Source organism: Pholis gunnellus (assembly GCF_910591455.1).
Source record: "Pholis gunnellus genome assembly, chromosome: 1".
NCBI lineage: Eukaryota > Metazoa > Chordata > Actinopteri > Perciformes > Pholidae > Pholis > Pholis gunnellus.
Window position 1 is genome coordinate 23,005,295 of NC_136528.1, and position 60,967 is coordinate 23,066,261.

The 60,967-nt window shown below is 40.6% G+C and overlaps 1 protein-coding gene across 1 annotated transcript; it reads right to left on the minus strand.

Moving 5' to 3' along the window:
* Positions 1-2,497: 2,497 nt before the first annotated feature.
* lgr4 (leucine-rich repeat containing G protein-coupled receptor 4) lies at positions 2,498-30,160 on the minus strand. The gene is made up of 18 exons (XM_079157499.1): positions 29,646-30,160; positions 21,981-22,052; positions 17,393-17,464; positions 16,443-16,514; positions 14,029-14,244; positions 12,602-12,673; positions 11,349-11,417; positions 10,668-10,739; positions 10,374-10,445; positions 10,148-10,216; positions 9,993-10,064; positions 9,568-9,633; positions 9,342-9,413; positions 9,181-9,252; positions 8,958-9,083; positions 8,365-8,462; positions 7,064-7,117; positions 2,498-6,927 (listed from the first exon to the last, which is right to left on the minus strand). Exons 1-18 carry the CDS (start codon positions 29,825-29,827, stop codon positions 5,519-5,521), a joined length of 2,937 nt encoding a protein of 978 aa, XP_079013625.1. The 5' UTR covers positions 29,828-30,160; the 3' UTR covers positions 2,498-5,518.
* Positions 30,161-60,967: the final 30,807 nt, after the last annotated feature.

Here is a 60,967-nt window from a genome sequence, read left to right on the forward strand (position 1 = left end):
ATGTCATTTTTCGGGGTTACCCGACTGGTCTACGTGGGTAGTATGTAAAAAAAAAGTCATGAAAAAGTCAGTATAGAATGTTGGAAAAAGTTGTGGTATACAATGTCGGAAAATGTCATGAAAAGTTATATTATGTGTCAAAAAAAGGTAAAAAAAAGAAGATTGTCATAAAAAACTCAAAATATAGAACATCGAAAAAAGTCAGCATAATATGTTAAAAAAAAGTAAATTAAAAAAGGCACGGTATAGCATGTCGCAAAAAGACATTAAAACGTCAAACTTTAGTATATTGAAAAAATTTATTATACAGTATGTCATGAAATTTCATTAAAAAGTCATATTATAGTATGTTAAATGTGAAAAAAGTCAGAAGGTTTTCGCTCTATATTGTCCACCCTAAGCATTCTAGTAGGACACACCTGTCGACCTACTCGTGTGAAAGTTTGTTCTTACCGAAGTCATAGAAAGTATGTTGTAAAACATCAAAGCATTACTGACTTTACAGAGCTGTCCGCCTTTGCCCGTTATGAACATTGTCGTCACTACTGCATGGCATTGTGGGATATTTATGCCATTGTAGTTTCCAGTGTTTGTGTACTGTAATATTTCACCAGAAATAGTATGCAATTCGCTCACTATTGGTTTCATACTAAGGTTTTGGACTTATTGAAAAATCTTTTATACAGATTAAGCATACTAAATAGCATTTTAATATGGAATTATCAGAACAGTATAATACGCCATAAAAATACTGGCTTACAGTGTGTTGTAAAAAATCACAGTATGGTAAGTCATAAAGAATGTCAAGTCATAGTATCGTACGCCGTATAAATAGTCAGTATAGTATACCATAAAAAGCCATAGTATAGTATGTCCTAAACAGTTCACAGTTCAATATGCCATAAAAGTCAGTATAGTATGCCCTATAAAGTCATGGTATAGTATGTCATGAAATTTCATAGTATACTATATCATAAAAATGTCATAAGTGAGTGATTTCATTCAGTCATATTATGAAGTTGGGGCATTATGTTACAGTGTATTAAGTAATGGTGTACTAGTGGAAACCAGGTCCCAACATTGCCACCATGGTAACTGTGGCAGCCATGGTAGTCAGCAATGTGCCACAGAGGGATGTGTGTGTGTGTGTGTGTGTGTGTGAAGGTCTGGAATAGCTATGAAGTCCTTTTTACGACTGAGGACGTGTAAATGAAGACGAACACATGTTGGTGTTGGACGAGTGGGAGAGCTGCTGTGACATCACTCGACAGTTATTCCTTTGATGCCCCTCAATGTAAATATTTCCTGTGACCTCTCAACATACAGCTGCAAAAGATCCAGTGAGCCTTTGTACATGTCACCAGGCCACAATTAACATAGATGACGAACGCCTTACAGGGCCTCCACTTTTTTGCCAGGGGTTATGACATGGGGTTTCATCAAAACCCACAAATTACAAGTGAAAAACCTACACAATGCTAAACAGAACTTCTCAAATTGCACGTCTGTTTCTTGCTACAATCCCTGAGGTTATTTTTCACTTATCACCAGGTTACCACTGGATGGCACAAATAGTCGTATGCGTGTCAAACAGGCTTGGAGCGGTCACGTTTAGAAAAAACAATTCGCACCTAAAATGTCTTGCACGGGCAATTTCAGCTGAAAACAGTTCAGCAAGTCTAAGTCTACCGCAAGCAGCTCTCTGAGGCACAGTGGTGCTTTAAGCTAAATGCTAAAGTGAGCAGTGGTGCAGAAAAACTCCACGAGTAATACAACAACTTAAAGTCATACAGTCAAAATATGTTAGCATCATCATATATTAAAAGTGCCAAAACTTAAAGTACTCTTTATGCATTTATGTAAACAGTTACATATTGCAGCTAGTAAAGGTGCTGCTGCTAAATATATCATGACTTATTTGTTGATTTTATTTTTTTATATCAGATTTCAATCTGCAAAATAACCAGTAACTAATTCATTCACAGTAGTGGAGTAAAAAAGTGTAGTAGCAAGAAATTAAAATACTAATCTATTCTCTGGAGACTGTGAATGTCTGTCCAAAATGTCATGGGGATCCATCCAATAATCAGTCTAGACCAAAGTGCTGGACTGTCTCTGGACATTTTTCTGAGCAGAGATGAGACACTTTGCCATCTTTGATTGGACAGCTGGCTTCCAGCAGTGTGGTTCAAGAACGACCTGCCTTCCCATGAGGCCGTTGTGCAGCCTGTCCTGGGAGATGAATATGTACGATCTGAGTCAATATTTTCATTTTCAGGGAATCCGACCTTTCGATGACATATTGCAATGAACAGAATTTTCTATATTATCTCCAAACCCAAAATCAATCTGTGCCGGCACAAAGTACAATCATTTCAGATATGATAAAATACTTGTAGGTAATAGTTGCTGTAATTAAACTTAAAATAAATGTGAAAATGGTTGCATTTTTCCAATTTTATTCATTCACAATAAAATAACTCTGGGAGATCTCACATGAAAAACTACAATGAGATTTTATTTTGAACTGAAATTAAGGGAGATTATTTTTATAATCCGTATTATTCTGCAAATTTGTATCTATAAAAGATAAAACAAAAAATGTCATAGTTTATAGTTTGGTTAAAAATAAATCACAGTATACAGTACATAGATTCCTCCCACAATTTGCACTTATCTAAAAGGATGATGTACAACCGCGTGTCAACACAAAGCTAAGAATGCAAAGGAAAAGAATAACAGAAAAGAAACAGAAAACAGACATTTCTTTTACAAAGCACTGCTGGTAGCCGCTACAGTCGAGGAGGTAGCTTCCTTAGTTAGCATCCCATTCTTGATTACTTGTTTTCGTTTCAAATAATTTACAAATACAAAAAACAATAACCAGCCTACTTACAAAAAGAAATTGTACATTTTCACCAGATGGGAAATCTCAAACAATCAACGGACATTTTGTTTGGTGCAAAAATGTTCACACCCGGTCGAGAAAAATGCCTACGTGGGAAACCGAAAACAAAATTAAAAAGATCAAAACTAAATGGTGCATTGTAAGTACACAAGAATGTCTTGTTGGAAGAAAACGTTTCCCTACATTGCCTAAATTCCTGAGCACTCACACGGCGTGCACTTGTGGATACACGCTCTGAGGGCGTAGCCAGCTTGAATGTGTACAGTCATGCTCCAGCACACCAAACGTCAGTCAATCCCTCGTCACACACAGTTTCACTCAGGCCAACTCTCTGCGTGAAGTTAATATACTATATAATAATAATAATAAGGCTCTTCTGATGACCTGTACAATCATCCAGAGTGATCTATAATGTAAATGATTGGAAAGACACAGAAGGCAGTAAATTAGTTTAAAAATAATTCCTCTTATTTCTAACATATGCCTTATTGTCATACTTTTATATGATATACCACTTTATTCTGGTCAAAATGACTGCACTGTAGAGCTGTAAAGTACCTCAACGGAAAAAAGATCCACACTGCAGATACTGGTCTTTAAATGTCTGTGGTTGAATATAATCACGCACATTTAAACTATAATAGTCCATTTTATACTTCTTGGCACTGCTTAAAAACGTTCTTGTTGACTCAGCTGGCTGCCAGTCTTGTGCTGCTTTCCCTTCATGTTGGAAGAAGTGGAAGAGCGGGATTATATTCACCTGTTTAACTTGGACGGTATTCATATGTTTAACTTGGCACTCACAAGCCAAATTATGTTTAATGATACGTTTTAAACCAACAACAAATGTACGTCAGCCATCACTCTTTTTTTATAAATTCAACTTGTGTAAATACAGTTCATTAAGATTTTTGGGGATTTCCTTTTTGTTGCTTGTTGGTCACCAAACTTCCAACATATATTGAAGAAAAATAAATCCAAAGTTTACCGTATTTTTCTTTTGTTACATTAGGGAACTATATTCTCTTTGATGCCCAAAGTTACATGAGAAAAGTCATAGCACCACTTCATCTGTAGCGAAATATGGAGCTAAAGCTAGCAGCAGGTTAGCTCAGCTTAGCATAAAGTCTGATAACAAGGGGGACCGCTAGCCTTAACAAACTAGCACATTTAAAAAGGTCACTAATTTATAAATTGTATCTTGTTATTTTTGTTTAATCCTTCAGTTTTCGAATAGATTAAAATGACTCGCTGTTTCTCTCTGCTTCCAGTCTTTTTGTTTCGCTAAGCTAACCAGCAGCTGGCTGTAGCTTAATAGTTCGCATACAGATATGTGACGAGTGGTATTGATCTTCTCACCCTACTGTCAGCAAGACGGGGAGGAAATGTCTTTCCCAAAATGTTAAATTAATCCTTTGATTGATGTGAACTTTTTAACATCAATTGGAAGGTTTTATTGACAGTAAACTATTTATGCTCATTAAACACACCGTACTAAACAGAGCAATACTTCTACAAAATTAATCTGACCATCTGATAAAAGCAGGTCTTATCTAATTATTGAAACGCTACGGTTATGAAAATGAAATGTTTGTTGAATCTCTGCAGGTAAGAAAAATTTAAAAGATTGATAATCAAACAGCATGATGGCCAAAACTCAGAAAATGAGTCCCGGATGTAAAAATGAACCAATGACAATAATGACCTAAAACTTCATGTGTGTAATAGTTTTTGGTTAAGAACTTAACAAAGAGAAGTGCTGTTGTTTTGGTGAATGCTTGGGTAATATTGTATATTCATCATTCAAAGGCCACCTGAAATCGTCTCCACGCTCCTGCTGCTCAAACAATAAATAACATTGTTCACCGCCACCAAGCACAGCGGTTGCTATAACAGGGATATCTGCTACTTTTATCACATTCTTAGTCTGAGTAAATTAAAGCAAAGACATGTTTATTATAGACTGGCGTTTACTTATACCATCCTCACGCCGATAGATTACGATCACAGGCGGGCGGGGCAGAGGTTATTGCTGACGTTACATTATACCCCTCTGGTAGCCGAAGACCACCTGAAAGTTACATTCACACAGAAAAGTCTAGGATGATTATTACATTTGCTACATTTATGTAAAAAAAAAAAAAAAAAAATCAATGTATAAAATCAACAGTAGCTGTGAAGAAACCCTAAAAATTTACAAGATGTGTAACAATTAAAATTGAAAAAGCTTATAAGCACAGGTAAAACAGAAATCACAACATCTTTGACACGTACATTGAGGCTCGCGACATAATGAGATCCAATCAAAAGCAAGATGCAGGCACTGGTGGCAAGATTTTCCTTTGCTGACCAGTTTGTAACATGATGTGCTCAGTTCAGCTCAAGTAGAAATGGTCTCCAAGTCCCAAAAGCACACCAAGTTCCCTTTAAATGATTGGTTGCATCTGTTTACATAGTAATTACGAACATAAGTGCTTGCTGAAAAGTCTTTTAGCAGGGTAGTTGGCACATTTTGTTGTTTGATATAAAATTGTTTATATATTCTTGTAGAATCTAAATTCACATGACAGAGAGATCTGCGCACTGACGTAATGGAGCTCTGAAGCATCCTCAGTCCTTGACTCGAGGTATGTTGTATGAGTAGTGTACCAGAGGAAGGCCTCTGCTCTGACAGAAGCAGGCTCTGCCACAGGCCTGAACCTGGTCTGAACTGTCCGACACAAACGAGTCCCCCTCGTCTGCGTACTCAGACTGAGCAGAGGGTGTGCTGCTGTCTGCCCAAAACCCCTCAGCACGCTGGCAGACTGCTGCTCCCGCCAGGAGGGTGGGACAGCTGTGAGACTTCATCAAGTGTCTACAGACTGTGGAGGACGAGGGAGAAGAGCAGGTCCTGGCATGCAGTGCGGCCTCACACTGCTCGCATACAACAGTCTCTCCACAAAGCTGGGAGTACATCCCACAGTCAAAGCCCAGGTGGGTGGAGGAGCCACTGTCTGTGAGCTCCGACCCTCCGCCACCAGCATCTCCGTGACTTTCAGCACCAGCCTTCACCTCCCTGGTCAATCCTCCGCGGCCGCGTAGTCTCAGCCAGTCCTCCCTGAAGGCCGGGCTGAAGAACACATACAGCACTGGGTTCAGGCAGGCAGGCAGCGGGAAAAAAATGAGGATGACAGACTTGGCGATCTCTGGGCCGCCGGCTGTAGAGCCAGTTAAGAGAGGGGCGAAGGAGAAAGCTGCCACGGGGCAGAAGAAGATGCAGTTGGTGAAGATGAGCCAGGCCACGTGTCGCAGGGCACCCGTTTGCTCCGGATCGGCCAGCTCCACCCTGCCCAGGTGGCAGTACAGCTGGGTGTACACAGCTGCAGTGAACAAGTACGCCAGCGCATTGAGCAGCACCAGAACAACTGTAACACTCAGAGCTGGACTCTCTCCACCAGCAAAGGGCAGGCAGAGAGGAGAGGTGGATTGGTCACTTAAAGTCAGGAGAGGCAGGCAGGCTCCAGCAGCAGCCAGCAGCCCCAGTAGTCCCGCAGCAAGGCTGAAGCGTCGATCTCCTCTCCAGCACCCGCGATGGCTGCCGACGTTCCTCCTGGGTGACATCATTACCTTGCCGAGTATCGTACGCACGGCCACGCTGCGCTCCACGGCCGCCAGTGAGAGTAACAAGACCGCCCACTCTGACGAGAAGACGGCCAGAGCTCCTGTGACCTGACAGCCGGGTCCCATCTCCCACCACACACCGAACTCAGCAAACGAGCCCCAGGTGGCAACGTCGAGCACGGTCAGCACGCCTACATACATGCCTGTTAGCAGGTTGGCCAGGGCCAGTAGCCCCATCAGCAGCCGGGCTGGGGAAAGAGACTGAGCTAGGGAGTGGGAATGGCCTGCGGCTCTGTGTGCGGGGGAGAAGGTGGCCACCAGCACCAGGCTGTTGAAGACCAACGACACCAGACAGATGAACCAGACAGTCAGACGAATCATCCAGTTACCCAGCAAGTGTTCACAAGGCTTGAAGGCTCCTGGAGAAAGGAAACAATGTGGTTGCTCAAAAGTTAAAGTTCATTTTGCAATTTATCTTTTAGATTATTTCAAAGCTCTTCAAAATCAATACACAAGACGCATAACAAAAGATATTAAAAGCAGTTTATTGCTTACCTGGGGAAGGAGAGCAATGCATAATCATTGAAATTCTTTCCACATCCTCCCCTCCTAAAATTAAAAAGAAAATGAAAGAAAAGAAAATGCAAATGTTAAAAAGGTGATCTTAATTCAAAATAGTAGCGGGGCCAAAATAAGTAGTGGGGTGTATACAGCAGGACGTATGTTAACAAAATGAAGCCTAAGCAGAAGTTCAGTCAGGAAGACTCTTTACTTTATCTCTTCGTCTCTCTCTCTCCCTGTGATTATCAGCTGATTGCGGGCGTTCACTTTAAATTAACCAACCAGATTTCCTTAAGCCAATCACACCGTTGCGGTCAAACTTTAAAAAAATGTTCTCCTCTCTGCTGCTGTTAGTTGTCATTTCAGCTCAATTCAGATGCGACCCTCCTCCACCTCCAGTCAGCATCACATTCATGCTCCTCATCATCATCTTCATCACCACCACCACCACTCTACCCCTCCATCATCCTACTTCAGGATGGAGTCCAATTGCCAAAGACTTTGCACTATTCAAATGTTATGCGTGTGTAATAAATTATTGTTAAATTCTAATGAAGTCTCTCCTGATTGAAATGCTTTTATGTGACTTTCCAATTTTTTAATCTGCTATATAGCAATTAACAATAGTTTAATAATTACATCTTCTATAACATGAAATTGTTTTTCTGTTACTTTACTATGGTGTTAAACTAAAATATTATTTAAACACATAGTAAAGACAGGTTTACCATAATTTTGGACTGATTAAAGGATGGTGAATAGGGCATCTTTTTAAATAGATTTCAAAAAGATGATTTAATCTTTTTAGTAATTAAAGACCTACATCTGAAGCATGTGTATGAAAGATATAATGGTCTTGAACTTTGCTAGACTAAAGATCACATAAATCAGCCCATGTGCACACAAAATACACAACGTTTCCGTTGACTTTGTATTTTTCACGACAAGTAAAATAGGAAATGTAGGACAGTATTGAATGTTGTACAGTATAAGTTATTGAATGCAATAAAACACATTGTAACTGATGCACATAGAAATACTGTACTACACAATCTGTAAACAGTTAAACAAAAACATGCAGGCTAATGCCAGAGCAGGTACAAATGTAAAACAAAGCAAAACTGGCACATGTCCAACCTTCACATCTGATAGTTTGGCAAGAAAGAATGCTGTGAATATGCTCATGTACCTGGAGGCTAATGTAAAACACTCTTCTTTGATATTTTTAGTTGCTTTTATGTAAATAAAACAAAAAATAGTGTTCAAAGGAAAAAGCCTGACTGCAGCATCCCCACCTGTAGATTTCTTTATGTCGTTTTCCTCAGATGAACCCGTCGATGAGCCACATCCAACGAAAGCACAGCATTGGTAGGCGTAAGGGACAGAGATGGACCTACAGATAAACGACGATCATTCAGAGAGGCAGTGAGCGTCCTGCTGAGGTCCAGTGTTGAAAATACAGACTGTCCAGAATCTTAATACCTCATTGGCATATATAACTGCAAATATATTTGACAGACCTGCAGAGTTAATATGAGTATTGTATAACTTATATTTATACCAATAATTTGAGGGAAAAGGGAAAATAATCTGTCTTTAGAAATTGGCCATATCTGTGAATGGGCTACTTACTGTAATGATGTGATCTTTATATCGGAAAATTAGATTTCAGCGATTTATTCCAAAAATGTAGCTAAACCGTGTACAATTTCGTGGTTTACAACTTTACAAATCACATTGTCCTTAAATATTTTCTGAGTCATTGGCATTTTGGGGGGCATCTTGTGACCTTAGTGAGTGAATCGAATTTAAATTACAAAGTCAGCACCAAACACCAAACACTTTAGAAAACAGAACTTGACAGTAGACCACAGAAGTTCTTCCTCACCTGAGTTTGGGCAGGTTTTTTGCAGTCAAGACATTTTTCATCTGCGGGTTCCCCGTGAGCTTCAACTGACCGAGTGAGCTCAGTCCAGTTGTAGGAATCACAGTCAGAGAGTTCATACTCAGGTCTCTGCAAAATAAAATAAAAGACATCAGCAATTTAATTCTGTACACTACGGTAAAATCAAGTTCTGTACTTAACAATAATACTCATCAGTCATACTCACAGGTTGGTGAGTGCAGTGAGGGAGAGGAAAGCATCTCTGTGGATAACTCGGATTTCATTTCTACTCAGGTCTCTGTGTAAAACAACAACGCAGTGAGCTCACAATCCACGCACAAATATTTGTTTCTACAGCGTCCGGCGTGTGTGACTGAGTGCACTTACAGTAAACGGAGTCCAGAGAGACCCTGGAAAGTGTCCCTGTCAATCTGTTGAATACGGTTGTGTTGAAAGCTTCTGTAGATTGAAAACGAGATTTTAACAGATTATAAAACAAGCACGATTACCTTTAATACTTAAATCGCTTGTTATTATATTATAATCTTTTGATCTTGAATCATAATCTGTCGTCTAAGATTTGTGAACTGACAGCAACATGTTCAACACTCACATCTCCTGTAGTCGGGTGCAGCCCTGGAGGGATGGCAGCTCCTTGAGCTCATTGTAGGACAGGTCTCTGGTGGAGGAAAACAAACAGCTTCATTAGATAAATGGGACTATTTCAAATGGAGGAATGAAGAAAAGAAAGTTGGATTGTTAGTCACGCTCCACTCTGTAATAATTGGTCTACAATGAATTTCCTGATACCTCAGTATGCCCCCTTTCCTAAAATACCATATTTTTTTTAATGAATGGTGATCAAAATCCAGTCTGTAGCAGTGTTAAAACTATAGTTCACCCATCAAACTATACTGGGACAATTTCTACTGTCCTGCTAAGTTCCTAATGATCTTCGGTTAGTAAAATTATTTGCAGAAGATATATTATGAGCACAACTGGAGGACAAAGTCTAAGGAAGAGGAAAAGGTATCTTACAGCGTCCGAAGCAACTTGAGGTTCTCACACAGATCAGCGGGGATGAACAATATCTGGGTTCCCGACAGGGTCCTGCAAATTAAAAGTCGAATCAGTCAATCCTGAGACGCACAAAAGCACAAGCATGAAACAATGCTGCATCCAAGTTCACTTACAGACTCTCCAGGTTATTAGTCCACGTAAGGATGGGGAAGTCCTGCATCATGCTGGCCCCACGCAGCATCCTGAAACAGAATCACAAAGTCAGAACATCAACGCGTGAGTCGTAATGGATTCAAAACACACTTAAGTTGTAGTTTTTTTTAAGTGTTTAAGTCACCAAGTTCAGGAAAACTTTTCAACAGTGATTTGTCAGGAGTCGTGCCTAACTGGGGGACTTACAGAGAGTGCAGTTCAGACAGATTCTGGAAAGCCGAAGCGCCCACGAAGGACAGCGGGTTGTCATACAGATGTCTGGGAGGGCAGCAAGAGCAGAGGGGGAGAGTTCAAACCAAAATCATTTACTATGCGAGAATGGCACCATCTTCTGGACATTCATCTACTGAAGCCCCATACGGTCAGCTAATACAGTATTTGTGCATACCAGAAAGCATACTGTACACTGTCCATGGAAGCATTTGTGCAGAAGTGAGTTATTAGTGTGCTATGTCTGTTTCTGAGTGAGTTTGACCTTACATGGTTCGCAGCAGGGGGTTGTTATGGAAGGCCCCTTCAGGGATGGAGGCAATATCATTGCTGTGAAACCCGCTGCAGGAAGAATATCAAGGACACAGCGTGAAGACACTTTGCTCAATATGAAACCCTGACATAATGTGTAAGTTAAGTTGACGTATGCTTAAAGAAATACAAAACGTTATGCCGCAAAAGGCAAACTGCACAGTTCAACCAAAAAAAAAAGCACAAAAAGAGGTGTGAATTGACTATCACTGTCTGCTACAGAAATCAAGGTCTGTCAATTGATTCAAATAACAAGCTCATCGGGAAAACCAGGAAATATGCTGTTTTGCCTTCAAAATAAAAGCACAGATGTTGAAACATAAGATTTCAGATTTCTTTCCCAATTAGTAAAAATGCAATAATATTATAAAAACATAAGATGTGAGTCATTGTTTACCTGATCTGTATGTGAAAAGGGACAGACAATATTTATGATTTCAACAATTCACTGAGTCACAAAAATGAGGGCAGGTTACAACGGTTTTGCTTCATTTCATGTGTGCTCTACTTTATCTAGTTCAGAGCTACTTTCTCAGATATTTGTGTGTTTTGAATCACATAAAAACTAGAAGACATTAAAAGTTGTCCTTTTTCTTAGTGTCGGTACAAAATGGAGGAGAAACAGAACGATATACTCACAGCTCCTTGAGTTTGGGCAGGGCCTCTATTGCTTTGGGAAAAACCATCAGGTTGTTGAAGTTAAGATCTCTGGGATGAGACAGAGAGAGATTCAGGACGTCAGCGCTGTTTTCTTGCACTTCGACGTCACAAATTCATTCCACTACAGTCCACTAATCAATGGTACATTAAAACCAAAAATTATACAACTAAGCATTGATAACAGGGGTGTTAACTTATCTGGTTCTCTCTGTGACTGCTGTCAGCACAAAGTCAAGTACTTATTATAAATAACTAAGATAAGTAGCATCGTTATCATTCTCATAAAATAAATGACTTGCTAGCGGAGCTAACCGATTTACTCTTTTAGCAGCAATAACCAATGAACAACTAACCAGTACTAATGCGCAATCTACATAATCCCAATGACGAGTTCAACGTTTTATTGAAAGGTGTAGATTTAAAAAATATTCATTATTAGACATTCATAAGAGCCCATCTTCACACTGCTTCTTGTCCAACGCCAGAATACAATCAATGTACAAAAATATGAAATGATGGAAAAGCAGAAAATCCTCAAATTTGAGAATGCGGAAAACGCAAATGTTTGGCATTTTCGCTAAAATGATAATCCATTATTAAAAATGTAAATTTTCTGTCGACCGACTTATCAATGAATGATTATCATTTCATCACAACGTGAAGCAGTTCACGCAGATAAACAGCAAACCAGCAATTAAATAAGTATCCTGGCAGCATGGTGAACGCCTACGAAGTTCTGATGTAACGTAAACTGCATTTGAACCGTTGCAGAACTGCCTTTAATAATATTTATATAGGCCTACGTGTGGCCTCGTATCCACTGCCCTGTGTTATTATGTAGGAACATTTAAAGACTGGATGAGCCTTAGCAGATATTCCATATTAAATGTGTGAGATTGGGATTTTAAAAAAAGTATGAGGACATCCCTAGTTGCCTGTAAAGGCCTGAGTGTTGTACAGTAGCTGTTTGCCATTAGGTAAGGCCGTCACTTAAAGATTTTTCATGGCTGTGTGGCAGGAGGAAGTGGGAGGGCAGATTTGATAAGCATCATGTACTTTGCTCTATTTATCTAAGAGCAATTAAAGGAGGAAGTGGACACAATGATGTCTGAAGGACCGGAGCAGAGGTGGGTGGGGGAGCTGTTAGCACACACAAACACAAGCGGAAACACACTCAGACTGACACACACACACACACACACACACTAACTACTGTATGACTGTGCACTCACAGTGTCTCCAGGTTCACGAGTCCAGAAAAACAGGTGTCTCCTATCTCCTTAATTCTGTTGTTATGAAGATGTCTATAAAAGCAAAAGCAGATTTACACACATCTGTGAGTTTTCATACCACGACAGATTTTAAATAATCTATGACATTAATCATGGGTTTTATTTCAGTCTTTTTTTGCAGCTTTTGTGAGAGGTTCCACAAATAATCTCTAAACGGTAGAGTGTGATTTGTGAATCAGGTGTCTCTACTGTATGTGTGTATGCAGAAGGCTATCCTCGCCTAATACGTTCAAGGTCTTTACTTCCTGTTTACCCTGACGAGTTTATGCTAACCCTGCAGCACTACCACTCTGTGTGTGCGTGTGTGTGGGTTTGGAACAATCACACAGATTGTAAATGTACCACATATTTGTACCCGTTCCTCTAATGGAAGGTTTTAGCTCTCCTCCATGCATAAAACATCAAGATAATCTTGATTTTACATTAATGCTCGGAGTCGAGCAACTTTTTCAAAGTGCTGTTAACATCCAAACCCCAATGGCATATTTCACTGCAAACGTGTATGCAGAAACACAGCAGGGCATGAGTAGCTACCCGTTTTGTTGACTTATTAACTGTAAGCAGTGGAAATAAATACTACAGTATGTTTGTGTTTAGAATCGGATTTGCAGTCGCTCAGAGGATACATTCAGAGCTAGAGCAGGAAACAAGGAGAGGTACTTTGCATTGGTTTGTGGTGACAGAATAATGCATACAATACATGAAAAACTAAACAGGAATTACAGCTTCTTTAATTTAGAGCAAAGAACTAGCAGCACAGTCATACTTTACTAACTGGATGGTACAAAGTCAGACAGAGAGATTAGATGAGAAAACCTAGTGACTTTCTCTTCTTCAGCTACTCCCTCAGGTGATTGTAGTCAACACAAGAATGTTCTCAGTCAGTACCTGGTTAATTAAGGTTTTAAAAAAAGTAATCCAGCAGGTTGTTCCTGCTGCGTTGTTATAGGTCTATGAAGACTGCAAGCAAAGTCCTCCTGGCTGTCCTGGGGAAGTTTATTTGAATGACTCCGAAACGGTTTATTACTCAAATACCCAGCAAAAACCTTAATTGATCAAATGCCATGATATGTAATCATCCAAGTCATTTTTAATCAAGTGACTGATGGTTTCATGATATAGCTACTTTACAAATGTTTTCCTTCTGAGTATTTTTGTAGCTTTGTTTAGTGGTGACATAAACTACAGCTGACTGCACTGGGTGGTTTGGAGACTACTGTCTTTTTTTCTCACCCTGCACATTGTGACAAAGGCCGACTGGTCAAAAACATGAGTGAAACATATATACAGTAAATATTTGTACTTTAACACTACTGAGCAGATCTTTATTATAAACCACAATTAGAACAGAAGCTTTATATACTTACAGCACAACTAGACTGGTAAGGTTTGCGAAGGCGTTGTCTGGTATGTGCGAGATGCGGTTGAGTGCCAACGTCAGAGCCTGAAGGTTCGCCTGGTGTCTCAGAGAACCGACCGGGACTTCCATCAGGTTGTTATCATCCAACCAGAGGTGGCGCAGCTGCTGAAGCCCTTCAAAACTGTCTTCTGGAACTGTAGTGATGTGGTTCGCATCCAGCCGACTGCAGAGCAGAGGAACAAGGAAAAGGATATTGACATTACCTCAGGCATATATGACGCTGCTATGAATGCCTTACAAACAGCAAATAAAACAAAGAAAGCTTTATATTATCATATTACAAGATTTTGTTTAACGCAAACGTTACTTTCATATTATTGTCACTTTTCTAGGTCATGGCCATGCCAAGAAAAGCAGCAAATAGCATGCACCACAAAGTTCATCAAATCCATCTATTAATGTGTCTTTAGTTTATCCTGGGTCTGACCTTTGGTCTCTACGCAGTTAGTTAAAAAGCAGTGAGCTGCACACAAAGGAGCATATATTCTATTCTATCACCACCATGTCAACCAAACTTAGACTTCTTCAAGGCATTGAACGGTCTTGGAAAACTGTTATTGCAAAGAGCAGCACCTCATTTTGAAGTGCATTAGTCTCAACCTGTTTACCTCCAGAAATATGCAGCTGAATGGTGTTTGCACCTAAAATGGTTCCTCTCAACACAGACGAGCAGAAGCTCAGAAGGTAAATTGGATATATTTACTTCACAGTTTCATGATGAGACTATTCAGGGCATCTGATGTTGACTGTTACCTACTGACTATATTGTAACAGATGAAATTCTGATCAGGAGCCAATAGCAGTATTATGAATGCACAAGTGTTCTTTTCACCATCACCACCCTGTTTTCTCCTGCTGTCCTCCCTCACTGAGTGTCTCGCCCTCCCTCAAAATTCCTCAAGTGTCTGGGCTGGAAGGAAAACAGTCTTGATTGACATTCAGCTCTCTAAAACTTTATACAAACAGAGTACTGGCTCTGTCAAAGCATATTACTTCAGCTACAGACCTTAAAACCCTCACAGAGAAAAGACATCTGTTAAAAAGAAAGAAGAGCGGGTGAAAAAAGAAGAGGGGAAGCAAGGGACACGGGGAGGGTTATAGAGGGGTGATGATAGTTGAAAGCTGGACTTTTAGCAAGTTTCTCCAGCTGGATTAATTCCTCCATTGGTTCTTGGAGGTGGCAAATAGAGAGACATGTACATATCATGGTCTCAATGAAACTGACATTCAGTAGTCGCAGAAAAACGATGCAAAAACTGAGGGCGAGTGGAGCAGGAAATTGTGAGAGGGCCGAGAGTTAAGAGTAAACACGTGGAAAAACACAAGTTCCTGGAAAACTCAACAATCCAACAGAAGAAGAGAAACGTTAGCAACAGATCTGCTGAATAAGACTGACCTACATTTGCACAGGGCTATGGCTGGGCTTAGTGCACAACAAACACTGCAGCAAGAGTAAAGTATGTGATACGAGTGGATCCGCCCCTGGATGACATCAACAAAGTCTTGAGTAAATAATTGAGATTTCAGCAGTTGTTCGCGACTTGGAGGAAGAGTAAAGTCTTTACTCTCATACTATTGCCATCTCATAGTAGTGCAACATACTGTATGGTACATATTAAACTACCTTGCTGAACGACCGCTATCTGCCAGAATGTAGTCAGTTGAAGCAATCTGATGCTCAACATGACTCCACTAGGAATGGTGGTGTAAGGTGATGCGACTCTAAATGGATGCTAAAGTTTGACAAACTGTAATTGTAACACAATGCATTTTGGCAATTCTAGTCTGAACTTGTAAGACGTGGCGCAAAGACATGTTATTTCTGTTATTTGGAGTAAAAACATACCTGATTTTAAAGTGTGATTTTCTAGTGTATTCGTCAGGAAGTCAGCACATTTAACATTCATGCTAACAAGACTGTGAGGTCGTAAATTGAGGTCGTAAAGTTAAATTAAATAGCAATCCATCTGATAGTTGTTGAGACATTTCACTTAAAACCACATATGTGAACAGCACGATGATGGAACTAGAGGGAAATAATTGTGATCTATCCTCAAAGGACCATCAATGTCGATACAAAATTTCATAGCAATCAATCCGGTAGTTATTGAGACATTTTAGTCTGGACCGACGTGGTGGAGTACACACAGTACAACAGTCTCATCCTTGACACAAGAATTTCAAACACTGCCACAAACAGGACAGTTGAAGCCCAAGTACTGACCTCATTTTTACACAAACCTTTAACGCATCTCGTCTGACGATCACACTGAGAAATCAGTTACCTCAAAGTAAAACTCAAGGTTCTTTGAGCAGACAATGCGTGTGTGTGTGTGTGTGTGTGTGTGTCATATGACTTACAGAGACTGGAGAGAAAGGAGAGTCTTCAGGGCTGCACTGGGCACAGTCTTCAGCTGATTATTCTGGAGCATTCTGCAGGTAAAATGGCAAAAATGATGACTTCAACTCAACTCACAACACTTTAAAATTTAAAACAATATGTATCCACAGATACATTTGATGCCAACTATGTGAGGGAGCTCAGTGAAGACCTCCTCTGTGCGGTTTTATTGTTGATTATGTGGCTCCACACCGAGCGACACTGTCTTCATGGAGTTTTCCTGATTCCTGATACCGTTTCCAGGCTGATGACTTAACTTTAAACACAGACTGAGTTATGACGGTACCCATCTTCATGTTCACTTCTAAAAGCCTATCAAATTGTGTATGTTTACATGGTTGCAGTATTTGTAAAGAAAAAGGGTTTGTTTGAACTGCATATAGTCAAAATACTTGTTTTGTTTTCACTTATGTGGTTACAGGTAACAATGTGAATGAATCCCTTGATTTGATAAGCGTATAAAATACCTCCATGTGTTTGTGTTTTCAGTCATGCAACCAAGACCTCACCTGAAGATCAACAGGACTTTGAACGTTTGGCCTGTTGCAGAATCAACAGGGCAGCGCTTTGTGTGTTGTTCAATGTGTTCGAGTCTGTGCAAGCACCCTAGGGTGTGCTGCCCAATGTCAATTACGCAGAACTCATTTTAACACAGGAATTGTATGCAATTCTGTGTTTTCACAGACACAGACAGTGTTGGGGAAGGGATGGAAAAAAGCATTTAGTATATCCCAGGGTGGATATAAATTGTATGACTATGTTTAGGGTGGCAATAACTGACAGCAACACAAACTGCAATATTTACTCTTTCCCTCAGTGTGTGGAAAACATCACACCGTCACAGTCATAAGTGTGTGTGTGTGTGTGTGTGTTGACGGCGGTGGTGGTGACAGGGAGGGTGCATGCTTACAGGACTTTGAGCTGGTGCAGTCCAGACAGGGCTTCAGGGTGGATGAATGACAGGTCATTCCCTGCAAGTCGTCTGTAGTGAGAGAAAAGAGTCACACGTATATTTTGGAAATTTCTCAAATGTTTCAAAGCTACAAGATACATTTCTGAATAAAGCAATGCGTAGTGTTTAAAGAACCCCTCCACATCCTGTGCCTCAGTAGATTAGGTTCCAGCTCTCGAGCTGAACATGGGGCCTGGGGTGTCAAAAGACATGTGTCTGTGCCATGGCCTGTTGTCACTTAGTCCGTCACTCACAAGAGATTAGAGCTGTTCCTGGATATCCCCCCTTTAGATCCCTTTCTGAGCCCCCCCAACCATTACTATTCAGTGCGTGGAAAACTGATTCACCCCTCTGAGGCTGACACAAGCAGTCCAGCTTTGCAACAGTCTTCTCCTTGTAACATTTTTCAGTTGGAAGCTTCTTCAGTCCCTGCATGATTGACTTTAGACCGAGGGGACACCTCCCTTTCCTGTTGGGAACAGGAAGTCTATAGGAAACAGGGGTGTAAATAAGCATGGGACTGGCTGACTGGGACACATAGCCCAAGTATACTGGCCTTAGAGATTAGCAACAGATTTATCACTCTGCAACGTGAGTCAGACCAGACCGAATTCCCTGCAACAAGAGCTGCTGTTGGTGTGAGCCTGAGAATCGAGACTCAAGACTGTGTGAGAAGACCGCGTACCCTTCATGTAGACTCAAAACTGCTCATTTGCCACACATTTCCCTGAATCACAGAGCTACTTCACCTGAAGACATTTCTGTAACAAAGCTGATAGTTCACAAGTACGAATAGCTGCGAGTCCCTGATGAGACCGAAATAATCAGGGAATTACCTGTTCCATAAGCTTTATGTCAGTGGTAGGCAAATAGCCCTCCAACAAAAAAAGTTTTCACAAACTATATATATATATATACACACACACGCAGTATATATAGCCTATATACATCTGTGGGCCGTATATATGTCCATTTGAAGGTCACTTTTGCTGAAAATATGTGTGCATGCGATTAATTCCCGATATCGGCCAATTAATCATCTATTTGCTTTTTCCTGCTACAAACAATCGTTATTATACTGTATCTGTGTCGGTAGACCTCTAACATGAAGCACGTGACTTAATCATCCACTGAAGCTTCTAGTCCACAGATGGGATGGAAAATGGCAGCAAACAAAAACATCAGATCTGTGTGGAGCGATCAGGAGACTGTAACCTTCCTGAAATGAATACATTAAAGTAACAAACATCATATTCCCCATCATATTTTTTACATTGTTTTTCACCCTCTGAGGTTTGGCACTCTTTTAGAAATCACGTAATTATGTTGCGCCCTCTTTTCTCTGCAATGGCTTTATGTCACTTAACCGGAGAATCAGAGCCACCAGCTGTTTATCTCACTGAACCATCCACAGCTTTCAATTCCAAGACCGTAATCTGCACTTATAGTCATGACTACAGTACAAGTTGTGACACGCAGATGGACGCCTCCAATTTTACAATGACACAAATCTTTCCTGTAGCCGTTGTGTCATTCTTGTTGATTTGAAATATACAGAGAGCAATGTGCCTAATACCAATACTTAATTCCATAAGAACTCACACAACCCAGAACATGCAATCGTTGTCACAAGCCGCTAACCACCACAGGCAAACATGGTTAGACAAATCATTCAGATATCCATCAGGTTTCACAACATAAAGAGCTTCTCCTCCTCTTGCATCTTTCAACAAATTCAGTACATGTCCCCCGAGGCTTTGACAAGGAAAGAAGAATGTGCTCAATCTCGTTGAGGAAAGGCTAAATCCTCTCCTTGTGCAACACCACTCCTACAGGTCTACCTTTGTCCATAGCAATTTCACACAAAGAGCTCTGCACTCCACACACACACACATAATTTACCATCAACAAATAAAAAAATAAAAGGCATTCAGGATTTACATTTTGCTGAAACAACACAAATTTACTTTCTCTTTGGGAAACTCATGTGGCAAATAAGCACCACTCCCCCACGACAGGCTCCCACATGTAGTACACACCTTTTTGTACCATCGTTGGTACAGGTTGCTGTGACAATAAGCCTGTAGGTAAATTTCCTATGTTTATGTTGGCAATGTAGATATACTTATTGCAATTTCCAATAACCATATAACAGAGTTGTTAAGTGAGAGGAGCTATTTCGGGCACCTCTGGTTCTGGAAGTAAGAGTATCTTTGACTTTCCCACAGTCAATGTGACTCACAGTGGGAGAACTTCTACAGCTTGGATCAGAATTACACTTTCCTGGTTCAAATCAACAGCACAAGAGATTATCAAGTGTGTTAGATATTCAAGTATCTTGTTGCTTGATTAAAAATCAAACATCTGTGGACATAAAATAATTTGGGTAGATGTTAACTACGACTCCTAAGGTGCAGTTCAGAATGTTAACCGTGGAGTAAGCTGACCACGGAGCTTCTGAATTTTGGGTTGATTTGGCATCAAATCAGCAGATGTTGTTTGTTCCCAAATGCAACAGCAAAGTGTTTCAAATTTAGTTAGGGTGGAGTTTTGACGATCACTAGAAGCACATCTAGGTTCCTTTGAGAGAGTTCCTGTGAGTGTACCAGAGTTGTAGCTGAGCTAGTGGCCCCACTACTGGACACTCTACAGTGTGTGTGTGTCACTGTGGGGGAGTGTCAGGACATAGCTGTGGCCCTGCTGTTTATCATGTTAACATTATTGTTCTTTCCTGCCCTAAATATCTTGTTAAGTTCTGATAACGGGGGCCCTTTGTGCTGTGTCTCCAGCCATTGCAATCTTTTTCATGCAGGACAGATGAATGTATGAAATAGACGTCAGAGTCCACGTCCAGTGGTAAGAACCACATTTTTAAAACCCAAGCAGACACATACAAGCTAAATGTTAGCAAAAATAACAGTGAAAACACACAATATGTGTACTGCCAGAAACCCTAGTGTAGAGTTCCTCTTCAAATAATTATAATAAAATTGATCAGAACCAACATATCAGATGTGAGCCAACACTAAATAGTACATCATGCCCTGCCCTATTTAAACATAGTTATTGTTGGATATTTTAGCATATCTTTCAGTCGAATTCATACAGAAAACAAATCTTTAATCATTGCACACATTTCATACCAATGGATGAAATACCATGTGCTTTAAAAAACATATAAAAGTAAATACACAGTAAGTATATAAATGTATATATATATATATATATATATATATATACAAACATATCAAATAACATACACTTTAAATCATTCCGTCAACAAAATGCAGCATATCTAAAGCCAGATGTCATTACTGAAGACATATAGAGAGCCTATCGGTCACAGCTTATTTCAAGACTATAAACAAACTGCAGAGGAGACAGAGAATATCTGTCATCACGTCTGCGGAGCTTTGTGAAGAATGAAAGAGAGCGGAGGAGCCTGCGTGACTACGAAAGGGGGAATATTCCTCCCTCGTCTCCGCTCCTGTCCTGCGTGAGGACGTCCCACTCTCTTTTCTCTCCCTGATCTCTCTCTATGTCAACTCTTCCTCTCCTCGTCTTTGCCCTCGGGGCCCTTGCTCTGGTTCACTGACATTGCTGCAGCCCTGCAGCGAGAAAGTCATCTACCAAAGTTCACTGAGACAAGCCTGCCGATTTGTTCCCAGAAAGAAAAAGGTTAAACAAACACACATGAACTGAGGCTATATGTCAATCAATGGCACCCCGACGACAGTCCATCCATTATGATGACCTAAGACGAGAAAGGAGTGGTAGCAAGGCTGGGGGGGTGGGTTTCAGCCTTGTTGCCATGGAAACAATTGTGTTGCCCTCTTCCTTCCTGCCTTGCATTCCTCCGCACAATGCGATGAAAAGTAAATTGCCTTTCGACAAAGCAGATTGGAGTGGTGTTTGGAGAAGAAGAGGGTGAAGACCCGGCCGGCTGAAAGATGCACGAGAGCTGAAGAAACACACCCGCAAAACGGTCAAAGTAGAGCTGGAACCGCTGGAGTTTGTTCACTCACTGGTCATTTGGCTTTCTCAGGGCTGCATGTTACCTGATATCAGGTAGACAGATTTTATCTCTGACTCCCAGCTAGCACCGAGCCAGACAGCGGAGTGTTTAAAGAGTAAAGAAATAACAAGCACCCGCTAAGATTAGATGTACGCCACTCAACAAAGGCCCCAGAGCACAGATGTGCTGTTGCCACCCTGATAATCCCTTAAAAGCAAAAACTCCACACAGGATGTCACGTGACCGACGTAGCTTCAATACATGTTGTCTCACCTCACCTTTTTAATTGAGCTCTACTGCACCTTTTGTGACCGCCCTTGTTCAAGTCATGAATGGTTGAGTGATTCGTAGCCTCACGTAATGCTGCGCTTATCTTCTTCAGCTGAGAAGAAGGGCATGTTGTGCACCAATACTGTGTGTTTTGCAGCCCAAACTCAAATACCCAGGTGCATATCATAAGCCCTCATGTCAACATTGCACAGAGTAAATACATCATTAGCAAGGGAAAAAGAAAACGTGGCATGTACTCACAGTTCTTCCAGATAGGGGAAGTTCTTGAATACGAACGCTGGAAGCTCAGTGATGTTGTTCATGCTCAGGTCACTGTGGAAACAAATAATCATTTAGAAAGACATTTAAATCAGTCTGTTAACCTCAAGCTGCTTCCAACAACAGATCACTTTGTTCTCAAAAGGTTTTTCACTGGTGCTTCCTTGACACTGTACATTGTATTCTTGCTTTTTAACCATTTTAATTATTTGTATTGCATTACTTTTGTAATTGTGAAGCCCTTTTAAACCTTGGTTTTGAAACGTGTTGTATAAAGTTTTACTGACTGACATAATCATCTGTGAATGAGGCCTTACTTTATCAACTTAACTATTGCATATTATGCTGCAGTTAGGATATTACCATGACAAGGTTTTTGGCTGCATGGCGTAGGACATACAACCAACAGGGTAGTGGTGTCACCCATCCCTTATGGCAGTTTTAAGTCTTTTAACTGTGCCTGCATGAGTGCCTTGAAAAATCCCTTCTCTTTAGCCCCAGGGATCTTCAACTTTCAAGTAAAGATAGGCATGTAGCAGCATGAAAGATATGCACACAGGACTTCATTTGCTTTACCACAAAGCTAATGTGAATTTAGGGGTTTTATTTTTATGATAATAAAAAAATAAAAACGTATTTGCTACTGGAAATGTGTTAAAGTAAGGGACTGTCACATTAAAAGAGGGGACAAAAGGCTGTCTTAGGTCAACTGAGGAGACCAGTGCGAGCAAACTCCGCTCTCGATCCCTAATCTGATTAGGAATCCACTAACCTGCCCCCGCCTCCATTTGTGAAGACACGGGACATATCAAGACTGAAAAAACATACAGGATTCACAAATTCAGCAACCCCCTGCCCTCCTTTCACTCTCCAACTGGCCATCTTGAATTTCACTGCCAGATCTCTCTAGGACCTTGTGTGTGGGCCCCTGAATCCTACAAGGATCATATTGCCCTTCCGCTGCAGTCCCAATCACACACACACACACACACACACACACACACACACACACACACACACACACACACACACACACACACACACACACACACACACACACACACACACACACACACACACACACACACACACACCTTAAAAGGCGGGCCCTGACAGAACCCTCATCATCCCTGCGACCTGTGTCCCATCTCCACTTACCTGGTTATCCAATTACCACACAGGCTGTGCAGCTACAACAAAACTTCCATCAACATCCAACCTCTCCTTATCGTTCTTTTCTACCCAGACGACGTCTCTGGTGGTGCTTTGCAACCACTGCTGCCGATCTGCCACCACTGGTGGTCAGATGGATACATCCCTAACCACATTTTAAACCGTTTAACTCAATCTTGCGCAGACTGTTGACTGGTCTGGTCTGAACCACATGCAGGGCTGGGGAGAACAGGAGGCCTGCATGACTCTATCACACTTCCTCCCTCCCTCCCTCTGTGTCTGCCTGCTTTACTCATCAAGGCCGTGGCCTGTCCCTGCTAAGATAGATTGAAGGGGACACTAAAAATGCAGCTGTGATAAATGGTTTCAAGCCTAAACGCTTCTACAAACAGGTATCAGTACATTTCTATCCCATGTGCCATTTGGCTTCATTTTAGCAGAGAGGAAGCACAGAAAGAATCTCAGGAGGTAGCAGACATGCTGTGAAAAAAGGAAAATAAGGCTGCTGAGGTGACGTATGAACATATTCTACAAGTCAAAATACAAAAATGCAATTTCTGTGCGAGTCAGTTAACACAGATAAACTACATACCAAACTTTTTTCAGCACCAGCATACACACAAGTTTTAAAACACTATGTGTAGTGTGATTAATTTAAATGCACAATGAAAATGGTGGAGACAATGCATCAATCAAGTTTCCCTGGGGGCAATGACACTTGTTTTTAAACAGTACATAGTCATCATATACTGAAATTATGCGTTTTAATTAGACTATCAATTTATAATGAAAGTGCTCAGAATGAATGAGATGAACAGTACATACACCGGGTCTTGTACATCCGTTGTTGAGACCAACTAACATATTTCTGCCGTTGAGCATAAAGAGGTTTTAGTCTACACATGTAATGCATCTAATCTGTTGTGTTTCTGCCCTGCAGTAACCGTGTACGTTGATCTCTGTAGTAACTGTCTGACAAAAGAAACCCGACGTAAGATTTAAAAGATGTGCAGAAAATAAACTCACATTTCTCCCTGAAACATCATTAAGATGCGTGAGCAACTTGAAAGTCCTGACCTATGGCCAATACAATTTATTGGACAAAATTTGAATATGAAACATTTCCTTTCACACACACACATATATTATTTGTATATATATATATATATAGCTAGTTGCACCTGCTGTTTGTACGTCCTGGCCTGTTACAGTGTGTTTACCAGGTACAGAAATACACGTCCACTAAATAACCACACAAAGTCTGACAAAGAGCCCACTTGTTAATAAATATTTGCATCTAAAAATGACTGGGTTTAAGTGTTGTGCTGCTCATCTGACAGAAAGTGCTTGTTGGGAATCTATTAACAATTTAATACACAATAAGCTTCATAATTACAAACTAGAATGACTGCCTTGCAGTTGTAAGCCTCCGCCAATAAGTCAATTTGCAGTTTACATCCATGTCTGTCCAAAATGTCATCCCTTCAGCATACACATTCTTAAGTTATGGCCAAAAATGTGTTTTGTGAGGTCACAGTGACCTTACTCTTCAAGCACAAAATTATAATCAGTTCATCCTTAAGTGGAAATGTTGTGTACCATATTTCAAGACATTCCCTCAGGGCCTTCCTGTGACAGCGCTTTCACGGGAACGGGTTGGACGGACGTGAGGTCACAGTGACCGTTAGAGTAACTTTTGACCAGTAACATCTAATCAGTGGCATCTTTGCATCCAGGTGGAGGTTTGTGCCAAATTTGAAGAATCTACCTCCGTCAGTGAGCCATAGTGTACCTCCGGACAGACAAGCTGACAACATAATGCCTCCGGTCACCTCTATCGCCGGCAGACTTTAATAAATCTTGACACCTGACAAAACCAAACAACCAGGAAAGGAGTTAGATTGAGGCCAAGGAGGGAGAAACCGCAGTGACACATAACTTGAGAGTTCATCGACTCCTGCCGGAGGTTTCACCGGAAGGACAACAATCCGTGCAGCACTTCACAAATCAAGCCTGTGTGGCAGAGTGGACAAAACAAACGCACTCCTAGAAAAAAAGAAGAAAATGCACCGGACAAAGATCCTGTGGTCTGAATAAACTACAATCCAGCATTTCGGCCATAATGCAACCGTTAATGCCTAGAGGAAAGCAGATGCAGCTACTGTATCGTTCATCCGTCTAACACTTAATTGAGATAAATTGGCAAAGATTTGTTTTTTAAAGCATGCTTTCTCCCGGGAAACAAGCTGCAGCTCAAATTTGCAAACAATTCTACTTGATAAAAACTGTTACAGAGTCTAACTTTTACATTTATAATTTAACTTTATCTCTTTGTTGAACCAGTGAAACTTGATTTCCAGATGTGGACAAGCTTTCTTCAAATCTCCTCCCAATTTAACAATTTAAACATTTTTGGAAAATAAACTGTATTGCAAAAATCAAGATCTTAACAAGTTCCCAAGTTTTATATGACTTTTTATAAATTGTGTGTTTACTGTAACACTCTTTTCTCTTATTTGTTGTAATCAGGCACTGATTGAGAACTAGACGTCTTTCTTCTTTCCACAAGACAAGAGTAGCTGCATCACCCCTCACAAATATTGTATCACATTAGGCCAGTGGTGCAATACATCATCATCATCATCTCCTCAGAACATACAATCACCGATGCTGTGCGTAACCAATAATTAAACTGTTGCTGCAGCACACTCCCAGGCCTTTCAGTGAGACACTGTGAGGACAGGAACAATGCTATAACAGGCATTACTATGCACAGTTCAGTCAAAATCTAATCAGCATCATCAAATATAGTGTGTGTGATGCATCAACAGTTAATAAAACACATATGTACACGTTTAGAAATGAACTTATCTTTCATATACCACATTAATAACAGAAAAGTTGTAAGGTTTAGCAGTTATTTTATGGATGAACGGTGGGATGTAGAATTAGCCGCTCTCCCTGCTGCTCCATTTCAGACAATACTACACTTAGAGTGATTCACAGTCCACCTGTATAAATGTCAGCTAGCGAGGATTACCTGCAGGATAGTCGTTACAAGTCCACATGACGAACGTTGCATGTAAAGATTATTTTCTGTTTCAAATTAACTTTCAAGCATCTGGCCATCATTTCCAAAACGCATCACATCCTCTCCCACTTATCCATCTTTGGAGTCCCACAAGACAGGACAGTCTTTACTTTGAAGCAATCAGTCATCGTTAAAAACAAACTACACACGTCCAAAGACTTTGCTCTCTAATACTACTAGACACTAAGCCTACTTACAATACAAACCATTCAAGTTAAAAAACGATAATACATGTCTGTCCAATGCAGCTTGAGGTAATATTTGTATTTTTGGGGGTGGGAATGGGTCTATAAGTGGAGGACAGTGTTGGGGACTTAGAGAGGGGGAGAGAACGTTAATATTCTCCCATCCACAAGTCATCCTGTTTGGGAGTGGGAACCACTGACTGGCTCCTTTCACCTCTGCTGACCAAGAACAAAAGTATCATTCAGTTAAAAATGGATTGAGAGCACCAATGGTGAAGCTCCACCAGCAGAGTGTGAGACCCCTGACGCCACCCCTCCTTTTTGCCCTGAGTCTCAACCTTGTTCAGGGTATGAAAGGAGCTAACACAACGGAGACGCAATCTGTAATAACACCGTCTTGCTCCCTTAAAATGCACAAGAGTTCATGCACACACTGTATTAAAGTCGTGTGCAGAGCCTCGGTGGCAGGTAGGCTACATACCTTCAAAAGGAGTGTTTGCTTTGTTACTGGCTGAGGGGCCTCCTTTTTCTCTCATCTGCTTTTCTGTGACAGGGCTGTTTCCATCACAGATGCCAAAACTCAAGCCCCTGTGGGCTGGAGGTGAGAGTCCACTCCAACATCGTCATTTGATTTATTATAAAATGTGTGGTCCTCTATTGCCATGAGATTTAACTAGAGCAAAATGGTGCAAATCAACAGTAGAGATCGCCTGAAATATGTGTCCTTGTATTGAGGACTTCTTGACATCTGAGCAGTGCTACACATGCAAACTTAGCACCTTAAATCCGGTTGTTGGCAATGACTAGACTATATATTATATATATTGTCTCTTAGCCATCAAACTGATTGTGAAGACATGATGACTGCAAACAAACTTGTACAAGTTCAGTCCAACTGTTCTAATGACAAAACACTCATATGGGGTTTTTTTTCCCCTTTCCACATCAGCAGACCATTGTGGGTCCATTAGCCCTGAGAGAAGGAGCCCTTGCAGCTGCAATATGTCTCACTAATCCATCATGATCCCTAACCCCAGTGCTCCACATACAAAAGACGAAGGGAGCGGGAGAGGACAACTTAAGTTCAAGAGACCAGGAGAACAAATGAGTGGGACAGAGAGGGGGACAAACAACCGTTCACATATTTTTAAGAGGTTGAAGCGAATATATGAGGCAGTTTAGTGCTTTAAATGAGTCACAAGAGCATTTAGATATCCGCGTGCAGAGCACAGGCAAGAAGATAGCACAATCTGGAAAACTGTTTTCTAATTTGGCATTAAAATAAGCATCAGTAAGGGCTTTTGATATCATTTAGTTGTGATCCAGATGTCAGACTGCCCATAATAAGGAGAAAGTATGATGAGAGTCTCAGCTGTAAGCAGACCTTCGTGTGACATGTCTTGAGAGCCTGGAATATGAATCCACTACCTCTGTTTACTGAAGCCAACACTTTCCTACCAATGGTGAATTAAAGTTGCACATTATATTGGTTGTGGTGTAGCGATGCTTTGGCCACCATTCTTAAACAGGTGGCAAACAAGAACAAACCTTAAAACGTTAAGGCTTGGTGGCTGTGAAATACAGGTCCACTTCTTAACCAAGTAACACATTTCAAATGGATGAGTGTGATCTTAAAGTCATAACTTCTTCTATTTGTTTTCTGAGGGAGAATAGTAATAACAAAATGCCACAATAGATTGGTTTTGAATGCTGTTGCCAAGGTGGTTACTCTAGTTTATGATTAACCCAGGAGGTTGTGAAACAAACTGAGGAGTTTCTTCATCAACTGTATCTGCACCACCCCATAAAGAGCTGACCTACCTGGTGCACATGCGCTTCACTTTTTATTAAAAAGAAGCGTTTGCCCTGACACGAAGTAGTAGTTAGACTCTTAATCACACTTGTGGCAACAATGTATCAATGGCCCTCATCGTCATTTTGTATTAAACACAATGTCGGTTATGATCTACACAGCATTACTTTAAATCTGGCCCTGCTTTTGAACTCAGCACTTTACTTTGTGGTTCGGTCACATAACATTTCATAACAAAATTGTGTGTGTGTGTGTGTGTGTGTGTGTGTGTGTGTGTGTGTGTGGGGGGGGGGGGGGGGGGGGGGGGGGGGGGGGCACTAAAATACCTGTGAAGATGCAGCCTGCTGCTGGACAACAGATACAAAAGTAACACTTTGAGGAGACGTATGGAGTGCTGGCGGCACAAATGGGGCTGAAAAAAACTCAGCAACGTGTCTCGGGCTGAAACAAGTTGTTGATTAATAGAAAATTAATCAACAATTATGATTACTGATTCACCATTTAGTCTTTAATCAAACAACAGTGTTCGACATACACTAGTTCCAGCGGCTCAAACGTTTTATATAATTGTACATTTAATAGATTTTTGATTTGGGACTGTTTTGGGAGAAAAACAAACATGTAGACAGCAAGTTGGCTCCAAACCTGTGGACATTTTTCACTATTCTGACATTTTAAAGACTGAATGTGGCAACTAACAATTATTCTCAATATCGAGCGTGGCGATTGTTTTCTCACTTGATTGTTCAGTTTAAAAATAATCAAAAAGTAGAGCAACGTGTTGAAAGAATCCAAGATGATCCACCACCTCAAAAATATTGAGTTTAGTCGACCATCATTTGCGATAAAGAATCAAATCTACATGTTTGATATGCTGGAAACCAGAAAATGTGACTCACTTTTCCTTAAAAATGACTCGATTATCAGAAGAGCTACAGATACTTTTTCTATAGATTTATGAATATGCAGATGTATTCAGCTCTAAAATCATTGACTGATATTGTATATAATACTTAGTTGCAGTCTCACAAGTCTATAACAACATGAGTAGAACTTGTAAGCTGATTTAATGTTGTTTCAGAGAAGGATTTACTTTTTGGCTGCAACTAAAAGTTAGTACAAGTTGTCCAGCTATAACTGTGTATAGTTGACCCGAGCTCTGAATTTTGGCACACGGATGATGACCAGAAACCCTTAAAGACTCTTAACATCTTGATGAGGCCATATTTCCTCTGTTGGACCATTCAGCAGAAAGTTTACCGCATGGTGTTGAATGTTCATTAGTCACTTGCGATGTAAACACAGGCCTTTACGGTGAGGCATTTTGAGGTGCACAGACATGTTTTTGAGCTTGTATTTCACAGTGCATGTTGCCAAGTACTTACAGGTAGTAGGTGAAAGCACTGAGCCCGGTTGGGACGGCGGTGAGCCCTCTCCCGGAGCAGTCTGCACCCCCATCTTCATCGCAGCTGCATGAGGGCGAACACACGGCCGCCGACTGCCCTTGACCGGTGGCACCAGGACGGAGGAAACACCACAAACATATCCAAAACAGATCCGCGCGCATTGTCCTCCTCGTCTGTTCAGGTGAACGCGGTGAAAACAGGAGGGCCCTTTTCTTTGTGGTTTAATTTATTCCGGACGTCGACTTCTCATGTGGTTGGTCGGTTTGGGGCATGAAGAGATGAAGCCCGACCGACGCTTTTCAAAACAACATACAACGTCCGAGCACTTCATACATTCACGAGCCCGACCCAAAATATCTACGTAAACGGTCCAGCTAGCGTTAACAACCAAACATTGTCTTCGAAGACGAGCGTTTTACCTTCCAGTGAAACATTTCTCAACCCCCCCCCCCGTGTGTGTGTGTGTGTCGTATTAGTCCATGAAAATAAAGTAGCAGAGCTCGCGACAGGAGCGGTAGCCTACCTTGCGTTTTCTGCGTTTTTCGTTGTCCCATTAAATAACCCCCCCCCCCCCAAAAAAAAAGAAACGAGCGGTGCCTGCTAATGCGTGGCGAACGGGCTGATCCGGTGGTGGTGAAACGTTCAGTTAAACGTGGTTTGTTTCCTTGCAGAAGAGCACCGACAGTTTTCAGCTATTGCTCACGTTCCCCTCCTCTGCTCCTGACATCAACAGCATGCTTGTAGCTCGGCGGGCACCCTACCGGACAACCTGCAGCACTGGGCCTGTGCAACACCCCAGACCTGCACCACAGCGTCAGAGAGCCTACCGCTGCACACTCACGAGCAGCTAGGGGGGGGGGGGGAGAAAAGTCAGGTAAAAACTGTTCACACAAGTCTGGAGGTCCCGTATGGGGGTAATGTGTTAGTGCATTTCTTTTAGAACCACGTAGGTACCAGATTAAAAAAAAAGCAGTAGTGGAATGTAAGTTAGTACAGTGGCGGAAGAAGTAATGTACAGGTCCTTTACTCAAGTTAAAGTTCCAATACCACACTGTGAAACTACCAGTGGTGAAAGAAGTATAGTTATTTTACTAAGCCATAGTAGCAATACTGTCTTGTAAAATATACCCTGTTATAATAAAAAGTTGTGCATTCAAACTTTTAAAAATGCCCAAAAGTAGGCGATTCTCATCAAGATATACTTGAAGTACTAAAAGAAAAGTACTTTATTGTTGCATTTTACAACTCTAGATGTTTACGGTTGTAATACTTTATACTGTTGGATAGTTTAATCTATAGTAATGCATAGTATTTTTCTAAATCATTTATAACTAAATTTGTTTATCAGAAAAATTTAAAATCAACACATTTGGAAATACATGGTTTTCATTGGACAGAAAGAGCATAATGCAATTGTAATCTCAAACAAATCTAGAGTAAAAACTACAATATTTGCCTCTGAGGTATAAATAAATAAAGTTACATAGGGACAAGTGCATTGCAATTCTACTTAATTACAGTACTTGAGTAAATTACTTAGGCTACTTACTACGTACATTCAGACAAGTACTGTACTTAAGTACAATTTCTATTTAACTACTTAAATAGAGTAAATTTGTAAATAAATTAACAATGGATTAAATCACAGAGACACATATCTGGGGCCTTAAAGCAACTAACTGCTTCTCCTGCTGGTAGCCAAGCCTTGCTCATACAGGTTTACATAATATTCAAGCTTCCATCAGTGTAAGAGATGATCAGATTATTTAGGCAAAATCACAATGAAAATGAATCAATAGTAATTTTAACTTAATGTTGTGCATGAAAGAAAAGTATTTACAAGCAACGTGTACCTGAGTTTACAGGGTGGTTAATTATTGATACATTAACGAGCAGCTTTTGAGTATAAGCATTAAAAGCATGCATTAAACATGTTATACAAGCAAAATAGCAGTATTAGTAGCAAAATGTACTAAACTTTCAAAGTTAAAAGTTCAAGTTAAATTGTGGATTTTGTGACATAATAAGCAACATTTAACTGGTCCGTACTGTTATGTCTGACTCCTTTTATATACCCGGACAATGCATAAAATTCAATTATGTTATCATATGTGTTTATTATGTAAAATATTTATCTGAGGAGTAACAGGCAAAAGAATGCAATACACAAAGTAGAATAAAAAAGAGACTAAGTTCTATCTGTTCCCTGTAACGGAACAAAAGTTTAAAGTTTCACATGTTGTAAAGTAAAGAACAAGTGCTTTTTTACTTACAGTACTGTACACCTCCAATGCTACGATTGAAAACCAGTTGTGTTGCTCACTAATCTGATGAGGTGGATAATTGACTTGGTGAATATGTGACAAGCTAGAATGTACAGAGTTCAGTGGAGATCACATTAAGTATGCTCTGATAATCCAGGTATCTGTACATGCCATGTCAGTGGGGATGCAATAACAAAATATGACAAGCTAGTTGAAGAATGCAGGGACTAACACTTCCTGCCTCATATTGTTATTTTAGGGTTACTTATTACCTCCTCTGTTTAACGCACAATACACAGGAAAGCACAATAATGAACCCCCCCTTTTAGCCTTTTAGCAAGAAGACATTAAACCAGGAAGTTTCCCACTGACATTTACAATCTCTTTAAAAGAGTCCTGGTCAAGTTGACAGCATTGAAAACATTAACATAAAAGCACACATTTAAAACAAACATCAAATTACATCAAGCAATAATTAATCAGTGTTCAGTAACAGGACATGTAGGCTACATCCACTGGTCAAATAGTCCTTAATTCTGTTCTTTTAAATCTTCCATGCTTATAAAATAATCAGTTTAAAGTGACTCTGTAGCTCACACCAAGATGAGGGTGCAAAAACTAAGATATTAAATAAGCATGTGGGTCTTTTACATCCATGACCTTCTTGCAAATGATTTGTAGATCCTGATAACCAGAAGCTTCCTTTGAAGAGTTTCAGTGATCCTTTGCAGGTTTGGCAGCTCTGATATGATGTCTGACAAACAGCTTAATGTATTGACGTTGCTTGTGAAAGTGACTGTATCAACTACCACCAAAATTAGAACCACAGAATAGACCAACTGAATTGTTTGAGAATTACATTCATATGTGCAGTATTAGGTAACCAGGGATGAAATTCAGCCATTTGTCTTCAACATATCAGGCAGAGCATCTAAATTGTAGGCTACGTATCTTCAAGATGATACTTAAATATGTTTGAATTTGCTATAAAGATGTCACTTGTTTTACGACTCCTCAGTGTTCGTCTCCTGTTCTGATGCATACATCTGTTCTCTGGTTGTGCCAGATGAAATCATAGTCGTCTGTTTGTACACGCTGTGACTTTAAATGGCAAGCACATTACATTAGATGCACACTTGCAGATACATTTGACAAGATTGTGATCACGGTTAAGTGCTGACTGCAAACATAAAATGGGACAAGAAACCACAAAGCCAGCAGGGAAGGCACACTTGTACACTTGTATCTATCCACCACCTAGACCTCTATATTTAGAGCATGTCATGAACATCACAATAATTCCTCCTCTTATACCTCAATTCTATCAGTGATCTTGCTCCTGCCTCAATCTTTTTTTTCCCTTTATTATTTCCATCATGAATAAAGAGCTCTTAACACACCACTTACAAATTCACTCTTATGGCACCTGACACCTAGAGCATCTCCTCCCTTGACATTATGGGATAATCAATGGTGCATGGGGGAAAGGGCAGTCAACCAGTCAGGGCACAAGGTGCACAGGGTGTGGTGACTATGTTTGGTATTCTTGCAGCCAGAGGCATACGGCGCACCTGCAGCATGTATGGAAACTGGGATTGGTTTACAAGCAATACATTATCAGTGGGGTGGTTTACAGTGTGCCATCAATAATGGCCATTCACATCTACCCACTGTGGCATACATCTCTAATGTGGAAGGAAGTCGCTCAGTGTTGCTTCTCCCAAGAATGAACTAATGTCTTGTATAGAAGGTGAGTTAGATTCACATTTCTGAAAATATTACAATTTACCTAAATTAAATTGGCTCATGTTGAAAGTAGTGAAATAATGCAATTACACTCTGTAAACAACATTTCTTACAGTAAAACCCAATTAATTGTAATTGCACAGGTATCAGCTTTGCACACTGTTGTGCTGTAGTACAGGTGACGTTTGAATGTATTGCTGACTAGCTTGCAAGCTAGCAACGCGTGATATGCAAACAAGACACATTTGGAGCGGGAATGCATGTTTCTTCACTGTTAATTCAAGTTCAGTCTCTTCCTTGAAGGTAAGCAAGGCGGAAGGCAAACTGGACCTCCGTAGTAGACCCACAAAGTGACAAACAATCATCTTTTTCAGAAAGTTCCAGTCAGATTTCTCAAGACATACAGTAAGCAGTGAGTGGTGAGAATAACGAGTAATAATTTGAACAGTATTGACCTTTGACCTAACTGAATTAAGTCAGTATAATCTCTTTCTTTGAGCAATACTAAAATGAACAAGTTATTTTCTTTTAGCATCGAAATATGGAACAAAATATTGCAAATTAATTAAAAGAGATTATTTAATGACACTTCTGATTTTGGGACGAGTTCTCATTCCTGTGAGCTAGTTGAGTGAGACAAGAGGTGAAAGGTCAAAACACAATGACTCATCCACTAGAGTGAAGTCTTGAATCCAGGTAGTAGTGCCTGCAGTACATTGTGCTATAAAGAATCAAATTAACCCACACGGAAGTCATCATGTCATCAAACCTTCCGTTTTGCTTTAATGAGCCAGTTCCCTGAAATATTCCAAAGGATCAGCAGTATATTCTTGCATTATTATTACTATGATTAAAATCATGTATGTGTGTGTTGACAGGGATCAAAACGTGCACTGAGGGATAGTGTTTCTTTAAGTAATCTCACTAATAGCAGTACTATTCACTTGTTTTTATTATTCATGTTTGTGAAAGAGACAGATTTCTGTAGAGGTGCAGACATGAAATAATAAAATACAGAAAACAATATGAGATTGCCTCCAATACTTATTTTGGTCAGGAATGATAGTATACCCCAACTACGGTAAATTCTTCCACTGAGCCTGTTTTCAAGAATTATGCTTTTACATATATGTCTGGGTTTCAAAAAGCTCTGCTTTATTGTTTTCATTGTTTAAACGATATGTAGTTTAGTTGAAAGGTATATGTCAGTGAGGAAGTAAATGAAAACAAACCTGATTGTAAAAGTTTGTCTCGGTCTTTTAAGCCATTATGCCAACAAGCAGTTCTCAAGGTCCACTGCTATTTAATATGCGCACCCTCATATTTCAGCAAAAGCACACCACCGAATAATAATGCCGAAAGTGTACATTAATTTTAAATACTTTATTTCTAAACACAGTTGTGAGTGTAGCCAAGTTCTTATGAAGAGAAATACTACCCCACAGTGGTTAGATTTTCTCAGTGCTCCAAACTGTTTTGCATTCAAACTCAATGGTGTGAATGAACGTTGCCTAAGGAGTATAACATTGTACCGAAGCAGAAATCAACTGTATTTTAATATATATTTCACATGACAGAAGATTAAGGCATGGAGGAATTCAAATGGAAAACCTCAATTTCATTATTGTACCATTTGTTTGGAGTCCGGCTCGTGACTGAAACAGAAGAACAATAACAAGTGGGAAAAGAAAGAATTCACTGAACAGCACACATCCAAAATAAATTGTAATATTAAATAGGATAAAAAGTTAATGAAAGAACTGCAATAAATGAATAAAGCAATCGCAGTGTACATTTACTAAAGTACTGTACTTAAGTTTTGAGGTATTGTACCTCTGCAGAAATTGCTATAGATAAATCTATCCAGGCCAGCAGTATATTAGCCCGACCTCATCCAAGCTGCAACATTTTGACATTGAATCCATATAAAATCTACATTTTTCGTATTAATAATAAGTCAAATGACTATGTGTAAAGAAAGAGGTGAATGAAAGGAACAGAGCCATAACTCCCATCACTAACATCTAGTTCCCTGTAATTGTTTCGATGTGACTAACCGAGTTCTTTCATACAGCTCTGATTTTCTGTAACGCAGAACACAACCTTGGCTTTCACACATGCCTATCCTCCTCTACTGAGGTCGAGTTGAACTTCTTTGTCCTGTTATACAAGACACGTAGCTCTACTGTATGCTGTGAAAAATGTCAGTGATTGTCACTTTTTGTCTCTCTCTGCCAGGCTGTTCCTTTTAGCTCTGCTGCTCAATAAGAAAGGCAAGCCCTGAGGGACAATTTGATGCTAAGGTCAGATTAGTTATTAGCAAGTAAGGGATAGTGTGACCGTAACGCCAGATGACGCTATCTGTCTGTCCTCGGAGGAGTGTCAGTGGTCACAATGATCACCTTCTTCTACTACGGCTTTGGGTGTCTGATGTTCGTCATTTCTTGACTATAATAAAGCTTCTTTTGTCTGATGACCATCGCTGACACAAACAAGAACTATCTCAGGCAAAGAGACCACAGAAACAAAGCGGCCTGTGAAGTGAACTAATGAAAATGAAGTCTTCATTGACGTTTCAAGGTAATGAAGCACTTGTCATTTTGTTCAGACAGTATTATATAAATAACCTTGGGACAAAGCTGTGTTTTTGAGCCTTTGAAAGGGGGCTTTGATGATGTACACAATTGTAGCCATTCAAAGTCTCAATGTGCTGCTGTTGGTCACGAGTGTCATTTACACCAATTTTATAGTGCCCAACCAAGAGCTTCTACATTTACTGTAAACCCGCTGTCATGGAACTAAATAGAAACTGGATCGGGGTGTACTGACTCAGATAGATTATGCTTGCAGATATGATGACCTAGAAATGTTAACTATTAAGGCCTACAGCTAACATTCTCATATTAAAGGTTACTCATGGATATAATTCCTCAGCAGCAATAGAGGACAAATTGCTCTAAAGAAGCACCTAAGTCTTAAGGCCTAAAGCTACCACTCTCATTAAAAGTTACTCATGGATATAATGCCTTACCAGCAAAAGAGGGCAAATTGTTCCAGGTTTTTAAATCAAAGAGTGGTTGTTATAAGTTAAGCACTCTCACATTTTAGTGCATATGTTTCAGTTGTCATTTTTGTTGAAAGGCTCTTAGCGAAAGAACACTGTCACAAATTTTCTGCAAGTTAAGACGTTTTATCACCAAATTACCCTTTAAAATCTGGCAGAATGCATGTCTAGTAATTGCATTCTTGCAAGATCAGTCTATGTGGTCCTGTCATTCATGCTTCCTGCCTGTATAAATGCTCATTGTGATACTGTCCCCTCAAGCTATATTCTTGCATCTGAGCATGCGTCAGTACAGTGCTCACTGTTGTTTCTCACCAGTTGGTGACATATGTCTCATATAGAGTATCCGCTCAGATGAACAAGATGTGCCTTCATCAGATTGACTTCTGTCAATGTTCAGAACTGACAGCACATTGACAAGATGGAGTTTACTGTCCCTTTCGTGACCCTAAATGTATCCTAGTTTTCATCATTTTTCCTTGTAATAAAAATAATGAAATTTCTTTAATAATCAGGACAAACCCTGGTGCTCCAAAGATTTGACAACATCCATGCAACCATATTGGATGGAACCATGCAATGCAAAGCAATCTATAGATAATGAAGGGTATACAATGCTTAACACAACAATAATTAGAGTCTTTAATGGCAGTGTAATAATATGGCAGCAACTAATGATTAAATGATTCAGAGCTATTAAATTAGATTAATAGTTTGATCTATAAAATGTCAGAAAAGTCCAAAATTCCAAAACATGAATTTACAATCCTAGAGGACAACAAAACCCAGCAATTGTTAACATTTCAGCAGTCTGAAGAAGTGAATTTTCTGCACTTTTTCTTAAAAGAGGACTTAATCGATAGTTGCCAATTAGATCAACCACCTAATAGATTAATTAACCAGACCGTCAGTTGTAATTATTAATTTGTGTTTTTAACACCACATGGCACCTTGCTGTTATTTGAGTTGAGATGTGTTTTTGTTTAGACAGTTAAGTATCTGTGCTTTGAAATAAATCAGCTTTGACACATTCCTTGGCAATAAAACATTTACACGTTGTTATCAGTAAATATTCATAGTATACAGTACAACTAGAAAAAAATAAATAGCTGATGATAAATCCAACGTGGGCCTTTTTAGCCACAAAGAGCAGCCCTGTGTGAAACTCTGCCCAAACAGACCCAAAACATAATAATTGAAAACCACAGAGGCAAGAGAAACAGTAACACATATTAGCCTGCGTAGCTCCAGGCTGTCTTTTGAAAGCATGCTGTCAGATTAATTTTCAACCTCTCAATCTGAAAGTCCTGCTGATGGCGAGGTTTGGCTTATCCTGCCTGATCATTGTCGGGATACATTTGCAATTGATGGAGCACCAGAAAACCATGCTGCTTTCCTTTTGTGCACCCACAACGTCTACTGGTTAAAGACAATGAAAAGAAACAGTGGTGCAATTTGAACAGTGCAGTGAGTAGGGGGTGGGGAATGAAAATCAGTTAAAAGGTTGCAAGTTTGATCCATGTTTGAGCTGAAATTATTGACAAAGCAAATGCCATGTTAGTCAGTTGTTTTCTATTGATGGATGGAATTAATTGAAACAAAAGATGAGTAATAAACTGGTCAAATATACTTTGGAGGATTTCCTGTTTCTTCTGGGGAAGATGTAGAGATTTCAAAAATTAGTCTCACATTAAGATTCATATTGTGTAAATTCAAATGCCATATATAAGGTTTTTGGATGATCTGTAATGTTGTTTTTTTGCAATTACATGCTAGGTTACATTGTGTAAATATATTATGAACCAAAGATTGTGTGTGTAAAATATTTTGTGGCACTTCTAAATGTGGTGAGTAATTGTGACGTGATCCTGCTGGATAAACAATGTATCCTGGATCAGCCTGGGATAAAACGGATTGGGAAGGCTCAAATGAAATTTGAAAGTGTGAACCACATATTACAAGCTAAAAACTTTTATCCTCGATAAGTTTGGTGACTACAACTTAAAGGTACCATGTGGAATGTTCTTGTAGAGAAACACATTTATGTTTACATTTAGTTACTCACCAAAATGCATCATAGGTATCTTTTTTGCCTAACAAACTTGTCACACATATTTTCTTTCTTCTAAAACATTTGCAAAGCCGATGCTTTAAAACATATTTTAAATCCTGCATTGTGTACATCCGTGTTCAGTGTTACCCTAAGTTGACTGCTTTGAGGGGGACAGATGGGGGGAGGCACCTTTTTCTCCGCCTTTGTTGGTGCATTGCTACATTTTTTGGTGCGTTGTGTTAATCAGTGGAACAACACCAAACAAACAGAACTGTGGATTGTGTTACCACATGTTTGTGTGCAAATTATACCAAAAAAAGCAAGAATCCACTTTATATTGTATAGCGATGTGGACCCGTTATTCCCAATCGTTTCAGCTAGTGACCCCATAACATTAATCAATCAATATCTACTTGCTTTACTGTCTATGAGTTGTGAGCAGGTCAAATGGATAGATTCACGAAAAAAACAGCAAAGATTAGAGAGAAGTCGAAAGAAAAGAAAAAGACTAAAAATAATTTGTAGTACAGTTTTGTTCCCATTTCCTACCCTGGTAATGAAATCATGTGCGATTCATTTTGGGACCCTTTGTGGGGGTTACTGAACCCCCAGGTTGGGAACATATCCTGAAAACATGAAAAATCTGATCAAATGCATTTGAAAAGATTCGGGGGACATAGCCATATTTCAGTCTGGACCATAGTGATGGAACAACCAATTGACCGTCAGGACGACATTGCCATCCATAAAGTAAAAATTGTTTTGCCTGTGACCTGTAAATGACACAATTAGAGTTCAACCTCGTGACAAAATCTGTTGCAGTATTGATACATTGCTGTGTACATCATAGCTGTAAAATTCCTACCACTCAGAACCTCATCTGACCTCCTGCAAGTGCATTTAATGCACTTGGTATACCAAATCATCGTGCCACTCTGCAAAGACCTGACATGCATTGCATAAGAAAACTCCTTCTTGTTTCTCAAATCAACCTATTTCCTTTTTTGTCCTTGCAGAGTTAACCCACTCCCTAGTGAGAGAAAACAAATGATTTTCTATTAGTTCTCAAGATTCAAACAGTGAGTGTGACTCACCGTTGGCTTATACAACTCAAAAAAAACCTTCATAGTCCTCCTCTCCTCTCCTCTCTCCTTCTGTCACTCCTCATTCTATCTTTCTCTCCCCATTTTCTTCACCATCGTGCAAAGTCTCAAGGGTAGACTGAATGTCCTCTTCCATTTGGCTGCTATTTTGGTCTCCATGTCAACAAGATATGAGTCACTACACCCTCCAAACACGTGGACACAATCCCTAAAACATGTTACTATTAATATAGCAATCAACCAATTCATGCGCTGTTCGCACATCACTGTGCGTCAGTCATGCTCACTTTGAACAGCTGGCTAATGATGTGAAGATGAATAAAAGTACATGAACGTTTGAACAAAGCATAGCACTGTAAGCATTTTCTTGTAAAGGAGCTGTTTAAATCTGACTCCTCTGAGCCTATTTATACGCTGCTGTTAAAGCACTTTCAGCAAACAAAATATAGGAACACAGACTCTGTGTGTGTGTGTGTGTGTGTGTGTGTGTGTGTGTGTGTGTGTGTGTGTGTGTGTGTGTGTGTGTGTGTGTGTGTGTGTGTGTGTGTGTGTGTGTGTGTGTGTGTGAATTCCTGGCAGCAGTAATGTATAGATTACGCATACATTACGTAGAGAGTATTTGCCTGGAAAAGATTCATGTTTAATACACTGCGTTCCATATTTCTATCTAAAAATGGCGTTGGATTTCTACTGACAAGCAAGAGGCAACACAGTCCAGCCAAACTTAATTTAATTGAATTAGGAGCATTAAAATGTGTTTGAAGTGGCTAATTTGATATAATTCATCTGCTAATAAGCAGCCTGTCACTGCATAATAATATTTCTGTAGACTGAAATCGAGCTCTGAATCTCTGTTCATTTGCAAATTGTTCTAACTACGCACAATATGTCAGTTCGGCTTGGCATGCTTAATGCAATTTAACCTTTATGATAGACACATTATGTTAATGATGGCTCAGCAGTTATCCCTGTCGCCTTGCAGAAAGAAGGTTCTGTGTTCAAATATGCGAGCAGGCTGGGACCTTTCTCTGTGGATTTTTCATGTGTGTGTTTCCTCCAGCAGACTGGAGACATTTAGATTGGTTGAACTGGAAAATGTAGATCATCTGTTGACGTCTTCTATGTCTTGATGCTTTGTGACATCACACACTGGCCATTTGTTCAGGGTGTGGGCCACTATGGGATAGGCCCCAGAACCTGTCACCCTGAACAGAATAAGCATTTAGATAATAGATGGATGTATATCTTAATATAAAGAATCTCTCTCTGTTTGGGTATGTGGGTGTGTCCTTCGCATATGTCGAGAATCGTTCATTCAATCTACTTCACACTTGGTGGGTGAATTGTTGGGGTTCCAAAGACATGCGAATTTGGCGTAATTTGGACACGCAACACGTTCAATTTTAATAGACTTTGAATAAACAAGGGAAAAGGGCTGTGTTCAGTTGCGGGGGCGGAGCCTGAGTCTAGCATTTCATCTGACTCTACCGTAGGCAGACAGCGGCTCATTAACTGCAATTCACTTTTGGTGCTGGATCCTGGATATAGCCTGCCAACACTACATGGATGCTTGACAATGTTGCAAACAAACTTTTCTACACCTGCCAGGAATCAATGAGCAAGACCAGATAGCCTACTACATGAATAGCGCCACTCTACCATTGCAACTTGAACTGTGTACGTAAGTTAATAAAACATTCCTGCCGACAAAATATCTACACTAATTTAAATCCATGCTCTACTTTATAACCACGGTGCTTATGTCAAAGCAAGTGACTAATATGCCTATTTGGAAATTACCTCTGGTAAGTGTATTTTATCAATGTTCCTGACCGCGAGTAACTGCGACTTGGGTGTGTTTTTCAGTGCCGGATTTAATGATTTGAGGGCCCTAGGCAAACACCGTCTTGCTTTACTTTTCATCCTTTCTCTCACTGGGAATGTTGGTATTTGTAGTGGGAGAAGAAGTACTCAAAACCTTTTCGCCTCGCTGTTCCGCTGGGAGCCAACGCAGACACAACACTGCTGAAGGCCCAGGCCATATTGCTGGGCCCACGGTAGGCAGTGGCGGGCCGTGCATTTGATACCTGGTCCTTCAGTGCTGTCCTACTACAGTTGAACCACCTCATAATAACCTCATTATGATGCGACAGCTATGGGTTATTTGTTTCTAGGGGTGTAACAAAACAAGTATTCATATTAAACCGTTCGGTACGAGGCTTACGAACCGAACAATATGTTCGAATAATACTAGTAAGTTTGGAAAATGCAGAAGCTTAAATTGTGGGAAATATAATGTTCTTTCAATGGAGCCACTGCGCTCAACCTGGCAACCCACCCAACATAACAGACAACGTGCTGTCTGACACGCCCATCACGGAAGACAAACATTGTATCCTGCTGAGGCTTGTGTGTTCTGGGAGGCACACTATGCTAAAGTAGCTTAGCAGGAAAACAACAGCAGCACATATGCTGAAAACTCTCCCCGCAGCGTTTAGGGCAGCGTGATTCAAACAGGGCTAAAGCAATTGACGCACAATCCCCATTTCTCCAGACCATAATTCTTGCTTTGTAAAAGAAAACAGATACATGAATATGCGCATGACGGGATGCTTCGTCACTCACGGACAATGCATATAGTCAAAATCAACGTAATTAACACAATGACAAGAACAAACTCACAAGAACCAGTCACATATATTTATATGACAACAAAGCATGACCAATCAATCCAGCAACACTGTAGTGCTAAAACACGTATTCCGCCGCACACTAAAGAGCACGAGCCATTCAAATATTATTCACATCAGAGGGAACAATATTAACCATATCATAAGGGACACCATAGACAAATGAACACAGTAGTAACTCTACTGCAGATGTAAAAACACAAAAGCAGTGCACTTACCAAAGCTGCTGTTCACTTAAAGACAAAGTCCATCCTCCTTTCTTTGTTAACAAAGAGTTTAATACCGCGGTTGTACAGTACATCGCTGCGGTTCAGTTCCAGCCAGAGGTCCTCCTGCGAACGTGTTCGTTGAGTTGTAGATCCACTCGGGTCTCAGCAAAGGTTTTCAAAAGCACCGGAGCTTGTAAGTGTCCTGTCGTGCTATGGTGTCGTGTTTCTGCCTTGGTTAGCCAACTCAGGTTATCAAATCCAGCTTAGCTCCAAACACCAAATAAAACGCATTCTTAGCCATAAAATGTGCAATACTTCTCCGACGCTGTTAGCCAGGAATACCGTTCGCACAAATCCTTTTCTTACGAGATTTTCTGGAAATGTCCTTCTCCAGAAAGGCGTTGCCAGTAATTTCCAAATCCGTTTTCTCCACCTCCTTCAGCCATTGAGTGTTAAAAAAACTAAGCTAAACCAATTAAAACGCTAAAAATCTCATGTCAATGTCATAACTTCTTACATATCTTTCAACTTGAACTCTTACTACTGCTAAGTTCTGCTAGCTAGCTTTCAGCTTCACAACAGTCACGCTAGCCCACTGACCAATCACACCGGACCTTAATGCTGAGCTGCACGTTAATGCTGACGTGCGTGTAGGCCACCTAGACAGCTCTGACATGTCAAAGAATACGCCCAACATGTCAAACTAAAAATCTGATAGTTGACTATAACAATAATATCATCCCCATTTACTTAAACTGCATAGGCTTCCTAGAGGGCATTGGGCCTCTCTTCTTACTTAGAGGAATAGGGGTGAAATCTGATTGGATGAAAGCTCTACTTAAAACAAGCTGCGCTGGCAGCAGTGCTGCAGGCTGGAAGCAGAGCAACTGAGGAAGACAGTAGCTGTGCAATGAGAAAATAAGCTAATGAGAAAAAAAATTACAATACATGTCGTGTATTTATGAAACATTATTAAATTATAAAATAACTTTGTGATTCTGTTTAGGGCAGCAGAGAAGGGTTTACTGGCCCTGACGGCCCACCACTGGCGGGAGGGAAGGGAGGCAGGTGAAAACCAGAACCATTACTTAGCGGGGCAGACTGTCAGACCCTGCTGCAGTAAAATTAGAGGTTTTCCAAAGGGATTCTTGTACTCAGAAACACTACCAGTGTCATCCACAGGGACCACCAAAGTCAACACAAAATGACAGTTCCTTGTAGTAGCTTTAACATCTGTGATGCTGGATAGTTTGAAAAACAATAATGCATCATACTTTGTTTTTTGTGAGTAAATTCTGAATCTGCAAACTAACCAGTAACATTTCTCTGTCAGGTTAATGTAGCACTACAATATTTTCCTCTGAAGTAGAAGTAAACAGTAAGTATCTATAGGGTTGAGTTGCATGTTTTTTATGTGCTTTTGGGGTCATTTGTAAGTTATTTTGGGGTATAATGAGTTATAATTCGAACATAATTCAGTATTTTTCATATCCTTACATCATAATAAATCTATAGCTATTTGGGTTCCTTTTAGTTTTGTGTTCCAGGCAGTTGCCTACCTAACCGTAAAGTCTGCCCTTGGTGTTTTTCTTTTACGTGAACCAGAGTGTATTTCACCTGTGTTTCTGACCGTGAGTAGCAGAGACTTGGAATGTATAATGCAACTTTGTCATGGCATGTGTATTGCTGAGGACCCAAGGAAGCGAAGTGTTGAGTATGAAGTTGTTAGTATGAGCGGTTCTCAAGAAAGTGCAAGCAGTAACACCACAGGCCCGTTCTGAATAGGCATGTTTTCAACGGGCACTTCACTACTTATTTTAGTAAGTAAAGTTCAGTAAAGTTGCCATCAATCGTCAGTTCGGTTCAGGGCAAGTTTTTTTGCACCAAGGTAGACTTTTTGTCTTGGCACCAATCATACACCTCCCCCTGTCTATCTCTACCTGGTAAAGTTATAATGAATAACTGCAGTAAGTTCAGAAGGTGACAAGACTGAAGACAAGTCAGAGCAGAGAAGGTGCTCTCGCATGATAATGTCAATATTCTTTCACAATCTGCTGCACGTTATTCATCCTTTTCAATGAAACCAGATGCAAAAATATTTAAATTCCTTGTGTTGGAGCAATTTATTGACACATTGTAAGATAACAGTTAATATAGTTGTATGTGTCTATTGGTGACCTTGTTTTTTTATACTTATACTTTTATCATGCAGTATTAATTTATCTGCCACATGGAAGATTGATTTACTTTTCTCAGTTAAGTATCATCATGTCTTTTCTACCACATTCTCAAGTTCCAGTGGTATGTAAATAAATAACATTACTGTAAGCCATTATGGTAATCCAATGTACAGTAATATACAGTTTAAATGTAAAAGTTGTAAACAAGACCTTCTGTCCATTGAGAGAAACCATACCCGTCTATAGGAGCCAAATATTACAGCCCTAAGTATAGCTGATAGTATCTCCTGCCCACCACTCTTGTGCAAAACTAATTAATAATTTCTCAGCCGATGTCCTCCATGAGAGACATCAGAGGGTTGAATCACGTCACTGGATCTCTCTTGCGCACATATTTCTGCCAGCACAGTTAAGCAAGGCTTTCCCAAAGACCTCTAGGCGTTTGTGTGTTTGATGAGATGCTGTTAATAAAGGAATCATGAGGCAAAGAAATGCAATGGGGCTGAGAGGGAATAATTGTGAACGAGCCTTGTAAAATATGAAATGATGAGACAAATGTTTTGTTGTTTTTGCAACACAGTGGCATTTATTAAACACAGTAGCTTAAACAACTGCACATTTACGATTAAGAGAGAGCTTTACATTCCAGACTTATTTTGTAACAGCAACCACAAGAGAGACTGCTCCTCTCTTTTCTTTCTCCACAAGATTGCTGGAAGTTGCCTCTCTCAATTGATGATCTGCGTCATGCAACACAAACGCATACACCCACAGCACTTACACACACATTTTCACAGTGCCTCAGAGTACTGCTTACAAGGTTACATGAAGCATAGTTTTTTGTCATTTCTCTGCACCAGCTTTGGATCTTATAAAAGCAACAAAATCTGTAACGCATGAACAAGCAAACAAAACAATGCACAGTATGCACAAACACATCATTTTGTATTAATGGGACTCACCCTTCAAAATGGCAGCGGAGCCATTTAACTCCCAGGATCCTTACATTTTCACTCTTAATGTGAAAATTCGCAGGGCATCGTGGCGCGAGCCTCCACAGATGGCACACGAGCTACGAGCCTGCGCAAAGGTGTTTTTGCTCGATCCGCTGTCGCATTATTCTCCAAAACGGCAGAGGGCGTACAAACAAAATGTACTGTGAAGAGGCAAAGAGTCAACAAATGTTACCGGCATGACACCATGAACAACCGTGAGGAGGAATTTTAATTAACTGTAAACTAATCTCTCATTTTCATGGACTACTTTATTGCCTTTGTACAAGCCCTGTAAAGCGAGTACCTAGTTACAAAAATTGAGAGGTTTGCGACCTTCGTGCACAGGCCGTGATTGGCTTCACTGCGGAGAGTATAAACTTCTCAGCAAAGGAATCCTTTTCCCTCCGTGGACTTGAAAACGTAACTTGGACTAGCTTATCACAGCATTAGCACTGTAATGGCACATGTTTAAATTCAACTTCTGTCAATTTTATGTATTGATTTAATGCTTTTCACTGAGTTTCATTATAGTGATATCCTTCTAGTCAGGATATTTGGGTAGCTGGCTTTGCCACAATTGATGTTTCTGTTATACTTCACATAGACATTTGCATGAACAATATCTCTCTCTTCCAACCCGACGCGTTATTTGACATATGTTACTAAGTATATGAATTGGTTTTAAACGCAGACATACACATTCGAAGATAATCTCAAAACTCCCGCATCACGCACTCTTTGTTCTGTCTGAACACAGGTCCCCAATGACCATCTTTGATTCAGCCATCAACATTCAAGTATAGTATTGTGATCCATTGTCACTATAGAAACATGGATTATTTTCTCTTTAAATTGTTAATCAATCAAGCATATGAACTGATAGTGAGTGATACTACATGCATGCTCTTGTTATGTGGATTAATGAGAGAATAAAACATTTCTTCTTTGCGGTAAAATTGAAACATAGTGAAGCTTAAAGAAGATTGCTTCACCAAAGAATGATCCCCATATGAGCCACTGAGGTAGAAAAGATTGGGGTTATGTGTGCCGCAGTGGCAGAAACAAACCTGGCTTCTTGTTCGTATATTCTTTGCAGCTGCTAATATTTTGTATATACTATTTAAGAATTTATCCAATGAGCATATTGAAATACAAACCTTGAATTCCCACATGGCTCACATTACAAGGAACCAAATAATGAAGAGTGGAAAGATAAAAATTCACAGCACCCAGACATCAGATGTAACAAGTTCCTGTGTCCCTGGAACAGGCATCGTCAATAGGCAGCTGGTGAGTTAGATCTGGCCTGTGAATGTTTTTTTCTTACCAAAGCTTTAAAGGGTTTGTTTAGGTCCTGAGAAAATGGAAAGTCACTGAAAACAGAAGTTCCAGTAAAATCTTTGTCCAAACTAAATCATAAAAGTCCCAAAAAGGAAATGGGAAATATGATACATTTCCAATGGCTTTATTTTATTCTGGTAAACCATGCAAAGTCTGCATATTAATTCACCTCCATGTATTCATTATACATATTCCACAGGACAATGATCATGTGGCATTGTCACATTTAATTTATATTTTCTCTGAGCGTCATGAGGTAATTCAAGAGCTTGCTCTCTGATATATGACTTTTTATCAAATTGATTCAACTGAACCAGAAAACCACTTATAAGCTTTCTTGGAGGGAATTGGATGACAAATTGATAACTGTCATTTGTGAAAAGTTAATGTAAGTGAAGTAAATGTGTTGCAGTCTAGAACAGACTGTTGAATCACCATGAGTGCTTAAGTGAGCAAGCTGCTAGAAAACTCTATGGGTGGACGCATGGACCCACAACACTCTCTGCCCTCTAATGACGAGACGTGTAGAGGATGTGTCACAAAGTGTAAACAAATAATCAGTAATCAGACAACTCTTGATATCATGAAATCCTCCAAATGAAGGAACATTTTTATTTCAGGGAAAGAAAATACGGCTCATTGTCTGTTGGGATGGTCAGTGCTGCTATCATTTACTTGCAGTAGCCTTCATTTACTGTCTTAATCATTATGTTGTTCCAGTGCCTATATCGAGTTGCAGTACAGTACAGTATATTTAGCTTCTGTTACAACTCAAAGATGTTCTGTAAGGGCTCTTATGGACATTTGGAGGGGGTCTATGATACTATATGATGCAGAAGATCAGGGGATTTAAGTGGGTTGCAGTAATGCTTTTTATGCAATGCAAGTATGGGTAAAACTATTTCTGTAACAATATTTTTCAGTAACTTAGTTTCAACTTTTTCTGAAAGGTCTCTATTTGCATTGAAATTTCTGCATCTTTCAACCCATCTCTTGAAGTGGTCATGGCATCTGACCAGGAAGTCTTCGGGATATTCCCCTGCATCCAAATTGAAAAAAGAAAATCTGATGGGATTACATGTCCATCTGGCCTGGGAATGCCTCGTGAGTCCCACTGTAGTGACGTAAGTCTGGGCTACCTCGTTTAACATGCAGCCACAATGAACTCCAGAAAATGAATGGATAGAAAATCATTGGTAAATATACTTCTTGAAGCAGGCAGTGGAAGGGTCCCCGCCTTTTAATGTATTTTAATTGTTTTTTCATTTAATTATAGGGGACACATTCATCATCATCTTAATGAGCTTGATGAGCTGAAGCAAATTTGCATCTGTATATATCCAACACAAAAACAGATTAAAAGCATAGGCTCACATTACAGAGATAAATAAAAAGCTTGTTTAATGTACACATGGAAGTCATTTTTACATGCAAGTCAGACGTGTTCCCAAAAAAAGTAAACCTATCCTTTAACCGGACAAATTTAAGCGTATGGATCTATTTATACATGAGAGTTTTTCTCCTTGTACTGATGGCATGGCTACAACCGTGACTAGACTTCCGTACAGATTTTCAAATTACTATTATCTGACTGCTCATAAATTCTTAAATTGACCATCATTTTGTTATACTGGAAAATATGTCAAACTAAATAGCCCTGTACTGAAGTATATCGTCATTTAGATGGACTAAATGATGTCCAACAACAAAAATCTACTCAGATGGGGAGTCTGTTTTCTGATAGTGTATCTTGCATCAATAGATGTCAAGCCCAAACAGGCTTATAACGCACCAGAGGCCAAGCAATGTGGTCATTTTGAACAGAAACGGCACTAGTAAGTTAGTTATCTCAGCTACTGTGTGATACCATGGAATGTATGGCTGGTTTGGCTGTTTGAGGGCAACATTGTGGTTATGATCTTAGAAATCTTGATCCATTTGAGAAATCAAGAGCTGCCTTCTGGTCCTCTGAAGGACACATATTTGTGAGGTCAACATATCAAGCTTTTGTAAAGGGATGTTAGTACACTGCTCAAAAAATAACCAATTTTAACAAGTAATTTTCTATGACAGCTTGTCACAACCTTTTTCTTTTTCAACATAACCAACAAAAATTCTACCCACTCTGTCTTGTTTCAAGATATTGACACTTACTTCTATTATATTCATAAGACAAGGAAATCTATACTGGCAAATGTGTGATATTGTCTCACGTGTTGAGCCAAAGATTTTCCTGACCTGAACCTGTGACCAAAGTATTTTTACAGCTACAGTTGGAGATCAAAGTTGCAGAATAATCAACGTCACTCACGTCACCTAATGGTCAGATATTTTCCAGCTCTCACTCTCACACACACTGAACCTTTTCTTTCACCCTTATTTCTTACAATCATTCAACACCTAAGTTCATGCGTCATCCTCTTTTTCTTTGAAAGTCAGTTCACAAGCAGTCCATGTCATGATGACATTTCATACCCAGATCTTGGAAACATAAATAATTTGAATTCACACTTTCACACTATTTTCACACCTTTTATATGTTAGGGACATTTCATCAATGCAAAATCTTGTGAACAGATACCAGCCAGATTCCATATGGTTCACATCAATTTACGAACATCTGCTACATTCAGGTGCCTGGGAACACTGTGACACCTGATGGATGGAAACGAGGGAGAGGCAACTTTTAGTTCTTGCTGATAATAACTGCAAGAAATCTGGCCACCTTACCACCATCGACCATGAGTTTTTACCCTGAAATGTGTAGGCAGAGTAGGAAACAGGCTCTCACCTACAATGTGAAGAACAGGAAAAGAGAGATTTTGCACTTACTTATTTGAACCTTTTTCAGAAAGTCAGAAAGACTTGATTAAGACAAGAACGTGAGTGTTGTTCAAGTAAACTTAAATTATTTTCTTATTGATTTTGATTATTTATATTATAAAGGATAAATATGGAGCTAAATGCTCAAAGGATTTGATCATTTGAAAAAAAAATTTGAACCTGAAAGTTCAAGTTCAAAATATGTGTCTTCAAAATAAAAATAAGTGAATGAAAAGTTTTTTTGGGTTGAATATAATTTTGATTCAGTTCTGGCACCGCGAGAATTATGATTCAACACTTTCTATACACCATATTCACGTGATTTCAAGTAAAAAAAAATCACAGTAAAAGAGCAATAAACTATGCCATATTGGGCCGTTCAACTACCACACTTTAATATCTGACGTTTCGCACTTCCAGGTGGTGAGAGGTGCCGCGGCAGTTTAGCCTTTATTTTTCGTTATTTGACAATATGTGACAATGCATTAAGGTCCTTGGAGGTATGACTGTTGTTAGTTGTAATTGGTTTAGTGAAAAAATGCCAAATTGTAATAGTATGGCTACTCGTTTTTAAGGTTAAACTAAGCTAATAGGCTAACATCAGTAGGCTAACATCAGTTGGCACTTGTTACCATGGCAACTACACCAGCAGACTAAACTGGTGTGAATGGACGGCTATGCTAACGAATTTCATTGCACAATGGATTTATAAATGAAGAAAAATATGTTTTCAAAAAGACACAGAGGAAAACATCTAAATAAAACATATGTATGTTTCCTGCATTAGTTTACTGCTGAAAGAAGCGCTCACTTAAAGGTAAACTCCCTCTTGTGGCCAAATGGGTCAATGACGCTTGTCTACCAATATGTACTATCCCTGGGTGCAGAAAACCTGGAGATGTTTTCACATCAGAGGGAACAATATTCACCATATCATAAAAACGACACCATTGAACGCGGTTGTACAGAACATCCGTGCAGGTCAGTTCAAGCCAGAGTACTCCTGCGAACATGTTCGTTGAGTTGTAGATCCACTCGGGTCTCAGCAAAGGTTTTCAAAAGCACCGTAGTTTGAGTGTCCTGTGGTGCTATGGTGTCTTGTTGCTGCCTTGGTTAGCGTAGTGTAGCTCCAAACACCAAGAGCTCAGTTGCAAATGAAACGCATTCTTAGCCATAAAATGTGCAACGCTTCTCCGCCACTGTCAGCCAGAAATACCGTTCGTACAAATCCTTTTCCATGCTGGGTCAGTATGCTAGCTGTGGGGTTGACCGACCCTTTGATACGATGTCCAGCTTTTCTGGAAATGTCCTTCTTGAGAAATCTGTTTCTTCTCCTCCTTCAGCCATTGAGGTAAAAAAATAAAAAATAAGGAATCTACACCAAGCAAAAAGCTAACAATGTCATAACTTCTCTTATATATGTTTCAACCTGAACTACCAAATACTAAGATCTGCTAGCTAGCTTTCTGTTTGACAAAAGTCAGGCTGGCCCACTGACCAATCACGGCGTACGTTAATGCAGACGTACTTAGCAGGCTACCTCGGTACCACTGGCACGTCAAAGAATACGCCCAACATGTCAAACTAAAGATCTGATTGGTTGAAGACTATGATAATCAACAATATCGTCCCCATTTACTTAAACTGCAAAGTCTACCTAGAGGGCATCGGGCCTCTCTCCTTACATAGAGAAATAGGGGTGAAACCTGATTGGATAAAAGCTCTCCTTGTAACAAGCTGTACTGGAAAAATTATTAAATGATAAAATAGCTATAACTTTGTGATTCTGTTTAGGGCAGCAGAGAAGGCTAAGCTGGCCCTGACGGCCCACCACTGCTAAAAGGCCGGCCTGGCGATGTCAACAAAGCAGAAGCTCAGCAGTTACTTGTCACACACAAAAATGACAAAATAAATCTACCTGCACTTCTAAAGCTCATCAATTAATACGTGTCACATTTGTTGAAGCAGTCCACATATCTGGGGTTGGCTTTCACAATCTGGTGAGCATTGTAATCCTCATTGAGTCGTGGAGGAGGGGCCAACTTTGAATATTGTGTATTATAAACACAATATGTGACAAATCCTACTTATTGTTCGTTTAACAATGGCTTGCATATGTAGAAATGAAGAAATGTACATACGCCACTAAATATTCTATTGATGCATAGAAATGAGCCTGCTGATCAATGGTTCTATATGGTGAATCACCATCGAGAGGAAGACCAAGAAAATACATTTTCCAAACAGAAATCAGGGTGCTTGTGGAGGAGATGGCCCCTGAACACCCATTCACTAATTCTTCCATTCATATAGTCCTAACAGTGCGAGTGCATCTATCATGCAGCATTATGAGTGTCACCGCAGTATTTATATGATTACAGCAATCAGACTGATTGCTTCCAAAATGACCGTGACAAACACAGGGCTCATATCCCCTCTCCCATCCTGAGACATCATTTCAAAATGGAAGTTTAAAAGGTGAACTTAATTCATTCATTTATGTTAGATTTGTTATGGTGGCTGGTATTATGATTAAGACTCATAATAAGGCTATGGAGTGTAATGACCAATCAAACATTTTTTTTCTAAAATTCAAGATTCCCATTATAGGTGACTAAAATACAGAAATAGACTTTCAACAGCTGAAATATATCGTCTAACATATTTTAGTTTCTTTGGTTCAATAGCAGGAACAGGAATAGCTTAAGTGTTATGAATGAAAATACCACACTGTCTAAACTGTGGTGTGTCATACCCAAACAATGTCACTAGATGCCTCTGGCAGTGAAAATACAGTCAACTATTAAATGGGTCCATAATTAACATTTACCGTCATGTTTGAAAATAAAGAACTCAGGCCAAGGACTAAACACAGGCATGGAAAGCTCTCCTGTCATGATGGTATTTTGTGGACTATGGAAGGAATGCTACAAGTCTGGCTCATCAATCAGGCTGTCTTACAAGGCATCCTGGAGCAAGCGTTTTTTAACAACATTCACGTTTGTGTTATCCTAACCAAGTAGAGCTGCTTTGATAACATGAGGGCAGGTCCAACACAGATTCCTGATTGAGGAAAGGCATCCTTGCACAGGAAAGAGATCTATGTATGGAACAAATCCGCTCATTTCAAAGGTTAGCAGTCATGCATGACGAGAGAGAACAATAATCCTGTTTCCAAATTCAGTGTGTTATTCACAATGGTATCCCTCATTCCCCGTCTCCCTTTCTGCTTGTGCTTTCTCTCTCTGTCTCTGCCTTCCTCCTCCCCTCTGTGTTACCTCAGTGTTATTCTCACCTCCAGCTTCCAAAACTGCAGCCTGGCTGACTCATCACTGGCCTTGCCATTAGGCTCCTGCCAACACTCACTGATTAAATCATAAAGGAAGAGAAAAATGAGGGTTATTGAACACACTGGGCTCTATGCATGTGCCAGTGATAAATAACAAGAATACAGTAAACAAGGTTATAAAGTCTGCACAGGCAGCAGTCAACGGTATATTTAAAGCATATTTGAAAAGTTAAATTATCTTATGTCTGGCTAGTATATAACATGAGCTACGGATGTATACAGAGTGGACAGCAGAGTACAAATTCAGAGAATGTGGACGTGAGTTTCTGCAGTGTTATTTTAACAGTGACCATGGAGATGATCAGTCCTACACTTAAAGCTGCAATATTCACTTTGTGGCCACTAGAGGGCAGAAGAAGTCCAAAACAAGCTGATAGACACACGGCTCTTAAATATACATCATCCTATTGGAGTTGGTTTCTGGCAATAAATCTTCCAAATTAACAGCAAAATATGTTTTGTGATGTTGACAGCCATATCGGGTGGGCCGTCATTTGTCTGCAATTTTTAACCTGTTACAAATCACTGTTGAAAAATTGTTTTATTATGCGACTATGGTCCATAAATAAGCTACAATCAATATATTTATAACAATATATCAAATGGCAACATGTAATGCTCACAGTGATGAACCTACAAAGAATTATCACCCAACAGCAGCAGGTCCCCTTGGGTTTATGGAGCTTTAGCTTATTGTTTAGCTTTTTGGCCCGTAACTTTATTATTTCGGTTCACTCTCACGGTTTTGTTTTTAGTGGCAACAGGCAGCTGTTTTCAGAAAAAAATCTCTAACAACCTACTGTACACACCCTACTCAGCACCATCAGCAGAGACATAATTAACGACTAGCTGGTGAACATGGTGGAGCTTATAGCAGCTACCTCAGGGGTTGGTGGAGACCAAAAGCAGAGATAAAAGAGAGTGAATATTGGATTTACATTCAATAAATGGCCAGAAGCACATCTCGAAATGAATGCTAATATTGCTTCGTATAACTGCAGGATGTGTGAATAAGCAACCGTTTGCGAACTAGTTCGTCCAAATTAGCTTAAAAAAGTATTGATGTCATATCAGAAACAGAATCTTTTTCTTTTTTGCCAAATAGGTTTTCATATTAAAATTATTTGCTTCGGTGTCCTGATGCATAACAACGACACAAAGAAAAGTCCAAAAAAAGAGTTAAAAAAAGTGCAATATCTCCATTTTACAAATACAGGGTATTTAAAGTAGTGCTTTGAATCTGGCAACGCCTCCCTCTTTTACATTGTTGCATGTTGGTTATGATCTCACTAAAATAACACCTCCCATACATGTTTCCAGGTCTTTTTGGAACATTGATTCGACCCCCTGCTTTAGGTATTTAGAAACGTTATGAATCCCGTCACCCATATGATCTACTTAGCGTATTGTTCTTTGTTGCAGGGTAAATGTACCTTTTCAGTAAATGTCACCTTTTCTTTACCTCTTCCTGACATCAGAATACCTCTCCATATAAATAGGTATTCAGAAAGAGTTTACAATCAATTTGTTGCCCCCCTTTGCCTTTTGCATCGGCTTCTCCATTTCATTACAAGGTGTGTGCAGTAAAGTAATCCTGTAGTCCGACGATGGAGAGTGAGTGCTGCTCCCTGTAACAAGGCAGGGGAGATGAGTCATCAGCAGAAGTGAGGCTTGGAAATAAGGAATGTGGAGACTGTGGCCTCTGGCTGAGATGAAAACCTTTGGTTCTGAGAAACAGACACACTCCTGCACAACTAAGCTGACCTAAAAAGATCGCTGCATCCCTTGTTGTGTCAGTGAACCTCTACTCCGTTACCATAAATCGATATGGTTATAATTCCTCATGGTTCAAACACAGTGATTGACTTTACTTAAAAAAAAAAAAAAAAGTGCAGTCTTCAACCTTTTTAATTTTTTTAACACATTTTCTGAACACATTAAAGCTGAAATTCAGAATGCACGTGACTTCCTGCAGAGCCTCCATAGTTGATGCCTTATGCAAGTCATCGGTGTAGTTAGTTATGCGAGTCCTCGCTAGTAAAGTTAACATCAACCATGCTCTTTACCTAAACCTACAGTGTTTTTTATTGCCTAATCTTTCTTTGAAGAGAGGAAGTTGTTTTTTTGAAGATGCTATGCATGCAACAAGCGTACATTGACCAAAGTTAGTTGATCTAGAGGTATATTGGCAAATACATGACTGCAACCATAAACGTGGAAAATACTCAAGGCATAAATCTAAACAGCTCCACAGATAATAAAAAAGGCCACAGTGAAATATTATATTAATCTGGAAAACATGTTTCCTGTCATATTTTTTGTAACATTTCTATTTTATTTTTCAAAAATAATATCCCAGAGTTTCTCTTCAACTTCTTTACTCCGGAACAAATTCTTCATTTATGTATTTTCTTTTTTTTGGGGCTTGAATTTGATCACATTTGGAAAGATGTTATACCTCATCTGGTCAGGAAGAGCTGAAAAACGTTATTGCTAACCCTGCTGCCCCCACGACTCGGCCCCGGAGAAGAGGAAAAGATAATGGATGAATGTCCATTTGTGGTGTTTCACCCACACATAGAACAGTCTGCCCACTTAAGAGTTTGAGATATGAGTGCAAGCTACTGTTATCACAGCTACTGTGTGTGACTCAGGGTACTTCTAAAAAACTTCTAGAAAATAGTCGTAATAGCAGTAACAGAAAAAAGAAAATGCTCATATTAACATTCAAATGCACTGAAAATGCCTTGAAAGGATAAACAAACGTTCTCTAGTAACCTCTTCAGAATTGGAATAAGAAAGACATCTTTCATAATACATACACATTTTCTACCAGTTTATTCAACAAGAGATTCAGATGTTGATCAAAACGAGTATGGAAAGGACCTCGTCTTTTTCCGCAAGGAAGTGAGTAGTTTAGGAATTTAGAAATTGATATTTTGAAGTTTTAATTTTGGGTCAAGGCACTCACTGACTAATGCACATCAGCTCAAACAATTTATGATACATTACCGAGCAGAGACGCCAGTTCTCATACCATGAACTCAATGAAGTGACGTCAGTGTCTAAACAGCCCTGTGTTCTGTCATGCAGGAGACGTCGGCCAACACCTCAACTAGTCTGGTGAATCTAAATAAAAGTGAGCTGGTTGTTTTTGTACATCATGCTGGAAGAATGCATAGTATGTGCAGTATTTTGTTCAATGGACACGGCCCAAGTCATGTGTACGTCATTTATAAGAAGAGGGTGAAATGATAAATGATGAGGAGCCGGGGGTTTGCCCTCCAACCTCCCTGTCAGGATTCCTGTCTGAACCATTACAATTTCCATGGCCACACCCCTGATTGGCACCCAGCTGCAGACAATCTGGATCTCCTCCGCCCCCATCCTGATTCAGCCCGACGACACCCGACAGTTCTTCGTTGAAGTGGACGCCTCTGACACATCCTGTCGCAACGTTCGGAAGCTGACTCTAAGCTTCGCCCTTGCGCCTACTATTCCCGCCGGTTGAACCCGGCAGAAAGAAATTATGATGTGGGAAACCGGGAACTGCTGGCAATCAAGCTGGCTCTCGAGGAATGGAGACACTGGCTAGAAGGGGCTGTTCATCCGTTTGTGGTCTGGACGGACCATAAGAACCTGGAGTACATTCGGACGGCTAAGCGGTTGAACTCTCGTCAGGCTCGGTGGTCACTATTCTTTGGACGTTTTGACTTTTCCATCTCCTACCGCCCCGGCCACAAGAATACCAAGCCTGATGCTCTCTCTCGCCAGTTCTCTCCCGAGGGTCACTCCTCCAGTCCTGGCACCATTCTCCCGGCAACCTGTGTGGCAGCCGCTCTCACCTGGGAGATTGAATCGGTGGTGCAGGACGCTCTCCGGACCCAGCCAGACCCCGGAGGCGGACCTCCAGGCCGCCTCTTTGTTCCTCCGCCTGCACGCTCCCAAGTGCTCCAATGGGCGCATACCTCCCGGTTCTCCTGTCACCCGGGCATCAGACGCACCATTGACATGCTTCGGCGAACCTTTTGGTGGACATCACTGGAGGCAGACACTAGAGCTTTCGTCCTCGCCTGCTCAACCTGTGCCCGCAACAAGACGTCACACCGACCTCCCGCCGGCTTGCTGCAACCCCTTCCGGTGCCACATCGTCCCTGGTCCCATATCACTCTGGACTTTGTCACAGGTCTGCCACCGTCGCAGGGGAACACGGTCATTGTTACGGTGGTTGACCGCTTCTCCAAGGCGGCTCACTTCCTCGCGCTGCCCAAGCTTCCCTCTGCTCAGGAGACGGCTGACGTTATGGTCAGCCAGGTGTTCCGTCTGCATGGGATCCCTGTGGACATTGTTTCTGACCGAGGTCCGCAGTTCGTATCCCAGGTCTGGAGAGCCTTCGGTCGGGTCCTCGGCGCGACCATCAGTCTGTCTTCTGGGTTCCACCCCCAGTCCAACGGGCAGACAGAGAGACTGAATCAGGAGCTCGAGGCCTCGCTCCGCTGCGTGGCAGCATCTAACCCCTCCAGCTGGAGTACTCACCTGCCCTGGGTGGAATATGCCCACAACTCTCACACTTCTTCGGCGACTGGTCACACTCCATTCGAGGCCTCCCTGGGGTACCAGCCACCTCTGTTCCCCGCGCAGGAGGTGGAGATAGCCGTTCCCTCTGTTCAGATCCACCTTCGTCGCTGTAGGAAGGTGTGGAGGGAGACCCGGGCCGCTCTTCTCCGTACCGCTGAACAAAATAAACGCTTGGCGGATCGCCGCCGCATCCCGGCTCCACGTTACCAAGTCGGTCAAGAGGTGTGGCTCTCCACCAAGGACATCCCATTAAGGACCGAATCTCGGAAGATGTCCCCCCGGTTCATCGGTCCTTTTGAGATCCAGGCCATTATCAACCCTTCCACAGTTCGTCTGAAACTCCCCTCGTCCATGAGGATTCACCCGACGTTCCACGTGTCGCTGATCAAACCGGTGTCCACCAGTGCCCTGTGCTCTCCGGCCAGACCCCCACCTCCCGCCCGGCTCATCGACGGAGGCCCGGCGCATACGGTCAACAGACTTCTGGATGTTCGTCGCCGGGGTCGGGGTTTCCAATACCTTGTGGATTGGGAGGGATATGGTCCAGAGGAACGCACATGGGTGCCCCGCTCTCGGATCCTCGACCCCACTCTGATTCGGGATTTTCGTCGTCTGCATCCAGACAAGCCTGGCGGACCGCCTGGAGGCTCCCGTTGAGGGGGGGGTACTGTCAGGATTCCTGTCTGAACCATTACAATTTCCATGGCCACACCCCTGATTGGCACCCAGCTGCGGACAATCTGGATCGTTACCAGCTGATCCTGATTCCACTGATCACCGCCTGGCTGCTTATCAACCCTGGCCCTGCAGGCCTGGGTTGTCAGTCCGTTTCGTCTTCTGCCTCGGTAGTCTTACCTCTGTTCCGTGAATTATCTGTTGATGTTTCCCTGGACTAACTTCCTTCCTCTCCACTACGTTGTAGAATATTCGCTGTTCTGCCTGCCTCCGGTGTCGAACCAAGGGACCTCACACCGTCGATCTGCCCGCCTCTGGTGTCGAACCACGGGACCTCACACCGTCGATCTGCCCGCCTCTGGTGTCGAACCACGGGACCTCACACCGTCGATCTGCCTGCCCTCCGGTGTCGTGCCACGGGACACACATCGTCGATTTGGCTACCTGTGTCGGACCACGGGCTCCACACATCCTCCTTTAAATACTGGTGAAATAAAATCTGTTTTGCCAGACTCTGTCTCCTGTAGTCTTGCTATTGGGTCCTCATCTTGACCTCCCGTGACACTCCCAACATGATGCTTCGCGATTAAGGTAATGTAATGACGGTTTACTATGAGGATAGAGGGCTGGTGAGTCATAGGTCAGCAGTGGGTGTAAGGTGAGAACATCGGAAAGCCTGAGGCGTTAAGGGAGATAATGAGGCCTCGTTCCTCGCCTTAGTGCCCAGCATTAAGAGTTATTACTTCCTCCCCTGCTGTAGCTACAAGCACCTTGTTTCATTCACAGCCTGGGTACAACCGCTCTATACAGAAAGGCGCGTGTAAATTCAACACACAAATATACAAACAACCAGCTGAGCCTGCCTTTGACTTGCATCTCAGATTTATACCTCAAATAAGAGGTAGCCAGATCAAAGCAAAGCCAAGCATGTATTGAGCAAATATACCTTTTGATATATTTTTCATTAGGTAAAAGCAGCCTTTTCTTGTTGAAAATTGGACAGCATAGTAAAAAAAAAAAAAAATCCCATATCTCCTTTACTTTCTTTCATCTATCAATGGAACATAGACCGCCACTCAGTTCAGCTGGACACCAGCAGATGTACAGCTACATACTTCAGCAAATGAGGTGGTCCTTTAAAAAGGTGTAACATGCAACGCAAACTAATGCTCAGTGTTCTGCTGCTTCCCATATTATAGCATTTCATTAACCCCACCTATATTTATTAATTTTATTTCATTCAGACAACCATGTGCATGGTTAGTTCTCGTTACATAGCCTCTTAAAAAGTAGCATTAAAAATAGCTTTTCCAGAATCTCTTTGTACAGTGCTTTTGCACAACTTTATAACATTTTGTCAATGTTTTTTACCGTGTGAATGGCAGATCCTGAGTGTCAGAAGACAGCTCAATAGGCCTTTCTCACAGCAGACTTTTTGACATGTAGTAGGAAAAGCACAAGGGTTACGAATAACAGGATGGCTCTGTTCTATTCAAGTGTTCAGAGAGAGCGAGCAAGCATACACGATACCAGGGACCTGAATTCCAAGCAGGTAAATGGAATTCAAACAGGATTCATTTCTTTATTTACTGTGCTTTTACAAGTGCGACAAGCAAAAGTGTCCTCTCTGCATAATCTTTTGTTCGAAATGAATAACATTTATGGCAAAATGTAAACGTAACAATTACAAGGTTAGCTTTGTTGTGGCATTATGGAATGTAATCAAATTTGGAATAATATCACAAATTTATAAATTCTACCTGTTACTGTTTGTGCATCATTGCTGTCAGCTTGATTTGTTCAACATGGACACCCGGACACACAGTTTGGCTTTTCAAAACACTGCTACTGTAATGTGAAATCCACATATTTTGTCAGTTTACATTTAGTGGAGATTGGATTGCAGAAAAAAGCAGCATTTACAAAAGACTTGTGGCAATGATTCTGAGGGGGAAAATGTTCCAGAAGTACACCAGGATGTTTTAAAGTTGTAGGACGAGCATGCAGTAAGAAGGAGGTGTGTGCATATCTGACATTCATTCAAGCTTGCTTGTGGAAAAAGCTAGGACTTACTGAAACCTTACTGCTTTATTGAAGTCAGTTAAATACTCCACTGACGATACTGATGTGCGATATTTATGCAAGACTCATTCAGAATTATGTTTCTCGCACCTAAAATATGTAAACTGCCATTTGCCAGCCGGCTTTGTTTCCTGCTCCCACAGCAGTTC

Coding starts and splice junctions, on each gene's coding strand:
- lgr4 (XM_079157499.1), bottom strand. CDS start 29,827: ATGCGCGCGGATCTGTTTTGGATATGTTTGTGGTGTTTCCTCCGTCCT. Junction 8,463..8,957: donor AAAAACCTGCCCAAACTCAG/GTGAGGAAGAAC, acceptor GTTTATCTGTAG/GTCCATCTCTGTCCCTTACG. Junction 7,118..8,364: donor CGACATAAAGAAATCTACAG/GTGGGGATGCTG, acceptor TTTTAATTTTAG/GAGGGGAGGATGTGGAAAGA.